Below are 72,089 nucleotides of genomic sequence, written 5' to 3' on the forward strand. Positions count from 1 at the left end.
AGGATTAACTTTTGTTTGCGAACAAGTTTAGAATTAACTAAACTATGTTCTAGTGATTACAAGTTTAAACCTTCGAATAAGATAGCTTTATATGTATGAATCGAATGATGTTATGAACATCATTAGTACCTCAAGTTTTCTGGATAAAACTACTGTAAATGAAAAAAATGAATCTAGCTTCAAAGGATCCTTGGATGGGTTGAAAGTTCTTGAAGCAGAATCATGACACGAAAACAGTTCAAGTAAGATTTTCACTCGAAATAAGATTGTTATAGTTGTAGAAATTGAATTAAAGTTTGAATATGAATATTACCTTGAATTAGAAAGATAACCTACTATAAATAATAAAGGTTCCTTGATCTTAGATGATTACTTGGAATGGATTAGAAAGCTTGGAAGTAGACTTGCAAACTTGGAAGTATTCTTGATTTTTATGAAACTATACTTATGAAATTTATGAAGAACACTTAGAACTTGAAGATGGAACTTGAGAGAGATCAATTAGATGAATAAAATTGAATAATGAAAGTGTTTGTAGGTGTTTTTGGTCGTTGGTATATGGATTAGATATAAAGGATATGTAATTTTGTTTTCATGTAAATAAGTCATGAATGATTACTAATATTTTTGTAATTTTATGAGATATTTCATGCTAGTTGCCAAATGATGGTTCCCACATGTGTTAGGTGACTCACATGGGCTACTAAGAGCTGATCATTGGAGTGTATATATCAATAGTACATACATCTAAAAGCTGTGTATTGAACGAGTACGAATACGGGTGCATATGAGTAGAATTGTTGATGAAACTGAAAGAGGATGTAATTGTAAGCATTTTTGTTAAGTAGAAGTAATTTGATATGTGTCTTGAAGTCTTTAAAAAGTGTAAGAATACATATCAAAACACAACATGTATATAAATTCTAATGGAGTCGTTAAGTCTTCGTTAGTCGTTAAATGTAAGTGTTGTTTTGAAACCTTTAAGTTAACGATCTCAATTAATGTTGTTAACCCAATGTTTATTATATCAAATGAGGTGTTAAATTATTATATTATCATGATATTATGATGTATGAATATCTCTTAATATGATATATACATTAAAATATCGTTACAATGATAATCGTTACATATAAGTCTCGTTTCGTAATTCTTGGGTTAGTAGTCTTGTTTTTACATATGTAGTTCTTTGTTAACACACTTAATGATATATTTAAATATCATTTTATCATGTTAAATATAATGTATCAATATCTTAATATGATACATATGTATTTAGTAGACGTTATCATAACGATAATCGTTATATATATCATTTCGAGTTTCTTAACTTAGTAATCTCAATTCTTATGTATATCACACATTGTTAATATACTTAGTGCGATACTTACTCATCATAATCTTATGTCAACCATGTATATATGTCTATATATACCACAACATGTAGTTTTTACAATTTTGTAACGTTCGTGAATCGCCGGTCAATATGGGTGATCAATTGTCTATATGAAACTTATTTCATTTAATCAAGTCTTAACAAGTTTGGTTGCTTAACACGTTGGAAACATTTAGTCATGTAAATATCAATCTCAATTAATATATATAAACATGGAAAATTTCGGGTAACTACAGTACCTACCCGTTAAATAAATTTCGTCCCGAAATTTTAAGCTGTTGAAGGTGTTGACGAATCTTCTGGAAATAGATGCGGGTATTTCTTCTTCATCTGATCTTCATGCTCCCAGGTGAACTCGGGTCCTCTACGAGCATTCCATCGAACCTTAACAATTGGCATCTTGTTTTGCTTAAGTCTCTTAACCTCACGATCCATTATTTCGACGGGTTCTTCAATGAATTGAAGTTTTTCATTGATTTGGATTTCGTCTAACAGAATAGTGAGATCTTCTTTAGAAAAACATTTCTTGAAATTTGAGACATGGAAAGTGTTATGTACAGCCACGAGTTGTTGAGGTAGCTCCAGTTAGTAAGCTACTGATCCGACAAGATCTATAATCTTGAATGATCCAACGTACCTTAGATTTAGTTTCCCCCGTTTACCAAATCGAACAACGCCTTTCCAAGGTGAAACCTTAAGCATGACCATTTCTCCAATTTCAAACTCTATATCTTTTCTTTTACTGTCCGTGTAGCTCTTTTGTCGACTCTGGACGGTTTTCAATCGTTGTTGAATTTGGATGATTTTCTCGGTAGTTTCTTGTATTATCTCAGGACCCGTAATCTGTCTATCCCCCACTTCATTCCAACAAATCGGAGACCTGCACTTTCTACCATAAAGTGCCTCAAACGGCGCCATCTCAATACTAGAATGATAACTGTTGTTGTAGAAAAATTCTGCTAACGGTAGGTGTCGATCCCAACTGTTTCCGAAATCAATAACACATGCTCGTAGCATGTCTTCAAGCGTTTGTGTCGTCCTTTCGCTCTGCCCATCAGTTTATGGATGATAGGCAGTACTCATATCCAGATGAGTCCCCAATGCTTGTTGCAACGTTGCCAGAACCTTGAAACAAATCTACCATCCCTATCAGAGATAATAGAGACGGGTATTCCATATATGGAGACAACCTCCTTCAAATACAATCACACCAACTTCTCCATTTTGTCATCTTCTCTCATTGGCAGGAAGTGTGCTGACTTGGTGAGACGATCAACTATTACCCAAATAGTATCATAACCACTTGCAGTCCTTGGAAATTTAGTAATGAAATCCATGGTAATGTTTTCCTATTTCCATTCTGGGATTTCAGGTTGTTGTAGTAGACCTGATGGTTTCTGATGTTTAGCTTTGACCTTAGAACACGTCAAACATTCTCCTACATATTTAGCAACATCGACTTTCATACCTGGCCACCAAAAATGTTTCTTGAGATCCTTGTACATCTTCCCCGTTCCAGGACGTATTGAGTATCTGGTTTTATGAGCTTCTCTAAGTACCATTTCTCTCATATCTCCAAATTTTGGTACCCAAATTCTTTCAGCCCTATACTGGATTCCGTCTTCCCGAATATTAAGATGTTTCTCTGATCCTTTGGGTATCTCATTCTTCAACTTTCCTTCTTTTACAACCTCCTGTTGCGCCTCCTTTATTTGAGTAGTAAGGTTAGTACGAATAATTATATTCATAGCTTTTACCCGTATAGGTTCTCTGTCCTTTCTACTCAAAGCGTCGACTACCACATTCGCCTTCCCCGGGTGGTATCGAATCTCAAAATCATAATCATTCAACAGTTCAATCCACCTGCATTGTCTCATATTCAGTTGCTTCTGATTAAATATATGTTGGAGACTTTTGTGGTCGGTATATATAATACTTTTGACCCCATATAAGTAGTGCCTCCAAGTCTTTAATGTAAAAACAACCGCGCCTAATTCCAAATCATGGGTCGTATAATTCTGCTCGTGAATCTTCAATTGTCTAGACGCATAAGCAATTACCTTCATTCGTTGCATTAATACACAACCGAGACCTTGTTTTGAAGCGTCACAATAAATCACAAAATCATCATTCCCTTCAGGTAATGACAATATAGGTGCCGTAGTTAGCTTTTTCTTCAATAACTGAAACGCCTTCTCTTGTTCATCCTTCCATTCAAATTTCTTCCCTTTATGCGTTAATGCAGTCAAGGGTTTTGCTATTTTGGAGAAATCTTGGATGAATCTTCTGTAGTAACCAGCCAATCCTAAAAATTGACGTATATGCTTCGGAGTTTTTGGGGTTTCCCACTTTTCAACGGTTTCGATCTTTGCCGGGTCCACCTGGATACCTTCTTTGTTCACTATGTGACCGAGGAATTGAACTTCTTCCAACCAAAATGCACACTTTGAAAACTTAGCGTACAGTTTTTCTTTCCTCAATACTACTAGCACTTTTCTCAAATGTTCTTCGTGTACTTGATCATTCTTTGAGTAAATAAGTATGTCATCGATGAAAACAATGACAAACTTGTCAAGATATGGCCCACACACTCGGTTCATAAGGTCCATGAACACAGCTGGTGCGTTAGTCAATCCAAACGGCATAACCATAAACTCGTAATGACCATAACGCGTCCTAAAAGCAGTTTTTGGAATATCATCCTCCTTTACTCGCATTTGATGATATCCAGAACGTAAATCGATTTTCGAATAAACCGATGAGCCTTGCAGTTGATCAAATAAGTCGCCAATTCTCGGCAGTGGATAACGGTTTTTGATGGTAAGTTTATTCAACTCTCTGTAGTCAATACATATCCAAAATGTACCATCCTTCTTCTTGACAAACAAAACAGGAGCTCCCCATGGTGATGTGCTTGGTCGAATGAAACCACGTTCTAATAGTTCTTGCAGTTGGCTTTGCAGTTCTTTCATCTCGCTGGGTGCGAGTCTGTAAGGAGCACGAGCTATTGGTGCAGCTCCTGGTACAAGATCTATTTGAAATTCAACAGATCGATGTGGAGGTAGTCCCGGTAATTCTTTCGGAAATACATCAGGAAATTCTTTTGTGACGGGAACATCATTGATGCTCTTTTCTTCAGTTTGTACTTTCTCGATGTGTGCTAGAACAGCATAGCAACCTTTTCTTATTAGTTTTTGTGCCTTCAAATTACTAATAAGATGTAGCTTCGTGTTGCCCCTTTCTCCGTACACCATTAAGGGTTCTCCTTCTTCTCGTACAATGCGAATTGCATTTTTGTAACATACGATCTCTGCTTTCATCTCCTTCAGCTAGTCCATGCCAACTATTACATCAAAACTCCCTAACTCTACTGGTATCAAATCAATCTTAAATATTTCGCTACCCAGTTTAATTTCTCGATTCCGGCATATATAATCTGCTGAAATTAATTTACCGTTTGCTAATTCGAGTAAAAATTTACAATCCAACGGCGTCAATGGACCACTTAATTTAGCACAAAAATCTCTACTCATATAGCTTCTATCCGCACCCGAATCAAATAAAACGTAAGCAGATTTATTATCAATAAGAAACGTACCCGTAACAAGCTCTGGGTCTTCCTGTGCCTCTGCTGCATTAATATTGAAAACTTTTCTGCGGCCTTGTCCATTCGTGTTCTCCTGGTTCGGGCAATTTCTAATAATATGGCCCGGTTTTCCACATTTATAACAAACTACATTGGCATAACTTGCTCCGACACTACTTGCTCCGCCATTACTCGTTTCGACACCATTTGTTCCTTTCGTTCTGTTAACCCCTGGTCAGTAGACCTCACACTTCGCCGCGCTATGACCATTTCTTTTACACTTGTTGCAAAATTTGGTGCAGAACCCTGAGTGATACTTTTCACACCTTTGGCATAGTTGCTTCTGATTGTTGTTGTTGTTGTTGTTGCGGTTGTTATTGTTGTTGGGATGATTGTTGTAGTTATTGTTGTTGTTGTTGTTGTTGTTGTTGTTGTTGTTGTTGTTGTTGTTGTTGTTGTTGTTGTTGTTGTTGTTGTTGTTGTTGTTGTGCCGTTTGTTGTAGTCGCGATTGATGTTGCGATTGTTGGGATAGTAGTTGTTGTTTTGGTGACTCTTATCACCGTTTTCCTCCCACTTTCTTTTGACTAACTTCGCGTTGGCCTCTTCGGCCGCCTGTTCTTTAATTCTTCCCTCAATCTGGTTCACTAGTTTGTGAGCCATTCTACATGCCTTTTGTATGGAGGAAGGCTCGTGTGAACTTATATCTTCTTGGATTCTCTCCGGTAACCCTTTCACAAACGCGTCGATCTTCTCTTCCTCATCTTCGAACGCTCTCAGACACAATAGGCACAATTCTGTGAATCGTCTTTCGTACGAAGTAATATCAAATCCCTGTGTTCATAACCCTCTAAGTTCTAACTTGAGCTTATTGACCTCGGTTCTGGGACGATACTTCTCGTTCATCAAGTGCTTGAATGTTGACCACGGTAGCGCGTAAGCAGCATCTTGTCGCACTTGCTCTAGATAGGTATTCTACCATGTTAACGGAATACCTGTGAAGGTATACGTAGCGTACTTCACTTTATCTCCTTCAGCACACTTACTTATGGCAAACACTGATTCAACTTTCTCGGTCCACCGTTTCAATCCGATTGGTCCTTCAGTCCCATCAAATTCTGAAGGTTTGCAGGCAGTGAATTCCTTGTAGGAGCATCCTACATGATTTCTTGCGCCGTTAGCTGTATTGCTAGATTCAGAGTTATTGTTGGTATGTAGCACGGCCTGTACTGCGGCTATGTTTGAAGAAAGAAAGGCACGAAATTCCTCTTCGCTCATATTCAAGGTGTGTCGAGTAGTCGGTGCCATTTCCTTCAAAATAGTCAAATGAAACAATTTAATCATACAGAATATTAAGAGTAGTCAATAGTATCTCGTAGCATAATAGAACTCATTTATAAAAGCTTTTTCTTCATATTAGCGTTTTATAAGTTTAAATTCGGGTACTACCTGCCCGTTAAGTTCATACTTAGTAGCTAATATACAATTTAACTACTACAATTCCATATGAAAAACTGATTATAATAATATATCACATACAAATATTCTTCAAACTTACAACTTTGCTATATTACATATATCATTAAATATAGTACACTATGATACAGGATAGTTTTGAAGATAAATCTAGTTAATACGCAAGTTGTTCAGCAAAGGAAATAAAGACACGTAATTCATAAGTCCAGAAACAAGTCATGTATTCTGGTTTTACTAAGACGACTTCTGATAAGGCTAAAAAGGAACATATATTTCATAACATTATCCCCCAAGAAAGACAAGATTTTAGTTGCAATTGTTCCATATTCAAGTAATATTCGTTTATATTAAATAAGTGCGAAGACAAAAGGCGAAAATGAAGATTTGAAGACGGAAAGGTCCAAAATGCTCAAATGTACAAGATACAATTAAAATGGTTCAAATTATTGATGAGGAACGTCTAAAAATAACAAGAGTACAAGTTACGAAACGCAAAGTACACGATATAAAATAGTACGCAAGGACGTCCGAAAATCCGGAACCGGGACCCGAGCCAAGAAGAAACGCCCGACGCAATGGACCAAAAATATCTAGTCTACTATGCACATAAATATAATATAATATATAAATAATTATTAAAATTATTTATATTTTATATATATTTAATAAATATGTCGACGAACAAGAAGACAAAAGATATGTGAGCTGTCCAGCGTGGCCATGCGAGTCGCATAGCAAATAGGCATAAACCCATGCGAGTCGTATGAGGATCAGAATCAGGCCTGGTCTATAAATTTGCCAGTTTTCGTTCGTTTTTACCACACACCACACACACAAATACATAATAATACTCCCTAGTATAATATAAATAAATATATATATGTATATATAGTATAGATTAGTGTTATATTAGATTAGTTTGGGTTATGTAAAAGTTATTTTTACGGGTTTTTGAAGTTGAAATTCTGTCCGTGTAACACTACGCGATAAATACTCAATGTAAGTTATGTTCTCCTTTTTAAATTAATGTCTCGTAGCTAAGTTATTATTATGCTTATTTAAAACGAAGTAATCATGATGTTGGGCTAATTACTAAAATTGGGTAATTGGGCTTTGTACCATAATTGGGGTTTGGACAAAAGAACGACACTTGTGGAAATTAGACTATGGGCTATTAATGGGCTTTATATTTGTTTAACTAAATGATAGTTTGTTAATGTTAATATAAAGATTTACAATTGGGCGTCCCTATAAATTACCATATACACTCGATCGGACACGATGGGCGGGGTATTTATATGTACGAATAATCGTTCATTTAACCGGACACGGGAATGGATTAATAGCCACTAGAATAATTAAAACAGGGGTGAAATTACATTCAAGGGTAATTGGTTTAATTGTTAACAAAGTAGTAAAACCTTGGTTTACACGCAGTCGATAACCTGGTGTATTCATTAAACAAAGTATTAAAACCTTGTTACAATTCGAATCCCCAATTAGTTGGAATATTTAACTTCGGGTATAAGGATAATTTGACGAGGGCACTCGCATTTTATATTTATGACCGATGGACTGTTATGGACAAAAACCAGACGGACATATTAAATAATCCAGGACAACGGACAATTAACCCATGGGCATAAAACTAAAATCAACACGTCAACCATCATGGTTACGGAAGTTTAAATAAGCATAATATATTTTATTTCATATTTCCTCGTACTTTTATTTATTGTCATTTTAATTATTGTTATTTATTTTATATTATTATTTAAATATCGTCATTTACTATACGCTTCGCTTAAAATATAAAATCGACAAACCGGTCATTAAACGGTAAACTCTCCTTTTATATATTATTATATATAATTATATATATTTTGTACAAATATAATTATATAAAAATAAGTGTTTCATAAGCCCGTCTCCCTGTGGAACGAACCGGACTTACTAAAAACTATACTACTCCGCGACTAGGTACACTGCCTATTGTGTTGTAGCAAGGTTTTGGTATATCCATTTTGTAAATATTTAATTAAAACTTGTTAAATTTTGTAGCATTCCGTATTAAAAATATAGTATATTCCGTAACCCCACGCTACGACATCAAGTTTTTGGCGCCGCTGCCGGGGAGTCGGCGAAACTATCTATTTTTCATTTTTGTATATATATATTTATTATTTTTAGAAAAACAATATAAAATCCTAAAAATTAAAAAAATTTAAAAATCTAAAAATTTAAAAAATTAAAACCGAAAAGAAAAAAAAAATATATATATATTTTTATATAATTTTAAGATTTTTATTTATAAAATTATCAAATATTTATATTTTTAGTTTTATAAAAATATTAAGTTTTTATTTAAATTATATATATATTTTATTTAATATTTAAAACAGAAAATATAAATAAATATAAATAATACGGTTGAGCCTGTCATTTGACCCCCCTCATTTGAACCGGCTCTGGAGGTCATGCGACTCGCATGACCCTTAGCCTGAACCCCATGCGAGTCGCATGAGGGGTCTGACAGGGCCACATACAACCCTACTTTCGCATTAAATACGGTATTTTATTTATTATTATTAATATAAACCCTAATTAGTTTATTAATTTAATATTAATTAGTTTTAATTCTTAATTAATTTGTATTTTACTTTTAATTAGTTTTATTAATATATAAATTAATATCTTTAATAAATAATAATATAAAAATAATATTTTTTTTTTTATAAAAATTATTCTTTTTCTCAACTTTTTATATATTTTTATATTTTGTATCTTTTAGTCGTTTAGCGTAATATTTGTATTTTGTCGTTCGTACTTAGTTTTAAATATAGATTTTGCCGTAGTTTATTTTTATATTTCTAGATTTTTAGGTTTGCCGTAAAATCCCTTAAGTACTTATTCCTTAGACTAAGATTTAGGTGCTTTAGAATTTTGCGACGCCATTTTTCGTACGACTTTCTTACTTTTATTTTTCGACGTCTATTTTTCTACCTTTTTATTTTTCGACACTTTTCGACGCGCAATCTATTTCTTTCTATTTTCTCGACACTCTAGTTTTTAGGACCTAGAATTTTCTCTATTTCTTATCTAATATCTCAAACAGAAAGAAAAATTATTTAAGCGGTTAAATTAATGGACGTTGACATTTTTCTGGTTCGTAGTAATAGTTGGATTTGTTAGTGGCTAGTTGTGGGCTTCCGATTTAAAGGGTCCTGGCTACCTGCTGCATCTTTTGGCTATTCGAAACGTGGGCAAAATCAGAAAAGTCTATTAATTGGACAACTTATATAAGTTTTTCTATTTTTATAACTAATAGGATAATTCGTGAATGCACCACATTGTAGCTAAAATTTGGCCATCGCAATAAAATGGAAAATTTTGAAAACAAGGCTATGGAAACTCTTTTTGATATCCAAAATCAATTAAATCAATACTCTCAAACGAGTGTTGATGACAATTCGGTCAGTCAATCTTGGATCGCGAACGACGAAACAATAACTGGTTGTGAAATCTGTGGAGATTATCACTCAACATGGGAATGTTACTATTACGTTCCTACTGAAAATTACGCACCCACAGAACCTGAATGGAACGATTATGAAGAACACAATTCTAATTGGGATTATTCCCAAGAAGATATTCAAACTCAACAACCAGAAAAACTTGAAGATTCTTTAGATTATATGAGAATCAAACTCGAAGAACTTGATGCTCAAAAGGAACAAATGAGAGAGTTTGTAAATAGGCAAGCTGAAACTCTATCAGATTACACACCTGTTGATCTGAGGAGTATTGTGCAAGAAAATCTCAAATCATCGAATTTTGATGAATTCGAGAGCTCCGAAATCACCAACTATCCCGATGATAATTCTTATTCAGCCTTACCAATTTCACAACATATCGACACATTAGCCTCTACCGACGAAGAAGATGTAAGGGTAACAAATTGGTACTCTTGGGAAAACGATAACGTTGAAAATTTTACCCCCGAGACCAAACCAAACTTCACCATTCCACAACCTCCTAACCCAATATTCTCAATAGACGAGTCATCTACTGAAGATGAACCACGAGCTGTAATAGATAATGACACCTCGGATTTCACCCAATTGGGTAATAGAGGTGAAACCTTTGATTCCGAGAATGAACGGAAGGAAATATTAGAAATTGTCCACCCTATAGATATAAGTATGTCGGTGTATATCGATCCATTTGACCAAGAACCAGAAAAGAGACATATCCATTTACTAAAAGCTACACTTAAAAAAGAATTAAGTAGTGACGATCGGGTGAGTCTAAACTTTAAACCCATTGATATATTATACACCACCCGAGATATAAATAACTGGCTCACTATTCTAATTCGTGGAACTTATTCTACCGACTTCACATGTCGTCAGCTAAGTGTGGGGAAGTCTAACCCCACTTAACGTTAAAATAGGGGTTCGGGTTAGTGCATAACTCGTTAATAACCATGCATGATAAGTTAGGGTAAAATATGTATTTTCAAAAAAATTAGCAAACAGTTCAGAAAAGCAACCATTTTTGAAGAAAAACATGTGTGATAAAACAAAAAGGAAGGAACGATGAGGCGCACCATCTATCATTCGACGAGCTTTGTAAGTACAAACTAGGTATTCTTAATCACTTTTCTACACTAATCACCCTCATGAATTTATAATTAGAGTCTGATTTCATGCAAATGAGGGCATTGCATGATCTCAAGTGTGGGGAAGGGTTATAAATTCTCTCGGGTTTACACTTGGTTTATTTGCCAAATTTTGTGAAAATTTGAAAAATTTTCAACTAAATAAATTTAAAATCATGTTTATACATATTTATGAACGATGAAAACTAGGTGTTAATACCGAAATTATCGTTACCTAGAAAAGGACATAAATTGAGAAACAACCCAAAACGCTTGAATTCATTTAAAATGGAAAAAAGGAAAATAACAAGGCAAAGAAAGAAACTAAGTGTGGGGAGAATATACCAAGTTATTAAAAACTATCTATCATATGTTTCTGTAAAGTTATTGCAGGTGTTTTTGTTTTGGACTAAATTAACTGTTTTACCCGATTTACTGTAATGAAAGATGGATTTACACGATGAATCAATTCCATCATTAAAAGGAAGTAAAGTCTTCCGAAAAAGACACGCGCTTCTTGATTTAGGTCATGAAGTTGTCGTCCAGACCAGCTGTAGGTTGACGAAAAATCTAGAAAAGTCATCACTAAAATCGGCTGGAAATCCACGGACCTCAGCATCAAACAGGGTCGCCAAGTGGTCAGATTTATCCTAACCATGAGAAGGATTTATCTCGTACAATGGGGGGGCACCGTGCAAATTAGCTTGATAAGACTAATGAATCAGATCCCCAGAAAGGATAATCTCCTTTAAAGATTAAAAATCAGCTTTTAAGCCTGATATTACTCAATCCTAGAGATTGACCCTAAAGATTGAGAATTACAAACTCATGGAATTCAATGATATCTAGACTCGAGCTTGAACGAGAAAATATTTTGATCAAAAATACAAACCGATTTGTTTTCTGAAAACCCATTTTCAATGCGTTCATTACCATTGAACGTAAAATCCTAGGAATTCACCTGGAATTTGTTCGGTCACCTGAACCAAATCGGGTGTCAACCGTAAGAACGGTGGTTGCATAGCATGGTCGGAGACAGGACCTTGTGCCAGACCGAAAAATCATAGGATGATCTTTACTATTGCTCCTACCAAGGATAGTACTAGCATCCGACACGTAATTAGACCATGAACAAATGCATGTCATTAGACATTGCCTTAACAGTTTCTTGTTCATCGCTTTCCTTTACAACCGGACGGTAGTTTATCGAAAGGTAATATACGGAACAAGTAAACTGGATGTGTGCTTTCCGATACCGGGATAGCAGTGGATTACACGAGCCTAAATGTTTTTAGCCAAAATATTGATCCACAAATATATTTTGCAACACCAATGGTGGGTTAAATCAGAAAACTTGTCTAGGGTAAAATCTAGCTTGAATTTTCAAAAGATCAAATGTTTTCATAAAGATCCAATTTCCTTAAGGATCTACATTTTTATAGTCATGTGGGACTGTAAACCGCCTTTCAAATGTGCACTTTGCTTTGGAAACCGAAAGTAAATCGGCTATTTGATTGCAAGTGTCGTTGACCTAAACCCGAGGCAACTGTGGATGACACACCCACCTTTAAACCACATCGTTACTATCATTGTTTATACCGCCATATCAAAATCACTAATGTATAAAGTGTGAAGAATAAAGAAGTGATTTGTGTGATGTATTATATTATTTCAAGACTGTATTGCTTGAGGACAAGCAACGCTCAAGTGTGGGGATATTGATAAGGCTAAAAAGGAACATATATTTCATAACATTATCCCCCAAGAAAGACAAGATTTTAGTTGCAATTGTTCCATATTCAAGTAATATTCGTTTATATTAAATAAGTGCGAAGACAAAAGGCGAAAATGAAGATTTGAAGACGGAAAGGTCCAAAATGCTCAAATGTACAAGATACAATTAAAATGGTTCAAATTATTGATGAGGAACGTCTAAAAATAACAAGAGTACAAGTTACGAAACGCAAAGTACACGATATAAAATAGTACGCAAGGACGTCCGAAAATCCGGAACCGGGACCCGAGCCAAGAAGAAACTCCCGATGCAATGGACCAAAAATATCTAGTCTACTATGCACATAAATATAATATAATATATAAATAATTATTAAAATTATTTATATTTTATATATATTTAATTAATATGTCGACGAACAAGAAGACAAAAGATATGTGAGCTGTCCAGCGTGGCCATGCGAGTCGCATGGCAAATAGGCATAAACCCATGCGAGTCGCATGAGGATCAGAATCAGGCCTGGTCTATAAATTTGCCAGTTTTCGTTCGTTTTTACCACACACCACACACACAAATACATAATAATACTCCCTAGTATAATATAAATAAATATATATATGTATATATAGTATAGATTAGTGTTATATTAGATTAGTTTGGGTTATGTAAAAGTTATTTTTACGGGTTTTTGAAGTTGAAATTCTGTCCGTGTAACACTACGCGATAAATACTCAATGTAAGTTATGTTCTCCTTTTTAAATTAATGTCTCGTAGCTAAGTTATTATTATGCTTATTTAAAACGAAGTAATCATGATGTTGGGCTAATTACTAAAATTGGGTAATTGGGCTTTGTACCATAATTGGGGTTTGGACAAAAGAACGACACTTGTGGAAATTAGACTATGGGCTATTAATGGGCTTTATATTTGTTTAACTAAATGATAGTTTGTTAATGTTAATATAAAGATTTACAATTGGGCGTCCCTATAAATTACCATATACACTCGATCGGACACGATGGGCGGGGTATTTATATGTACGAATAATCGTTCATTTAACCGGACACGGGAATGGATTAATAGCCACTAGAATAATTAAAACAGGGGTGAAATTACATTCAAGGGTAATTGGTGTAATTGTTAACAAAGTAGTAAAACCTTGGTTTACACGCAGTCGATAACCTGGTGTATTCATTAAACAAAGTATTAAAACCTTGTTACAATTCGAATCCCCAATTAGTTGGAATATTTAACTTCGGGTATAAGGATAATTTGACGAGGGCACTCGCATTTTATATTTATGACCGATGGACTGTTATGGACAAAAACCAGACGGACATATTAAATAATCCAGGACAACGGACAATTAACCCATGGGCATAAAACTAAAATCAACACGTCAACCATCATGGTTACGGAAGTTTAAATAAGCATAATATATTTTATTTCATATTTCCTCGTACTTTTATTTATTGTCATTTTAATTATTGTTATTTATTTTATATTATTATTTAAATATCGTCATTTACTATACGCTTCGCTTAAAATATAAAATCGAAAAACCGGTCATTAAACGGTAAACTCTCCTTTTATATATTATTATATATAATTATATATATTTTGTACAAATATAATTATATAAAAATAAGTGTTTCATAAGCCCGTCTCCCTGTGGAACGAACCGGACTTACTAAAAACTATACTACTCCGCGACTAGGTACACTGCCTATTGTGTTGTAGCAAGGTTTTGGTATATCCATTTTGTAAATATTTAATTAAAACTTGTTAAATTTTGTAGCATTCCGTATTAAAAATATAGTATATTCCGTAACCCCACGCTACGACATCAACTTCCCATCCTTGGTCTTGTGGAAAATAACCGTTATGACCATTAGCTAGGCATCATGTTGTAATGTCGTCAAAAGGACGAGGGTTTCGTAATGTCCAACAGCCCCGTAATAATCTAAAAACCTTGTTTCTCACCCCAACTACTGAATCCGTCACTTGTGGGAAAGTTTTATTTAAAAGCTGCAATCCGATGTTCTTTTTCTCACTTTGGTAAGAAGTGAACATCACTAACCCGTAAGCATAACATGCTTCTTTATGTTGCATGTTAGAAGCTCTTTCTAATTCACGAAATCCTATATTGGGATATGTTGAGTCAAAATAGGTTCTTAACCCGTAGCGTAAAATTGCATTTGGGTTCCCCGCATTTAACGCTTTAAAGAAAACACGGCGTAACTTACGGTCTCCCCAATGTGATATACCCCACCTATCAAAGGAAAACCTTTTATAAACTAAGGCATTTCTGGAAAGTCTTTCAAATGTTTGACAAGTTAATTTCGCCATAACTAAATGTACTGATGAATTCTGACCGACTCTAGACAAAATTTCCTCAATCATATCCTCTGGTAGGTCTTCTAAAATATTCGGTTGTCTACCCTTAACGTCCATTTTGTTTTTATACTGTAAAATAGACAAGGATTAGATTCGTAATAACAAACAATACAAGGAATTTTTACATAGAACATAAAAGTACAAGCACACTACAATACATTTATTACACAACATGCTCACACCCCTCTAATCTGAATCACTGGTTTCTTCTTCTTCGGACTTGTTTCGTTTTCCTAATTTTCTAGGAATATATGGTGTTCCTTTAATACGAGCCGTCGTTTTCCATAATGGTTTAGAAAAACCTGGTGGTTTAGAGGTTCCCGGGTCATTGTTACATTTTAGGAAATACGAATGTTACCGATACATATAAAGTTCATCAGGGTTGGAATCGGGTTTCTCTATTTTTATACTTTTTCCCTTATTATTTTCTTTCGCTTTATTAAATTGGTTCGAGGTAATTTCTATAACATCATCAGAATCCTCATCGGGATCCGATTCATCGGAAAATTGGTAATCTTCCCAATATTTTGCTTCCTCGACGGAAACACCATTGACCATTATTAACTTTGGTCCGTTGGTTGAGGATTTTCTTTTATTTAATCGATTTACTATAGGTATCAATATTTCTTCGTCCAGAACCTCTTCTTCTTCTGGTTCCTCCTCTTCCGATTCCTCCTCTTCTTGTTCCTCCTATTCCGGTTCCTCCACTTCCGGTTCCTCCTCTTCCGGTTCCTCCTCTTCCGGTTCCTCTTCAGGAATTTGTGAATCTTCCCAAAATATATTCGACTCTTCATTATTACTAGGTGAATCAATGGGATTTGTACTAGAGGTAGACATCTATCACACAATATCAAACACGTTAAGAGATTAATATATCACATAATATTTACATGTTAATAATATATAGTTTCCAACAAAAAAAATGTTAAGCAATCGTTTTTGAAGAAAAACACGGTCGAAGTCCAGACTCACTAATGTATCCTAACAAACTCGGTAAGACACACTAATGCAATTTTCTGGTTCTCTAATACCAACGCTCAGATACCAACTGAAATGTCCCGTTCATATTGATTATAAACGTTCCATATTAATTGATTTCATCGCGAGGTTTTGACCTCTATATGAGACGTTTTTCAAAGACTGCATTCATTTTTAAAACAACCATAACCTTTATTTTATCGATAAAGGTTTAAAAAGTATTACGTAGATTATCAAATAATGATAATCTAAAATATACCATTTACACACGACCATTACATAATGGTTTACAATAAGAATATATTACAATAAAAATAAGTTTCTTGAATGCAGTTTTTACATAATATCATACAAGCATGGACTCCAAATCTTGTCCTTATTTTAGTATGCAACAGCGGAAGCTCTTAATAATCACCTGAGAATAAACATGCTTAAAACGTCAACAAAAATGTAGGTGAGTTATAGGTTTAACCTATATATTATCAAATCATAATAATAGACCACAAGATTTCATATTTCAATATACATCCCATACATAGAGATAAAATTCATTCATATGGTGAATACCTGGTAACCGACATTAACAAGATGCATATTAGAATATCCCCTATCATTCCGGAAAATCCTTCGGACATGATATAAACGAATTCGAAGTACTAAAGCATCCGGTACTTTGGATGGGGTTCGTTAGGCCCAATAGATCTATCTTTAGGATTCGTGTCAATTAGTAGATCGATTTACTAATTCTTAGGTTTCCAAGCAAAAGGGGTATATTCGGCTTCGATCATTCACCCATATAATGTAGTTTCAATTACTTGTGTCTATTTCGTAAAACATTTATAAAACTGCATGTATTCTCATCCCAAAATATTAGATTTTAAAAGTGAGACTATAACTCACTTTTACAGATTTTTACTTCATCGGGAAGTAAAACTTGGCCACTGGTCGATTCACGAACCTATAACAAATATGTACATATATATCAAAGTATGTTCAAAATATATTTACACCATTTTTAATACGTTTTAATGTTTTAAGTTTATTAACTCAGCTGTCCTCGTTAGTAACCTACAACTGAAAGTCTATATTTAATGTTTTTACTCCAGTGTATACACGTCTCAGGCTAGATCAAAACTCAAAGTCTATATATTTTTGGAATCAACCTCAACCCTGTATAGCTAACTCCAACATTACTGCATATAGAGTGTCTATGGTTGTTCCAAATAATATATATACATGGGTTGATATGATATGTCAAAATATTTGCATACGTGTCTATGGTATCCTAAGATTACATTAGAATACATGTATAATACAATATAAGTTATCTAGGATATGATTTGTATAGAATTGTTACAATATTTCCCGTAGCTACAACAATCAAAAAATATCCAATCTTGTTTTACCCATAACTTCTTCGTTTTAAATCCGATTTGAGTGAATCAAATTGCTATGGTTTCATATTGAACTCTATTTTATGAATCTAAACATAAAAAGTATAGGTTTAGAGACATAAAAATAAGTTACAAGTCATTTTTGTAAAGGTAGTCATTTCAGTCGAAAGAACGACGTCTAGATGACCATTTTGGAAAACATACTTCCACTTTGAGTTTAACCATGATTTTTGGATATAGTTTCATGTTCATAAGAAAAATCATTTTCCCAGAAGAACAACTTTTAAATCAAAGTTTATCATAGTTTTTAATTAACTAACCCAAAACAGCCCGTGGTGTTACTACGACGGCGTATATCCGGTTTTATGGTATTTTTTGTGTTTTTCGGTTTTAAATCATTAAGTTAGCATATCATATAGATATAGAACATGTGTTTATTTGATTTTAAAAGTCAAGTTAGAAGGATTAACTTTTGTTTGCGAACAAGTTTAGAATTAACTAAACTATGTTCTAGTGATTACAAGTTTAAACCTTCGAATAAGATAGCTTTATATGTATGAATCGAATGATGTTATGAACATCATTACTACCTCAAGTTTTCTGGATAAAACTACTGGAAATGAGAAAAATGGATCTAGCTTCAAAGGATCCTTGGATGGGTTGAAAGTTCTTGAAGCAGAATCATGACACGAATACAGTTCAAGTAAGATTTTCACTCGAAATAAGATTGTTATAGTTGTAGAAATTGAATCAAAGTTTGAATATAAATATTACCTTGAATTAGAAAGATAACCTACTGTAAATAACAAAGGTTCCTTGATCTTAGATGATTACTTGGAATGGATTAGAAAGCTTGGATGTAGACTTGCAAACTTGGAAGTATTCTTGATTTTTATGAAACTATACTTATGGAATTTATGAAGAACACTTAGAACTTAAAGATGGAACTTGAGAGAGATCAATTAGATGAAGAAAATTCAAGAATGAAAGTGTTTGTAGGTGTTTTTGGTCGTTGGTATATGGATTAGATATAAAGGATATGTAATTTGTTTTCATGTAAATAAGTCATGAATGATTACTAATATTTTTGTAATTTTATGAGATATTTCATGCTAGTTGCCAAATAATGGTTCCCACATGTGTTAGGTGACTCAAATGGGCTGCTAAGAGCTGATCATTGGTGTAGTGACCCGAACTTTTCCATGTTTATATATATTAATTGAGATTGATATTTACATGATTAAATGTTTCCAACATGATAAGCAATCAAACTTGTTAAGACTTGATTAATTGAAATATGTTTCATATAGACAATTGACCACCCAAGTTGACCGGTGATTCACGAACGTTAAAACTTGTAAAAACTATATGATGACATATATATGGATATATATATAGTTAACATGATACTATGATAAGTAAACATATCATTAAGTATATTAACAATGAACTACATATGTAAAAACAAGACTACTAACTTAATGATTTTTAAACGAGACATATATGTAACGATTATCGTTGTAAAGACATTTAATGTATATATATATCATATTAAGAGATATTCATACATGATAATATCATGATAATATAATAATTTAAAATCTCATTTGATATTATAAACATTGGGTTAACAACATTTTACAAGATCGTTAACCTAAAGGTTTCAAAACAACACTTACATGTAACGACTAACGATGACTTAACGACTCAGTTAAAATGTATATACATGTAGTGTTTTAATATGTATTTATACACTTTTGAAAGACTTCAATACACTTATCAAAATACTTCTACTTAACAAAAATGCTTACAATTACATCCTCGTTCAGTTTCATCAACAATTCTACTCGTATGCACCCGTATTCGTACTCGTACAATACATAGCTTTTAGATGTATGTACTATTGGTATATACACTCCAATTATCAGCTCTTAGCAGCCCATGTGAGTCACCTAACACATGTGGAAACCATCATTTGGCAACTAGCATGAAATATCTCATAAAATTACAAAAATATGAGTAATCATTCATGACTTATTTACATGAAAACAAAATTACATATCCTTTATATCTAATCCATACACCAACGACCAAAAATACCTACAAAAACTTTCATTCTTCAATTTTCTTCATCTAATTGATCTCTCTCAAGTTCTATCTTCAAGTTCTAAGTGTTCTTCATAAATTCTATAAGTTCTAGTTACATAAAATCAAGAATACTTTCAAGTTTGCTAGCTCACTTCCAATCTTGTAAGGTGATCATCCAACCTTAAGAAATATTTGTTTATTACAGTAGGTTATCATTCTAATACAAGATAATAATCATATTCAAACTTTGGTTCAATTTCTATAACTATAACAATCTTATTTCAAGTGATGATCTTACTTGAACTTGTTTTCGTGTCATGATTCTGCTTCAAGAACTTCGAGCCATCCAAGGATCCGTTGAAGCTAGATCCATTTTTCTCTTTTCCAGTAGGTTTATCCAAGGAACTTAAGGTAGTAATGATGTTCATAACATCATTCGATTCATACATATAAAGCTATCTTATTCGAAGGTTTAAACTTGTAATCACTAGAACATAGTTTAGTTAATTCTAAACTTGTTCGCAAACAAAAGTTAATCCTTCTAACTTGACTTTTAAAATCAACTAAACACATTTTCTATATCTATATGATATGCTAACTTAATGATTTAAAACCTGGAAACACGAAAAACACCGTAAAACCGGATTTACGCCGTAGTAGTTACACCGCGGGCTGTTTTGGGGTAGTTAATTAAAAACTATGATAAACTTTGATTTAAAAGTTGTTATTCTGAGAAAATGATTTTTATTATGAACATGAAACTATATCCAAAAATTATGGTTAAACTCAAAGTGGAAGTATGTTTTCTAAAATGGTCATATAGACGTCGTTCTTTCGACTGAAATGACTACCTTTACAAAAACGACTTGTAACTTATTTTTCCGACTATAAACCTATACTTTTTCTGTTTAGATTCATAAAATAGAGTTCAATATGAAACCATAGCAATTTGATTCACTCAAAACGGATTTAAAATGAAGAAGTTATGGGTAAAACAAGATTGGATAATTTTTCTCATTTTAGCTACGTGAAAATTGGTAACAAATCTATTCCAACCATAACTTAATCAACTTGTATTGTATATTATGTAATCTTGAGATACCATAGACACGTATACAATGTTTCGACCTATCATGTCGACACATCTATATATATTTCGGAACAACCATAGACACTCTATATGTGAATGTTGGAGTTAGCTATACAGGGTTGAGGTTGATTCCAAAATATATATAGTTTGAGTTGTGATCAATACTGAGATACGTATACACTGGGTCGTGGATTGATTCAAGATAATATTTATCGATTTATTTTTGTACATCTAACTGTGGACAACTAGTTGTAGGTTACTAACGAGGACAGCTGACTTAATAAACTTAAAACATCAAAATATATTAAAAGTGTTGTAAATATATTTTGAACATACTTTGATATATATGTATATATTGTTATAGGTTCGTGAATCAACCAGTGGCCAAGTCTTACTTCCCGACGAAGTAAAAATCTGTGAAAGTGAGTTATAGTCCCACTTTTAAAATCTAATATTTTTGGGATGAGAATACATGCAGGTTTTATAAATGATTTACAAAATAGACACAAGTACGTGAAACTACATTCTATGGTTGAATTATCGAAATCGAATATGCCCCTTTTTATTAAGTCTGGTAATCTAAGAATTAGGGAACAGACACCCTAATTGACGCGAATCCTAAAGATAGATCTATTGGGCCTAACAAACCCCATCCAAAGTACCGGATGCTTTAGTACTTTGAAATTTATATCATATCCGAAGGGTGTCCCGGAATGATGGGGATATTCTTATATATGCATCTTGTTAATGTCGGTTACCAGGTGTTCACCATATGAATGATTTTTATCTCTATGTATGGGATGTATATTGAAATATGAAATCTTGTGGTCTATTGTTACGATTTGATATATATAGGTTAAACCTATAACTCACCAACATTTTTGTTGACGTTTAAAGCATGTTTATTCTCAGGTGAATACTAAGAGCTTCCGCTATTGCATACTAAAATAAGGACAAGATTTGGAGTCCATGTTTGTATGATACTGTGTAAAAACTACATTCAAGAAACTGATTTCGATGTAACATATTTGTATTGTAAACCATTATGTAATGGTCGTGTGTAAACAGGATATTTTAGATTATCATTATTTGATAATCTACGTAAAGCTTTTTAAACCTTTATTTATGAAATAAAGGTTATGGTTTGTTTTAAAAATGAATGCAGTCTTTGAAAAACGTCTCATATAGAGGTCAAAACCTCGCAACGAAATCAATTAATATGGAACGTTTTTAATCAATAAGAACGGGACATTTCAGTTGGTATCAGAGCATTGGTCTTAGAGAACCAGAATTTTGCATTAGTGTGTCTTATCGAGTTTGTTAGGATGCATTAGTGAGTCTGGACTTCGACCGTGTTTACTTGAAAAATGATTGCTTAACAAATTTTGTTGGAAACTATATATTTTTAACATGTGAGTCTAGAACAAGTCCCATTGACTCACCTAATAATAATGAAGAGTCAAATGTAAATTGGAATGATTCGTGGACTGATTCACAAGTTCCCGAAGAGGAACCGTAAGAAGAGTCGGAACCGGAAGAAGAATCGGAACCGGAAGAAGAATCGGAACCGGATGAAGAAATAGAACCGGTGGGGGAAATAATAAAACGGTTAAGTAAAAGAAAATCCTCAACCAACCGACCAAGGTTAATTATGGTCAATGGTGTTTCCGCCAAGGAAGCAAAATATTGGGAGGACTACCAATTCTCCGATGAATCGGATTCCGACGAGAATTCCGATGATGTTATAGAAATTACCCCAACTGAATTTAAAAAGGCAAAAGAAAATAATAAGGGAAAGGGCATAAAAATAGAGAAATCTAATTCCAACCCCGATGAACTTTATATGTATCGTCAACCCCCGGAGCCCTTAAGTTGTAACAATGACCCGGGAACCTCTAAACCACCAGGTTTTTCTAAACCAATGTGGAAAACGACGGCTCGTATTAGGGGAACTTCATATATCCCTAGAAACTTGGCAAAACGAACCAAAACCGAAGAAGAAGAAACAAGCGAGTCGGAATAAGATAGTTGTATTCGTGTGGTGTAATATATGTAATATAGTGTGCTTATGCTTTATGATATATGTAAAAATTGCTTGTATTAATAAGTATTTTTTTTATGAATCTAACTCTTGTCTATTTTACAGTATAAAAACACAAAATGGATAGACAACCCAATATTTTAAGAGACCTACCCGGAGACATGATTGATGAAATCTTGTCTAGAGTCGGTCAGAATTCTTCGGCACAACTATTTAAGGCGAGATCAGTTTGTAAGACATTCGAAGAACGTTCCAAGAATGCCTTGGTTTATAAAAGGCTTTCGTTCGAAAGATGGGGGATATCACATTGGGAAATCCATAAGTTACGATGTGTTTACTTTGACGCATATATTGCGGGGAACCCAAATGCTATTTTACGCAATGGGTTAAGAAATTATTTTGACTCAATATATCCGAATATTGGACTTCGTGATTTAGAAAAAGCGGCTAACATGCAACATAAAGAAGCATGTTATGCTTACGGATTAGTAATGTTCGCTTCTCACCAAAGTGAGAACAAGAACATCGGGCTACAACTATTAAACAAAACGTTCCCACAAGTGACGGAGTCGGTAATTGGGGTAAGAAATGAGGTTTTTAGATTGTTATGGGACTGTTGGACATTACGTAACCCTCGTCCCTTTGACGACGTTACAACACGCTGTCTTATCAACGGCCATAACAGTTATGTTCCACAAGACCAAGGATGGGAAGTAGTCCTAGTAAAACCAGAATGCATGACTTGTTTCTGGACGTATGAATTACGTGTCTTTATTGCCTTTGCTGAACGACTTGTGTACTAGCTAGAATTATCTTCACAAATATCTTGTATCAAAGTTATTGTGTGTCACGACCCTACTTTTTCCGTTATCTTTTTCCGTTAATTATTTAACGACCGTTAACTGTTAGTGTGCCACGTCATTTCCATGACCTATATTATTATTTTTGTAATAATATATATATAATAATTATTATGTGTTATGTGGATATATGTATTCATATTTTAAATTATACGTTTCTACGTTCCGCGGATTTCCATCCGGCGAATCTTTTCGGTTTTTAAACCAACGGTCGAGCTTTCGGGATTTTTAAATCCTAAATATCTTAAATATGATATTTTAAGGTCATATTATTAATAGGTGTATTTATATTTATTTTTCGTCGCGCGTTTGTTATCTTTCCGGATTTTTAATCGCGTAAGTGCGTTTTCGCGTTTCGGGCTTCGTTCGGGTTTTCGGGCCACAAGTAATTTAGCAATTGAGTGAGATGGACCCATGGGGCCCACCCCCATGCAATTTTCGGCCGAACCCCATGGGGAGGGGGGAGCCTTTCCTTGTTTTTCCATAATTAGATTTATTCTAATTTTATTATTTTGTAAAAACATTATCTAAACCTAAAACCTAAATTCTATTTTTTTTTCTCTCAAACCCTCTTCTCCCTCTCCTTTGTGCCGTCACCATCCACCACCAACATCACCATCATCATCTAAAATTGTAACTTGGATCAAGGAGTAATTAGTACCAACGCGTTCCTCTCTTCGTTCTCTACGCGATCATCTACTTTGTTTCTCGATTAGGGTATAAACCCTAACCCTAGCTTTTTGATTTTTTCAATTATTTTACTGAATTTATATGTTATATGATTAGTATGATGTGTATAAGTTATTGTATTGTTGTTTGAATGCGTAGAATTACTCGTTTGTACATGTTTTCGGTTTGTAAATTTTGGACAGCAGTTTGATTCGTGTTTTCTGACTTTGTAACTGTTATGAATGTTAAAATAAAGTACATAAATGAGTTCCTCTCATCAAGACATTAATTTTAGACTCCGGATTCATGTCGTTTCGATTCCCGGAGCCCTAGATATGCTTAATTTGGTTTTTGATTGAAATTGAAAGGTGTTCTTGGCATGAACAAGGTTGGGTCCGACTTTGTGACCATCCTTGGTGTCTTTAGGGTGTCTCATTTGGTTAGGACTGATGGTGGGACGAATATTCATGTTCAGGTCACCTAAATCCGAGCCACGGTTCACCCGTTTTGCCCGAATTAGTGTTTTGAGTAAAATGATTTCCCAATTGATGTCATGGCTGATATCCACGACTTAGGGACTGTTCTTGGAGTGTTCTTGAGTTCATAAATGTGTCGGGTGGTTTGAGTAGGTGAAGTTACATATGTGGCTTGCCCGAAACCGACACCCGGGGCTCAAGATACGACCCGGCGAACTTTTAAACTTAAAACTTATGGTTAATGATTAAACTTATGATAAAATTTATGGAATTCATTATTAATTAATTACTTAAGATAAAAGAAGTAATTATTATTATTTAAAACTTATGATATAAATATTTATTATATCATTTAATTATTAATTATAATTTAATTAACATTTTAATTAAACTTATGATTAGTAATACTTTTATTATTAAAGGAAAATATTTATGATAAGTATTAAATTTGTTTTTGAGAAATTATTAAAAGACTTATAATAAATATTAAATAATTATTTAATTATTATAAGACTTAATTATTATTTAATTATGACTTAATTATTAAATACTTATGATTTAATAATTTTAATTAGAAACTTATGATATGATTAATAATTCATTATTAATTAATAATACTTATGATATGATTTAAAATTTATTATAAATTAATAATATTTATATTATGATTGATATTTAATTAATTAATTAAATACTTATGTTATACTAATTATAACATTTCAACTTATATTAACTTTAATAATTCATTTTATTTAATTAAACTTATGTTAAGACATTATTATACACTTTTGACTTTAAATAACGTTATAACCTATATTATTATTATAACTTACACTTTTAAAATTAATGTTGACTATGTTTGACCAAGGTTGACTTTTGAGTTGACTTTCGGTTGACTTTGACTTTTAGTTGACTTCTGTTGACTTTCTAAATAAGGAAACTTTCCTAACTTCAAAACTTTCTAAAAATAGAACTTTCTAAATTTGGAAACTTTCCAAAAATAGAAACTTTCCAAAAATAGAAACTTTCCAAAAATAGAAACTTTCCTAAAATAGAAAACTTTCCAAAAATGGAAACCTGCTAAAAATAGAAACTTTCTAAAAATAGAAAGTGTGTGTCCTTATGCTGTTCCAATCAAACCGATGCTTGCTGAGTAATGTTCTATGCCTACTTGCAACATGTACAATAGCTATCATACTAAGACTTGGCCTAAGTTAGTTATTTATTTCGACCTGCTTTATTTATAGGTCGGCGTTGTGATCTTTCTTGATCACATTACTTTACTTGCTGTTCGCGTGTTTGTGAGATTTCTTCAGTTGCTATTTAAGGTGAGTTATAGTCCCGTTTTTACATACTTTTCAAAGTATATTTTTGGGATGTGATTACATGCAGATTTTTATTTACGTTTAGACACAAGTAACAGTTAAATTTAATTATTCATTGTGAGTTGGACAAAAATATTCCCTAGTCTGGTAACTGTAATCATTGGTTTCTACCGGTGAACGCGAATCCTACGGATAGATCTATCGGGTTTGACAACCCCATTTCGAGCTAGTCGCGCTAGCAATTTATAATCGGAATGTTTAGTACTTCGTAATTTGTTGTAGATACACTGTCCAAGTGTATATTTTTATTGTGTTTGGCAAGGGTAAATAAAGGGTTAAGTGGTTACCAGGTGGCTCATTGATAATGGAATAATGTTTAATGTTTTCTAACATTTTTAAATCTTGTGGTCTAAAGTTTACTTATTTATTTAAACCTATAATTCACTCAACCTTTGTGTTGACAGTTTACTTGCATGTTTTCACAGGTACTTGAGTTATTTGATGCTTCCGCTGTCGTTAGAAGAGTCTGCATGCATTTGGGCAGATTTTATGAAACAATTTATGAAACTTAAGTTTGCATTCTATTTTGGATAATTTAAATTGTGGGATCGTTGGCAATGTTTTGTGTCAACTTTTGGTTTAATATTATGGTTGGTTGGTTTTCAAACTACTTAATTTGGTTTGTTTCCTTTTTGGGTAACATTTTGAAATAAAAGAATGCAACTTTGTTTATTTAATTCATTTAAGTCCGATCAGGCTATGGGACCAACTGACGGATCCGTTAAATGTTTTGACGGGGTCGTCACATGTGGTATCAGAGCTCTGGTTGTAGGGAACTAGGCGGTCTTAATGTGGTCAACCCGTGGTTATTAGGGTGCATTAGAGTCTAGTCTACAGCCCGACCATTTTGCTATAGCATTATTATGCATTTCATTTCGTATAAGTTATATTATTAGCTTTCATATCTTTTGGTATATGGTTTGCGGTTTTGCTGTTTGCAGATGTCGACTTCGAGCGATAACTCTGTTGCTGCTCCTGCTCCACCGTCTCCTGCTAGACGTCGTGCTAATCAACCGGAGATCGATGATCCTGTTCATTACTATTTTTCTACCATTACTCATATGAACCGGGCTTATAATGAGGTGACACGTATTAACGCCCTTAGTGATTGTTTGCGCACCTTGCCACATAATGAAGTTATGGACGAGATCCGTGCCGACATAGGTAACTTTATCACTTTCAAGCATAGGGTTGAGGATGCGAACCGCAAGCGTGATCGAGAAGTTAATGCTAAGTTCGAGGCTCTCGAGAGCACTGTTCGTGTGTTGAAGGAAGAGTTGGATGTTGTGAAAGGGAAGTTGCGTAAGTATGAGGATCCTGCTGAGACTCATGCTGGACCAGCTTATCACACCCGCTCTAAGCGAATGTGATGTGATTATTCATATTGATTATCTATTTCATCAGACTTAATGTCCTTTTTATACATACATTTTGGGTTATGTACGGCGTTTTGCCGAGGATTTTATTAAGATTTTGTTATGGGATATTTTTCATTATGTATGGATGGTTATTTTTATGACATCTATTATCATTATCATGTTTTATTTCTGATGTTGTGGCTCTTGGCATGTTATATTATGCGTAATATATGTTCATGTATGTTAGGTGCTATGTATGTTGTATGATGTTATCATAAAATATGTATGCATGTGATGGTTATTTCTATAACAATCATAACTGTCATGTTATTACTCATAGTGTTAGTTGACTAATATCTTAATGGTTAGTCTTTTCGTGTTTTGATCTATTCCTTTATGACACTAGTATTATTCTTGGTACTAACGGATGTGTTATTCTATTTTGAAGATCATGCCTCCAAGAGAGTCCACTGAAGCGCGTATGCAACGCCTGATCAATGAAGGAATTGCTGCTGCTATGGCAGCAAATGCTAATGTTAACGCCAATGCGAACAACAACGTGGGATGCTCCCACAAAACTTTTATGGCTGGTCGACCTCAAGAATTCAGTGGTACGGAAGGACCAATAGGGCTTACTCGTTGGTTCGAGAAAATCGAATCTATTTTCAGGGTCAGTCGAGTTCGTGAAGAGGACAAAGTTAGTTTCGCTAGTTGCACTCTCAAGGATAGTGCCTTGACATGGTGGAACAATCTGGTTAGTAGTTTGGGAAGCGATGTAGCTTATGGTTTGGCCTGGAATGATTTTAAGGAAAGATTGATCACCCGCTATAGACCTCGGGGTGAGCTTAAGAAGCTAGAGGTTGAGCTCAAGAATTTGAAAATGCATGGCACCGAGTTAGATGCCTATGAACGAAGGTTTTTCGAGTTAACTTTGCTGTGTCCTAGGGTTTATGCGGATGAGGACCGCAAAATTGAGGCTTACATTGATGGTTTGTCCGAGAAGATTGAACACGGGTTGAGTCCAGTGAACCCCAGACTATTGAGGCCGCTATGTCTATGGCCCACAAACTTAATGACAAGGTGTTGAGAAGAAGCAAGACTACAGTTGTTGAAAGTAGTGAGGAGGTTGTCAAGAAGGCTGAAAATGGGAAACGAAAGTGGGATAACAACCGCAATCAAAACCAAAATCAGCAGAAGAAACAGGATACCTCAGGTGCTAACAACAGAAATCAGCGTGTGTGTCCTCGTTGCTATAAAGTTCATGATGGTTACTGCACAGTTACTTGTAAGAGGTGCTCTAAGCAAGGGCACATTGCTAAAGATTGTACAGTGCTTTTGCCGGGGTCTGCTACTCCCGCGACTGGTGGTAATAATAATAATGTTGGTAATAGAGGTGGTAACGGTAACGGTAATGGGAAATCGAATAATGGAGGTAATCCGAGGGTTTGTTATGAGTGTGGGAAGCCGGGGCATTTCCGAGATGCTTGTCCCAACAAGAAGACTGCAGAGACTGCACGCGGCCGAGCGTTCAACATTAATGCTAAGGATGCGGAGGAAGATCCTAAGCTTGTTACTGGTACGTTCTCAGTCAACGATTTATCAGTTTATGTTCTATTTGATTCAGGGGCTGATTTAAGTTTCGTGTCGAGTAAATTAAGTCCGAGAATCAAAACGCCGTTAACTCCCTTAGACAATACTTATGTTATTGAAGTAGCTAATGGTAAGGAACTTACTGCTAAGACTGTACATCGTAAGTGTAACATTAATCTGGGTGGTAGGGATTTCGAGATAGATTTGATACCGATTGAACTTGGTAGTTTTGATATTGTTATTGGTATGGATTGGTTGTCCGCGAACCGTGCCGAGATCGTCTGTTATGATAAGGCTATTCGTATTACTGATGTGATTGGAGAGCCACTGATGGTCTTTGGAGATAAGAAATGCACACAGTTAAACCTTATTAGCTGTATGAAAGTTCGAAAACATCTTCGCAAAGGCTGTCATGCTATTCTTGCTCATGTTGTTGATCCTAGTAAGGAAGTAAAGAACGTTGATGACGTTCATATTGTCAGGGATTTTCCCGAGGTGTTTCCCGATGACTTACCTGGCCTTCCGCCGCAACGCGCGGTAGAATTTCAAATTGATCTTGTTCCCGGTGCTGCTCCTGTAGCACGTGCTCCTTATCGTCTTGCGCCTTCTGAACTTCAAGAATTGTCAAGTCAACTCCGTGAGTTGATAGACAAAGGTTTTATTCGTCCTAGTTCGTCCCCTTGGGGAGCTCCTGTTCTGTTTGTTAAGAAGAAGGATGGTTCTTTTCGTTTATGCATTGATTATCGTGAACTGAATAAGCTCACTGTTAAAAATCGTTATCCTCTTCCGAGAATTGATGATCTGTTCGATCAGCTTCAGGGTTCTTCTGTTTATTCAAAAATTGATCTTCGTTCTGGCTATCATCAGTTGCGTGTTAAAGAATCTGATGTTTCAAAAACTGCTTTTCGCACCCGTTACGGTCACTTTGAATTTCTTGTTATGCCGTTCGGATTGACAAATGCACCTGCTGTGTTCATGGACCTCATGAACCGTGTGTGTAGACCCTATCTGGACAAGTTCGTTATTGTTTTCATCGACGACATTCTTATCTATTCTAGGAGTGATGAAGAGCACGAAGAACACTTGAGGTTAGTGCTTGATTTGTTAAAGAAAGAAGAGTTGTACGCTAAGTTCTCTAAGTGTGCTTTTTGGTTAAGAGAAGTTCAGTTCCTTGGTCACATTGTTAGCAAACAAGGAATACAAGTTGATCCTGCTAAAATTGAGGCGATTGAAAAGTGGGAAACCCCGAAAACTCCTACTCAAATTCGTCAGTTCTTAGGATTGGCAGGTTACTATCGAAGGTTCATCCAGGATTTCTCTCGTATAGCGAAACCTCTGACTGCTTTAACGCATAAAGGGAAAAAGTATGAGTGGAAGGATGAACAGGAGAATGCTTTTCAGATTTTGAAGAAGAAACTGACTACCGCTCCGATACTGTCTTTACCGGAGGGTAATGATGATTTTGTTGTTTATTGTGACGCATCACGACAAGGCTATGGTTGCGTTTTGATGCAACGAAAGAAGGTTATTGCGTACGCATCACGTCAGTTGAAGATTCACGAGCAGAACTATACAACTCATGATTTAGAGTTGGGGGCCGTTGTTTTTGCACTTAAGATTTGGAGACATTATTTGTATGGGGTCAAGAGTACTGTGTACACAGATCACAAAAGTCTTCAACATATCCTCGATCAGAAACAGTTGAACATGAGACAACGAAGATGGATTGAGACGTTGAATGATTACGATTGTGACCTTTTGTATCACCCAGGTAAGGCCAATGTTGTGGCTGATGCATTGAGTCGTAAAGAAAGGACTGAACCTCGCAGGGTTAGGGCCTTGAATATGACAGTTAGATCAAACCTCGCAAGGCAGATTCTTGAGGCACAACAAGAAGCCTTAAAGGAAGAGAATTTTGTGAAAGAAAACGTAAGAGGTATGGCTAAGAAATTCGAGATTCGAGCAGATGGTACTAGGTACTTTGTAGGACGTCTTTGGGTTCCGAAGTTTGGTGAACTGCGACAACTTGTTTTGGATGAGGCTCACAAGTCTAGGTACTCTATTCATCCTGGTTCAGGGAAGATGTACCATGATCTTAAGGAGCTGTATTGGTGGCCAAATTTGAAAGGTGATGTGGCTACGTATGTGGCTAAGTGTTTGACCTGTTCTAAGGTCAAAGCTGAACATCAAAAACCGTCCGGATTTTTGGTACAACCAGAAATTCCCGAGTGGAAGTGGGAAGGTATCACTATGGATTTTATCACTAAGTTACCAAGAGTTTCGGGTGGCTACGATGCGATTTGGGTGATTGTAGATCGACTCACTAAGTCGGCTCACTTTTTGCCGATTAGGGAAACCGATTCCATGGAGAAACTCACCCGTTTGTATTTGAAAGAGATTGTTTCGAGGCATGGTGTTCCCGTTTCTATAATTTCCGACAGAGATAGTCGATTTGTATCGAGATTTTGGCAATCGTTGCAAGAAGCCTTGGGCACTAGATTGGATATGAGCACCGCTTATCATCCTCAAATGGATGGTCAAAGTGAGAGGACCATTCAGACATTAGAAGATATGTTGCGAGCTTGTGTGATTGATTTTGGAAATGGGTGGGATAAGTATTTGCCGTTAGCTGAGTTTTCTTATAACAACAGCTACCACGCAAGTATTAAAGCCGCACCGTTTGAAGCTTTGTACGGTAGGAAATGTAGATCTCCTATTTGTTGGAATGAGGTTGGGGATGCTCAACTTACAGGTCCAGAGATTATTCACGAGACTACTGAGAAGATTGTTCAAATTAAAGAAAGGTTGAGAACTGCTAGAAGTCGGCAAAAGAGTTATGCCGACAAAGGAAGGAAAGATGTTGAATTTCAAGTTGGTGATCGTGTTATGTTAAAAGTTTCGCCTTGGAAGGGTGTTATTCGTTTTGGTAAAAGAGGGAAGTTAAGTCCTCGTTTCGTGGGACCGTTTGAGATCATTGAAAGAGTTGGACCGGTGGCTTATCGTTTGAAGTTGCCACAAGAACTCAGTGCTGTTCACGATGTTTTCCATATTTCGAACTTAAAGAAGTGTTTGGCTGAATTTGATCAGACTATTCCTTTGGAGGAACTTCAGGTTGACAAGCAATTGCATTTTATTGAGGAGCCAGTTGAGATCATGGACCGAGAGGTTAAGACTCTTAAACAGAGCAGAATTCCTATTGTTCGGGTCCGATGGAACGCTAGACGCGGTCCCGAGTTCACTTGGGAGCGTGAAGACCAAATGAAGCAGAAGTATCCGCATTTGTTCTCAGATGCCGAGTCAACCCCTGCGCCTGCTTAAATTTCGGGACGAAATTTCCGTAACGGGGAGGTACTGTCACGACCCTACTTTTTCCGTTATCTTTTTCCGTTAATTATTTAACGACCGTTAACTGTTAGTGTGCCACGTCATTTCCATGACCTATATTATTATTTTTGTAATAATATATATATAATAATTATTATGTGTTATGTGGATATATGTATTCATATTTTAAATTATACGTTTCTACGTTCCGCGGATTTCCATCCGGCGAATCTTTTCGGTTTTTAAACCAACGGTCGAGCTTTCGGAATTTTTAAATCCTAAATATCTTAAATATGATATTTTAAGGTCATATTATTAATAGGTGTATTTATATTTATTTTTCGTCGCGCGTTTGTTATCTTTCCGGATTTTTAATCGCGTAAGTGCGTTTTCGCGTTTCGGGCTTCGTTCGGGTTTTCGGGCCACAAGTAATTTAGCAATTGAGTGAGATGGACCCATGGGGCCCACCCCCATGCAATTTTCGGCCGAACCCCATGGGGAGGGGGGAGCCTTTCCTTGTTTTTCCATAATTAGATTTATTCTAATTTTATTATTTTGTAAAAACATTATCTAAACCTAAAACCTAAATTCTATTTTTTTTTCTCTCAAACCCTCTTCTCCCTCTCCTTTGTGCCGTCACCATCCACCACCAACATCACCATCATCATCTAAAATTGTAACTTGGATCAAGGAGTAATTAGTACCAACGCGTTCCTCTCTTCGTTCTCTACGCGATCATCTACTTTGTTTCTCGATTAGGGTATAAACCCTAACCCTAGCTTTTTGATTTTTTCAATTATTTTACTGAATTTATATGTTATATGATTAGTATGATGTGTATAAGTTATTGTATTGTTGTTTGAATGCGTAGAATTACTCGTTTGTACATGTTTTCGGTTTGTAAATTTTGGACAGCAGTTTGATTCGTGTTTTCTGACTTTGTAACTGTTATGAATGTTAAAATAAAGTACATAAATGAGTTCCTCTCATCAAGACATTAATTTTAGACTCCGGATTCATGTCGTTTCGATTCCCGGAGCCCTAGATATGCTTAATTTGGTTTTTGATTGAAATTGAAAGGTGTTCTTGGCATGAACAAGGTTGGGTCCGACTTTGTGACCATCCTTGGTGTCTTTAGGGTGTCTCATTTGGTTAGGACTGATGGTGGGACGAATATTCATGTTCGGGTCACCTAAATCCGAGCCACGGTTCACCCGTTTTGCCCGAATTAGTGTTTTGAGTAAAATGATTTCCCAATTGATGTCATGGCTGATATCCACGACTTAGGGACTGTTCTTGGAGTGTTCTTGAGTTCATAAATGTGTCGGGTGGTTTGAGTAGGTGAAGTTACATATGTGGCTTGCCCGAAACCGACACCCGGGGCTCAAGATACGACCCGGCGAACTTTTAAACTTAAAACTTATGGTTAATGATTAAACTTATGATAAAATTTATGGAATTCATTATTAATTAATTACTTAAGATAAAAGAAGTAATTATTATTATTTAAAACTTATGATATAAATATTTATTATATCATTTAATTATTAATTATAATTTAATTAACATTTTAATTAAACTTATGATTAGTAATACTTTTATTATTAAAGGAAAATATTTATGATAAGTATTAAATTTGTTTTTGAGAAATTATTAAAAGACTTATAATAAATATTAAATAATTATTTAATTATTATAAGACTTAATTATTATTTAATTATGACTTAATTATTAAATACTTATGATTTAATAATTTTAATTAGAAACTTATGATATGATTAATAATTCATTATTAATTAATAATACTTATGATATGATTTAAAATTTATTATAAATTAATAATATTTATATTATGATTGATATTTAATTAATTAATTAAATACTTATGTTATACTAATTATAACATTTCAACTTATATTAACTTTAATAATTCATTTTATTTAATTAAACTTATGTTAAGACATTATTATACACTTTTGACTTTAAATAACGTTATAACCTATATTATTATTATAACTTACACTTTTAAAATTAATGTTGACTATGTTTGACCAAGGTTGACTTTTGAGTTGACTTTCGGTTGACTTTGACTTTCAGTTGACTTCTGTTGACTTTCTAAATAAGGAAACTTTCCTAACTTCAAAACTTTCTAAAAATAGAACTTTCTAAATTTGGAAACTTTCCAAAAATAGAAACTTTCCAAAAATAGAAACTTTCCAAAAATAGAAACTTTCCTAAAATAGAAAACTTTCCAAAAATGGAAACCTGCTAAAAATAGAAACTTTCTAAAAATAGAAAGTGTGTGTCCTTATGCTGTTCCAATCAAACCGATGCTTGCTGAGTAATGTTCTATGCCTACTTGCAACATGTACAATAGCTATCATACTAAGACTTGGCCTAAGTTAGTTATTTATTTCGACCTGCTTTATTTATAGGTCGGCGTTGTGATCTTTCTTGATCACATTACTTTACTTGCTGTTCGCGTGTTTGTGAGATTTCTTCAGTTGCTATTTAAGGTGAGTTATAGTCCCGTTTTTACATACTTTTCAAAGTATATTTTTGGGATGTGATTACATGCAGATTTTTATTTACGTTTAGACACAAGTAACAGTTAAATTTAATTATTCATTGTGAGTTGGACAAAAATATTCCCTAGTCTGGTAACTGTAATCATTGGTTTCTACCGGTGAACGCGAATCCTACGGATAGATCTATCGGGTTTGACAACCCCATTTCGAGCTAGTCGCGCTAGCAATTTATAATCGGAATGTTTAGTACTTCGTAATTTGTTGTAGATACACTGTCCAAGTGTATATTTTTATTGTGTTTGGCAAGGGTAAATAAAGGGTTAAGTGGTTACCAGGTGGCTCATTGATAATGGAATAATGTTTAATGTTTTCTAACATTTTTAAATCTTGTGGTCTAAAGTTTACTTATTTATTTAAACCTATAATTCACTCAACCTTTGTGTTGACAGTTTACTTGCATGTTTTCACAGGTACTTGAGTTATTTGATGCTTCCGCTGTCGTTAGAAGAGTCTGCATGCATTTGGGCAGATTTTATGAAACAATTTATGAAACTTAAGTTTGCATTCTATTTTGGATAATTTAAATTGTGGGATCGTTGGCAATGTTTTGTGTCAACTTTTGGTTTAATATTATGGTTGGTTGGTTTTCAAACTACTTAATTTGGTTTGTTTCCTTTTTGGGTAACATTTTGAAATAAAAGAATGCAACTTTGTTTATTTAATTCATTTAAGTTCGATCAGGCTATGGGACCAACAGACGGATCCGTTAAGTGTTTTGACGGGGTCGTCACATTGTGTGCTATATTTCATGCTTTATGTAAAATAAGCGGTATTGTAAGTTTGTAAAATATTGTATAAAAGTTTGAACGCGAAATATTATTATAATCAGTTTTTCATATAGAATTGTAGTAGTTGAATTGTATATTAGCTACTAAGTATGAACTTAACGGGTAGGTACTACCCGAATTTAAACTTATAAAACGCTAATATGAAGAAAAAGCTTTTATAAATGAGTTCATATTATGCTACGAAATACTATTAACTACTCTTAATATTCTGTATGATTAACTTGTTCCATTTGACTATTTTGAAGGAAATGGCACCGACTACTTGACACACCGTGAATATGAATGAAGAGGAATTCCGTACTTTTCTAGCTTCAAACATAGCCGCAGTACAGGCTGCGCTACATACCAACAATAATCTTGGATCTAGCAGTACAGGAAATCGTGTAGGATGCACCTACAAAGAATTCACTGCCTGCAAACCTTTGGAATTTGATGGAACCGAAGGACCAATCGGATTGAAACGGTGGACCGAGAAGGTCGAATCGGTGTTTGCCATAAGTAAGTGTACTGAAGAGGACAAAGTGAAGTACGCTACGCATACCTTCACAGGTTCTGCGTTAACATGGTGGAATACCTATCTAGAGCAAGTGGGACAAGACGATGCGTACGCACTACCGTGGTCAGCATTCAAGCATTTGATGAACGAGAAGTACCGTCCCAGAACCGAGGTCAATAAGCTCAAGACAGAACTTAGAGGGTTACGAACCCAAGGATTTGATATTACCACGTACGAAATACGATTCACAGAATTGTGCCTATTGTGTCCAGGAGCATTCGAAGATGAGGAAGAGAAGATCGACGCATTTGTGAAAGGATTACCGGAAAGAATCCAAGAAGATATAAGTTCACACGAGCCCGCCTCCATACAACAGGCATGTAGAATGGCTCACAAACTAGTGAACCAGATTGAAGAAAGAATTAAAGAACAGACTGCTGAAGAGGCCAATGTAAAGCAAGTCAAAAGAAAGTGGGAGGAAAACGGTGATAAGAATCACCAATACAACAACAACAGCAACTACAACAATAATCGCAACAATTATCCCAACAATCGCAACATCAATCGCAACTACAACAAACGGCCCAACAACAACAACAACAACAACAATAACAACAGCAACTACAACAATCATCCCAATGATGTTATGCGAGGTGTATACGAAATAGTTTATATTTTACTAGGAAAAACTATTAAATACGATACAATTTTACACAAGATATTTATTTATTTATAGAATGGATATACTTAAACCTTGCTACAACACTTATAGGCAGTGTACCTAATCGTACAGTAGTGTAGTTTTTAGTAAGTCCGGTTCGTTCCACAGGGAAATCTTTAAACAAAGCGTAACGCTATATTAGTTTACTTTTATAAAAATACAAACATATATATAAGTAATATTATTATTATAAAGGGGGGTTTTTACCGTTTAATGACCGGTTTGTCGATTTTAAGACTTTAGTCGCAGTTAAAACCTAATGTAAAATATAAAATAAATACAAGACTTAAATTAAAGCGTAAAGTAAATAACGATAATGAAATTGCAATAAAAGTGCGATAAAATAAAATTGCGATAATTAAAAAGTACGATAATTAAAAGTGCGATTAAATAACAATAAATAAAAATGCGATAATTAGAAGTGCAATTAAATATAAAATAAAGGAAATTAAATATGAAATAAAAGAATTATGCTTATTTAAACTTCTGTAATCATGATGTTTGACGTGTTGATTTTAGTTTTATGCCCATGGGTTAATTGTCCTTTGTCCTGGATTATTTAATATGTCCGTCTGGTTTTTGTCCATAACAGTCCATCAGTCATAAATATAAAGTGCGAGTGTCCTCGTCAAATTATTATTATACCCGAAGTTAAATATTCCAACTAATTGGGGATTCGAGTTGTAACAAGGTTTTAATACTTTGTTTAATGAATACACCAGGTTATCAACTGCGTGTAAACCAAGGTTTTACTACTTTGTTAACAATTACACCAATTACCCTTGAATGTAATTTCACCCCTGTTTTAATAATTCTAGTGGCTATTAATCCATTCCCGTGTCCGGTTAAATGAACGATTATTCGTACATATAAATACCCCGCCCATCGTGTCCGATCGAGTGTGTATGGTAATTTATAGGGACGCCCAATTGTAAATCTTTATATTAACATTAACAAACTATCATTTAGTTAAACAAATATAAAGCCCATTAATAGCCCATAGTCTAATTTTCACAAGTGTCGTTCTTTTGTCCAAACCCCAATTATGGTACAAAGCCCAATTACCCAATTTTAGTAATTAGCCCAACATCATGATTACTTCGTTTTAAATAAGCATAATAATAACTTAGCTACGAGACATTAATGTAAAAAGGTTGAACATAACTTACAATGATTAAAAATAGCGTAGCGTTACACGGACAGAATTTCGACTTACACCCTTACAACATTCGCTAACATACCCTTATTATTAGAATTATAATTAAAATTAAAATATAAATTATAAATATAAATATAAATTTTACGTATGATAAGAGAAGAAAAAGATTATGAATTGCGATCAGAATTCGGTTGCTTTTATAGGAAAAGTCGAATTTTGGGGCTCCGCGACTCGCGGTGAAAACCTCTTCAAACTCCGCGAGTCGCGGAGGTTACTTTTACAGCTCAGAGGAGTTTGGCTCTTTGTTTACCGACGGTTTATAATATATATATAATATATATATAATTAATATAATTAATTATATATTATATTATATTTATATGCATAGTTAACTTGTAATTTTTAGTCCGTTGCGTCGAGCGTTAAGAGTTGACTCTGGTCCCGGTTCCGGATTTTCGAACGTCCTTGCGTACAATTTTATATTTTGTACTTTGCGTTTTGAATCTTGTACTCTTGTGATTTCGAGACGTTTCTTATCAATAATTGGAACCTCTTTGATTGTCTTTTGTTCTTTTGAGCTTTTTGGTCGTTTGCGTCTTCAATTCGTCGAATCTGTCTTTTGTCTTCACCTTTTATTATTTAAACGAATATCACTTGTGAATAGAACAATTGCAACTAAAAGCTTGTTTTTCTTGAGGAATAATGCTATGAAATATATGTTCGTTTTTAGCATTATCAAATATTCCCACACTTGAGCGTTGCTTGTCCTCAAGCAATATCGTCTTGAAATACAAGAATCACTTCTTTATTCATCACACTTTGTACATCAGTGATTTCTATACGGTGATATAAACAATGGTAGTAACGATATGGTTTACAGTCCCACATGACTATAAAAATTTAGATCCATTAAGGAAATTGGATCTTTATGAAAACATTTGATCTTTTGAAATCTAGTTTTTACCCTAGATAAGTTTTCCGGAATAACCCTTTACCGGTGTTTGCAAAATATTTTTGTGGGTTTGGTGGGTTTCAGATTTGAAAATTTTAGCTCAAAACTTGCGGTTTTGTGTCACCCACTTGCTAACCTTGTATTTGGAAAGCAACACATCCAGTTTACTTGTCCCGTATATTACCTTTCGGTAAACTACCGTCCGGTTGTAAAGGAAAGCGTTGAACAAGCAACTGTTAAGGCAATGTCCCCTGACATACTTTTAATTATGGTCTATAACGTGTCGGACGCAATTACTATCCTTGGTAGGAGCAATAGTAAAGCTCACCCTTATAATTTTTCGGTCTGGCACAAGGTCCTGTCTTTGACCATGCTATGCAACCACCGTTCTTACGGTTGACACCCGATTTGGTTCAGGTGACCTAATGAATTCCAGGTGAATTCCTAGGATTTTACGTTCAATGGTAATGAACGCATTGAAAATAGGTTTTCAGAAAACAAATCGGTTTGTAATTTTGATCAAAATATTTTCTCGTTCAAGCTCGAGTTTAGATATCATTGAATTCCATGAGTTTGTAATTCTCAATCTTTAAGGTCAATCTCTAGGATTGAGTAATATCAGTCTTAAAAGCTGATTTTTAATCTTTAAGGAGATTATCCTTTCTGGGGATCTGATTCATTAGTCTTATCCAGCTAATTTGCATGGTGCCCCCCCATTGTACGAGATAAATCCTTCTCATGGTTAGGATAAATCTGACCACTTGGCGACCCTGTTTAATGCTGAGATCCGTGGATTTCCTGCTGATTTTAGTGATGACTTTTCTAGATTTTTCGTCAACCTACAGCTGGTCTGAACGACAACTTCATGACCTAAATCAAGAAGCGCGTGTCTTTTTCGGAAGACTTTACTTCCTTTTAATGATGGAATTGATTCATCATGTAGATCCATCTCTTCTTTTCTTTCATCGGGTAAAAACAGTTTAGTTTAGTCCAAAGCAAAAGTATTTTCAGTTATTTGTTACAGATATATGTGACATATGTTTAAGATAACTTGGTAAATTTTCCCACACTTGGCTTTTATTTTCCTTTTTATCGTCCTCTATTCCATTTTAAATGAATTTTAACATTTTAGTTTGTTTCTTAATTTATGTCCTTTCCGAGGTAACAATAATTTCGGTGTTAAAACCTAGTTTTATCGTTCATAAATATGTATAAACATGATTTTGAATTCATTTAATTGAAAATTTTGAAAAATTTTACTAGAATTGGGTAGTCAGTATATAAGACTAGGGCTGTTCTTTTTTATCAGAGAGCACTAGATTCTAATACAACTACTGCTTTACTAGTATTTTTAATGGTAACCAAGTGTATAAAGTAAAAAATTTTAAAATCCGAAAGAATTTAACCCCTTCCCACACTTAAGATCTTGCAATGCCCTCATTTGCAAGAAATCAGTAACAATTTAAATTATTGAGGGTGATTTGTGTGAAAATGATTAAATTTTACCAAAGTTTCCAAATATATTGGCGTTTGTTTGCTGAATGATAAATGGTGCACATCATTTGTTCATTCCGTCTTGTTGTTATTTCACATATATTTTGCATCTTGTCGTCAAAATTAGTTGCTTTTGCTGAACTTAATGCTAGTCTTTGAAAATGCGTTGTTTTACCCTGTTGTGTACATAAGATAAACTGCAAACATATATACATATTTTTGAAGTTTGGTATATTACCCCACATTCAAAAATTATTAAAATCTAAGAATAAAAGTTAGACAATTATAAAAATGATTACAATATTAACAAAAGTATTAAACGTATCAATAATTACAAATTACAAAATAAAAAATAAAAAAAATAATAAGTATACTAAGGATGATATTGGTACCAATAGGGGTTCCAGGCATAACCATAGGTGCTATAGAATGCTTCGGCAGGGTCATACGTAGGATACGGTGGCTGCATCTCTATAGACCAGGGAGGGAAGATGGGTTTCGGTGTAGGAATATAGTTTCTACCTATATTTTGGCAATGAGCTATGATTTGGTTCTGATGAACTTGCCAATCTTCAAATGCTCTCTGTCTAGCATTTTCGTATTCCTGAGAAGCTATAAACCTATGCATTTCTTGCATCTCATTCCCCCCTCCTACATTACATTGCTGCTGGTTTCTCTCCACCTGTGGATGTCTACCATGGTATCGTACTGCGGCGTTATTTCGCCTCTTCAAAACTTTCGCACCATGGTATACATTTAAACCTATAGTATCGCGGGGTTCTGGTTCTTCTACTAATAATCCCCCCCGACTTATATCCACACCGAGATATTCACCAATCAAAGTAATAAAAATACCACCTCCTATTATGCTATGCGGTCGCATCCCCCGAACCATAGCTGATAAATAATAACCCACACAATATGGTATACTTACAGCGCTTTGTGGGTCTCGAATACACATATGGTAAAACAAATCCTGTTCATTTACTTTTTCCTTGTTCTTACCCCTTTGTGTAATCGAATTAGCTAAAAACCTATGTATCACTCTTAATTCGGCTCTATCTATATCCAAATAAGAGTAATTTCCCCCTTTGAAACGGTGATGGCTTGTCATTTGACTCCACACACCGTGTGTATCAAAATTTTCATCTATCTTTCTACCGTTTAGTATCAATCCTCTACAATCGGCAGACGCTAACTCCTCAGGCGTATATATACGTAAAGCCTGAGCCATGTCCAGTAAAGACATGTGGCGCATCGAACCGCCTAACAAAAATCTAATAAAAGAACGATCGGTTAAACTAGCTACCCGATCATTCAACTCTATACTACATAACAATTCTTCACACCATACTTTATATACAGGTCTACGTATGGTGAATAAATGTACCCAGTCATTAAAAGAAGAATTACCATACCTCTGTACAAGTAATTCCCTAATTGTCCCGGCCAATTCTACAGCTTCTAAGGGTCCCCATTCTATGACCCTTGGTACCTCAACAACCTTAGAATGAAGAGTATGTAAACCCCTTTGATATTTTGGATAATCTATCCAAAGTCTGTCAAATGTCAGGTTCGGGTGCAACTCTTCCAAGTGCATATCGGAAAAGGTCATGACTGGATGAGGTATATCCTGCTTGTAGTAGTTATCCACCTCCTGTTGTTCCAAATTCTCAGCAGGAGCATTGCGGGCTTGGGATGAAGATTCACCCCTTTCATTCTGCAAAACACATCAAACACAATTTTTGTGCATCCAAATATGCATTAGTGTCTGCAAAATCATTAATCAAAATAATTACAATGACATTATCAATTTATATCAAACTTAAGCTCATTTTCACATTTTTATCAAATCTACACTTTTTCAAATAAGCATATACGAAAATGTTCGCCAAGTTCATAAGCATTCAACTCAAATAACATGTCAAAATAATCATTACTAGCAATTAAACAAGTCTCAAATGGCATTATCTTTCAAAAATCAAGTTCATGAATTTTAGACTTGAAAAAGTCCACTTTAATTCTCAAAATCATGTTTAGGCTCAAAGTTTGGATCATTTAACTACCTAGACATGTTACACTACTCAATTTAGCAACAATTCATGACAAAAATCGGCCATAACCTGTTTATATCAAAAAGCCCCAAATTTGCTCAAGAACACAAACCCTAGATTACTCAAAATTTGAAGTTTAAGGCTTCTAATCATGTTAAACAGCATCAATCTAGGTTATACAAGCATAATACATAAACAATTTAAGTCTAATTACACTAAAAAGTATCAAAATCAAATTGGAAAAAAAATGACTCAAGAACACCAAATTTCGGATTAAATGGTGTTTAGGTGTAGAAATTTACCGTTTTTCTTGAGTAATTCTTAGATAGCATCCTTCTCAACATTATTTTAGAAAAAGATTTGGTGATTAACGGTTAAAAATTGTGATTTTGGGGGTTTTTTCTCGGGTATTTTCGGAGTATTTCGTAGCTATTTTCTCTTTTGGGTGTGTGAAACTGAGCTGTTGCAGCTCTTTATTTTTTTTCTGTAATCCGACTCCTCCGCGAGTCGCTGAGATTAACCCTCCAAACTCCGCGAGTCGCGGAGTTTGGTATTTTTTTTTTTTTTTTATAATCATTAACTTATTAAAACAATTAAGTAATTAATTTTAAAATTTTGTTTCCCTTGTTATTTAGGACGAGGTCGTTTCAGATCGATGTCCTAATCCGTCCTTCGACAAAATTTTAAAATTTGTCTTTTTGTAGCGATTGTTTTAAAAGCTAAGATTTTTGAGTTTTTTTTTTTTTTCAATGTTTTTGGCATACTTTAATTCAATAAGATTAAAAATAATGATAATAAAAGTTCTCGTCCCTCCCTCGGGTAAAGCAATTTCGGTTCAAAGACCTAGTCTTCAACTTACGACGAATTTTAAAAATCATATTCTTAACTTAATGAGATAAAGTAAATTTTTGTTTTTAAATTCACACAACTTAAATATAAAATTCAAAATTAATATTAAAAATTCACACCAAACTTAAAATTTGAAATGCATAAAATTAAAAATTCATATTTTAAAAATTAAAAGTTCACACCAAATTTAATTTAAAAATTCATATTATAAATTCACACCAAACTTATATTAATTTTTTTTAAATATTTACAATTTTAAATATATTGTTTTTACAAAGTTTACAATATTAATTTAAGATTTAAATATTAATTTTAAAAACATTGTAAAAATAAAATTAAAAATCTTTTTGTCTTTTTATCCCACTTTAATCAATCAAATATTATCAAAAATATGCGCCCCTCTTTTCGGTAAAGTAATTTCGGTTCCAAAACCTAATTTAACTCATGACGAATTTTTGAAATATTTTGGGTTGATTGTTTAAAGATATTTATACCTTAAGAATAAACGTTAAATTTCGCAGTGATGTAATAAATTTTTGAATGATATCAATAATTTCGATCGCCAAACCTAATTTTATTTAATACCAATTTAATACTTTTTAGCGAACAAATTAGCGTTTATTATCAAAAGGTTAAAAATAAAAATAAAAATAAAAACTGTATAGACATACCTGTGGAATAGATTTCTTAGTTATATGTAACAACCCAAACCGTAACCGACCAAACACGACGAAATTGCAAACAAAAAAAAAAAATTTGTTGTTCCAGGCCATCGGCGCTCCGCGCCAAAAGGGCCGCGCGCCGCGCCAAACCCCTGCTGTTACCGGAAAGTTTAAATGCGAAAAAGATGAACGTGTTCCCGGCATATTTAACCAAAACGCTTTTAACCATACATTCATATATGTAAAACTAGCACATAACTAAGGTATGAACAAGTTATACAAGGTGGGGCCCACACGTGCCCAAAACGCCACTAGGTTTAAAATACAATGTTTAATACAAATTAGAGTTTCGACCACAAAAAGTTTAATTGCCAAACGACACAACGAGCATGGTGTTTGGGGTTAAACTACCCAAGTCTCGGTCAAACTCCAAGCCATAACCCAAAAGTGCTTCCTAATCATCGAAGCGGAAAACTCAATCCAAGGTAATGCCCTTACCCTTATCCACACACGAACCTATAAAAAGGTAAACAACGAGAGGGTAAGCAAAGCTTAGTGAGCACAATAATTATACATACACATATATAATCTACTTACTCGCATCACTTACACAACATCATATTCGAGTTTAACAATTCATCAAGCATGCTACATTAATAAGCATATACCAATAATTCACAATCCCACAAGTAGCTAATAGTACAATAGCATACGATTCATAAATTAATACTTCCATTACATAATTCACATAACCTTGGTTAACCAATTCGAACACGGGAAGCGGTACTTACAAGACCGTTGGAGTTCATAACGTCCACTAGTGTTACTTACACACCGCGTAATCACTAGTCCCCGGGTGATGTCTTAAACACCGCGACTAACTCACCCTTACAACAATGTGGCGTCTTAAACACCGCGACGAATCCACACTTCATTCAATACAATGAGTGGTGTCTTAATCACCGCGACACTTCCACTCCCATGACATTGTGGTGTCTTAAACACCGCGACAATACCACAAGTCAATCATACCATGAGTAGTGTCTTAAACACCGCGACAATGCTACTCGTTACTTAGAATGTGGTGTCTTAAACACCGCGACAATACCACATTCGTGCAACACGAATAAATACATTATATACACATACGCATAATTATTCCACTCACCTTAAACCTTCGGTGATTATTAAACCAAGCTTGAATTCCAAGGTAACGTACCTATTTCACAAGCATATAATTAATCAATCAACTTGGCCTAATCTCATAACACACACCAACCTAGGTCATCTTGACCCATTTTGACACTTAACCCTAATTTGGGTCATTCTTACCAAAAACCCTAACTCTTGGCACTCAAGGCCTTCATACACTTTAAATCACTAGGTTTTAACACAAAACACTAACGTTAACCAATCTTGGTCCATTTTGACCCGTTTGACTCAATAAAAGTCAATACACCCATTTTGGGTCATTTATACCCAAATCACACCCATTTTCACTTCCTTAAGGTGTTCTAGCAAATTATTAGCCAATTAGGGTTTCATAACAACAATTAATACATTTAAAACCTTAGCTTACACACAATTGAGTCTACATGACCCAATTTACCCAAGAACCCCCAAATTTACCAACAAATGGGTTTTACGAGTAACACTAACTCAAACCCTAGCCCATACACGAAATCAAAACAAGAATTGAAAGTTAAGGCATACCACAACTATCAAGATGTAGCAATTGACGAGATGAACAACTTTAGAACTTGGACTTTAGCAAGAAACCTTCTTCTTCTTCTTCTCCAAAATGGGATCTCTCTCTCTAGAACTCACTTCTCTCTCTAGAATTGAATTAGGAAGATAAGGTTGGTGAAAAGGGGAGTAAATGAGCTCCCAAACAACTGAACCAAGCCTTAAAGTCGGCCTTGAAGTGAATTTCCCAAAATGCCCTTGATTTAAATTTAAATAAACAAGGGGGCTGTCTGCACGATTTTGCGCGGCGCGCCATTAGGCCGCGCGGCGCGCAAATGGACAGAAACTGGTTCCTAGCTCCTTTTGAAATATAAAACCAATCTCACAACAAAGTTAACTTCTATACATTATATACAATAATTACACGGGTCTTACAACTCTCCCCCACTTATTCGGATTGCGTCCTCGCGATCCAAGCCGCATGACAAGCGGGAAGATAAACCAACACAAACTCTTCGGGCTCCCATGTAAACTCGGAACCTTTATTCCGTCGCCATTGAACTTTGTAGGTCCTAATCTCCTTATGTCTCAATCGTTTGACCTTCTCATCAAGTATGGCAATCGGCTCTTCAATATACTCCAACTTATTGTTTAGCTCAATTTCATCTAAAGGCATCCATGAAGAATCATCCGCAAGGCATTTACGGAGGTGAGAAACATGAAACGTGTTATGGATCCCCGCAAGCTCTTCGGGCAATTCCAATCGATATGCAACTTCACCAACACGAGCTAAAACTTTAAACGGTCCAATAAACCGAGGACCTAACTTTCCCCGTTTTCGAAATCGAATAATACCCTTCCATGGCGAAACCTTAAGCATAACCATGTCGCCCTCTTGGAATTCGATCGTTCGTCTACGTTTATCGGCATACGACTTTTGCCTATCTTGAGCCTTCTTCAAATGCTCCCGAATAATATCAATCTTGTTATTCGTCTCTAAAACCAAATCAGTACTTCCGATTTCTCTTTGACCTACTTCTCCCCAACAAATGGGAGTTCGACACCTTCGGCCATAAAGCATCTCGTAAGGTGGCATCCCGATACTAGTATGAAAACTATTATTGTATGAGAATTCAACCAAAGGTAAATGCTCATCCCAACTACCACCAAAATCAATGATGCACGCCCGTAGCATATCTTCCAAAGTTTGATTCGTACGCTCGGTTTGACCGTCCGTTTGAGGATGATACGCCGTGCTCAACTTTAATTGTGTACCCATATCTTCATGAAACTTTTCCCAAAATCGAGATGTAAAACGGGTATCTCGATCCGAAATAATAGATATAGGAACGCCATGTCGCGAGACCACTTCCTTGATAAACAACTTAGCCAAGGCCTCCGACGATATTGCTTCTTTAATGGGAAGAAACAAGGCACTTTTCGTCAACCGGTCCACGATCACCCAAATCGAATCATATTGAGTTCTCGCCGTCTTAGGTAACTTAGTGATAAAATCCATGGTAATGTGCTCCCATTTCCACTTCGGGATTTCTAACGGTTGCAACTTACCATACGGCTTTTGATGCTCGGCTTTAACTTGCAAACAAGTAACACATCGTTCGACGTATTTTACAACATCGCGTTTCATGCCCGGCCACCAATAATCTTTCTTCAAGTCATGATACATTTTCGTCGCGCCCGGATGAATGGAATATTTCGACTTATGTGCTTCATCGAGTAGCACCCGTCGGTAATCACCCGTCTTAGGCACCCACACCCTTCCTTGAAAGGACAACAAACCCCGCGGACCCATAGTAATAAACTCCGATTGGCCCACAATTCGTTCCGCGTGCTTATCGTGAACATAAGCCTCTATTTGGTCTTCACCCATCTTTTCAAGAAAGTCGTTAGTGATAATCAAACGTAACGATGTTATACGTATCGCCGGATGTTGAGTCTTTCGACTTAACGCATCCGCGACCACATTCGCCTTACCCGGATGGTAAAGTATCTCACAATCATAATCTTTCACCACATCCATCCATCTACGTTGACGGTAATTCAAATCCCTTTGAGTAAAAAGGTGTTTCAAATTCTTATGATCCGAATATATCGTACACTTGACACCATATAAGTAGTGGCGCCAAATTTTCAACGCATGCACAACCGCCGCCATTTCAAGATCATGAGTCGGGTACCTCGTTTCGTGTTCCTTTAATTGTCGAGAGGCATAAGCAATGACTTTACCCCTTTGCATAAGAACGCACCCGAGCCCATTTAAAGAAGCATCACAATAAACCACCATGTCTTCGACGCCTTCCGGTAACACTAACACCGGAGCTTGACACAACTTCTCTTTCAATAATTGAAAAGCAATTTCTTGCTCGTTTTCCCAATTGAACTTAGCACTCTTCCTCGTCAACTTTGTTAATGGAGAAGCAATCTTAGAAAAGTCTTGGATAAACCGACGATAATAACCGGCCAATCCGAGAAAACTTCGGATCTCCGTGGGCGTAGTCGGTCGTCCCCAACTCTTCACCATCTCAATCTTCCCCGGATCCACTTGGATACCGCTTTCGTTCACAATGTGACCAAGGAATTGAACCTCCCTTAGCCAAAATTCACATTTAGAGAACTTTGCATACAACTTCTCTTTTCTTAGCGTCTTCAAAACTTCACGCAAGTGACGTTCATGTTCGTGCATACTTTTCGAGTAGACTAGTATGTCGTCAATGAACACAATAACCGACTTGTCCAACATAGGTTGGCACACCCGGTTCATAAGATCCATGAATGCCGCCGGTGCATTCGTAAGACCGAAGGGCATAACTACAAATTCATAATGCCCGTAACGCGTTCGGAAAGCCGTTTTCTCAATATCTTCCTCACGGACCCGCATTTGGTGATAGCCGGACCGTAGGTCGATCTTAGAGAAATACGTTGCGCCTTGAAGTTGATCAAACAAATCGTCGATCCTAGGTAGTGGATAACGATTCTTGATTGTCACTTTATTCAACTCACGGTAATCAATGCACATACGCATACTACCGTCTTTCTTCTTCACAAATAAGACCGGAGCGCCCCATGGCGAAGCACTCGGTCGGATAAAACCCTTCTCGAGCAATTCTTGAATTTGATTCAATAACTCTTGCATCTCCGTTGGTGCTAAACGATAAGGAGTTTTAGCAATGGGGGTAGCCCCCGGAACCAACTCGATGCGAAATTCTACTTGTCTTTCCGCCGGAACACCCGGTAACTCATCCGGAAAGACATCTTCAAACTCATTAACTACCGGAATTTCACGAATAGGTGGTGGCTCATTACGAGTGTCGACAACATGAGCAAGGAAAGCCATACCACCGGTAATAACGTGACGTCGTGCCCGAGCAAAAGTGCATATCGGCACCGATCTCCTTCGTTTATCACCATGAATAATCATCTCTCCCCCACTTGGGGTCTTTACACGAATAAACTTGTCGTGGCATGCAATATCGGCTCTATAACGATCGAGCCAATCCATACCAACGACTACATCAAAATCACCCAAAGTCATCGGAATAAGATCAATTTCGAAACTTTCGGCGCCAAACACAACATTGCAATTTTTACACACATCAACCACTAGCGCCGTCTTGCCATCCGCTATTTCAACTTCTACCGAACGACTCAACTTTACTAGCGGTTTATTTAACTTAGGCACAAATCTTGGGGATACAAAAGACAAATTAGCACCACTATCAAAAAGTATCCGAGCCGGATTAGAATTAACCATGAAAGTACCTGAAACGACTTCATTGGATTGTTTAGCTTCTTTATTAGACATCAAGTAGTTACGACCCCTAGCCGTACCCGCTGCCTTCTCTATCCGCTTAGCATTATCATTACGCAACTCGGGACACTCGGGTTTCTTGTGTCCCTCCTTCCCACAATTGTAGCAAGTGAATTTTGTAGTAGAAGATGGTTTGGTACAATCACGAGCCATATGCCCCCTTCGCCCACAATTATGACAAGTATAGGGGAAATCCCCCGTGGCACCTTTCTTCACACTCCCCACACTCTCGGTTGGGCCTTTCTTTGACTTCTTGCTTGAAAAATTTGAGTGACTCGAACCTTCATACTTTCTCTTCCTCAACACAATCGCTTCAAACCCTTTCGCCATATTAAACAACTCATCGAAGCTCTTCACCACGTTTACGCTAATCTTTTCTTGATAACTATCATTCAAGGTTCGATAGAAATCTTCTTTCAACATTTTATCATTCCCGACATACTCCGGGCAAAATTGCGTCTTGGACAAGAACACGGATTTGAGAGTGTTCAAGTCCATCGACCCTTGCCTCAAGGTACGTAGCTCGTCCTTAAGTCTTGTAAGATCGGCCGAAGTTCGGTACTCATCGAAGAACTCCGCTTTAAATTCCTCCCAAGTGAAGTCCATACATTGTTCTTCACCATAGAGTTGGATCTTAGCATCCCACCACAATTTCGCGTCACCCCTTAACATGCTACAACCATACCTAGTCTTCTTGTCGGGTGGACACTCACAGGTACGGAAGGCCCCCTCCATATCGGAGATGAATCGGGCACTCTTGAGTGGGTCCCGATCGCCCTCAAAAGTAGGAGGTTGAGCATCCCTAAAGTTCTTGAAGAAAAAGTCACGCCTTCCCCCATTTTCTTCTTGAAGAGCAATCTTAATTTGCTCCTTAACCAAAGTGACGACTTGTTCGTCAATCGTCTCGAGAAACATCTTCTTAACATCTTCGCGAAACTCCGCCTTTTGGCGTTGAAAGATGGCCTCAACCTTGGCCGTGAACTCGGGGTCCTCGCTCGTGCCCCCAATATCGGTGTCGTGTCCGTTTCTCATCTTCATTCTATAAAACGGAAAAGATTAAACAACGAAACTAAAGACATGACACATATATACATATACACCATTCCACTCCATCTCGCTCGACAATCGTCGTACATCGCTTGTTTGACACGATTTGCACCCGTAGTAAGGGTAGCTAATCATTACTACGCGAGCACGTCGCGTAACTTGCTAGTACAACGTCCGTTCCGCTTGATGATTGCTATATAATACAAACAATAACGCATGATTAGTTCATATAAACCTATGCGCTAACCAAGACCCGGTCCGACCCAAAGTCCTACAAGTCCCGCACAATACGCACACAAAAGTCTAAGTCTAGGCGCCTATCTCAAGTCACCTAAATCCCTTAGACCATGCTCTGATACCACTTGTAACAACCCAAACCGTAACCGACCAAACACGACGAAATTGCAAACAAAAAAAAAAAATTTGTTGTTCCAGGCCATCGGCGCGCCGCGCCAAAAGGGCCGCGCGCCGCGCCAAACCCCTGCTGTTACCGGAAAGTTTAAATGCGAAAAAGATGAACGTGTTCCCGGCATATTTAACCAAAACGCTTTTAACCATACATTCATATATGTAAAACTAGCACATAACTAAGGTATGAACAAGTTTTACAAGGTGGGGCCCACACGTGCCCAAAACGCCACTAGGTTTAAAATACAATGTTTAATACAAATTAGAGTTTCGACCACAAAAAGTTTAATTGCCAAACGACACAACGAGCATGGTGTTTGGGGTTAAACTACCCAAGTCTCGGTCAAACTCCAAGCCATAACCCAAAAGTGCTTCCTAATCATCGAAGCGGAAAACTCAATCCAAGGTAATGCCCTTACCCTTATCCACACACGAACCTATAAAAAGGTAAACAACGAGAGGGTAAGCAAAGCTTAGTGAGCACAATAATTATACATACACATATATAATCTACTTACTCGCATCACTTACACAACATCATATTCGAGTTTAACAATTCATCAAGCATGCTACATTAATAAGCATATACCAATAATTCACAATCCCACAAGTAGCTAATAGTACAATAGCATACGATTCATAAATTAATACTTCCATTACATAATTCACATAACCTTGGTTAACCAATTCGAACACGGGAAGCGGTACTTACAAGACCGTTGGAGTTCATAACGTCCACTAGTGTTACTTACACACCGCGTAATCACTAGTCCCCGGGTGATGTCTTAAACACCGCGACTAACTCACCCTTACAACAATGTGGCGTCTTAAACACCGCGACGAATCCACACTTCATTCAATACAATGAGTGGTGTCTTAATCACCGCGACACTTCCACTCCCATGACATTGTGGTGTCTTAAACACCGCGACAATACCACAAGTCAATCATACCATGAGTAGTGTCTTAAACACCGCGACAATGCTACTCGTTACTTAGAATGTGGTGTCTTAAACACCGCGACAATACCACATTCGTGCAACACGAATAAATACATTATATACACATACGCATAATTATTCCACTCACCTTAAACCTTCGGTGATTATTAAACCAAGCTTGAATTCCAAGGTAACGTACCTATTTCACAAGCATATAATTAATCAATCAACTTGGCCTAATCTCATAACACACACCAACCTAGGTCATCTTGACCCATTTTGACACTTAACCCTAATTTGGGTCATTCTTACCAAAAACCCTAACTCTTGGCACTCAAGGCCTTCATACACTTTAAATCACTAGGTTTTAACACAAAACACTAACGTTAACCAATCTTGGTCCATTTTGACCCGTTTGACTCAATAAAAGTCAATACACCCATTTTGGGTCATTTATACCCAAATCACACCCATTTTCACTTCCTTAAGGTGTTCTAGCAAATTATTAGCCAATTAGGGTTTCATAACAACAATTAATACATTTAAAACCTTAGCTTACACACAATTGAGTCTACATGACCCAATTTACCCAAGAACCCCCAAATTTACCAACAAATGGGTTTTACGAGTAACACTAACTCAAACCCTAGCCCATACACGAAATCAAAACAAGAATTGAAAGTTAAGGCATACCACAACTATCAAGATGTAGCAATTGACGAGATGAACAACTTTAGAACTTGGACTTTAGCAAGAAACCTTCTTCTTCTTCTCCAAAATGGGATCTCTCTCTCTAGAACTCACTTCTCTCTCTAGAATTGAATTAGGAAGATAAGGTTGGTGAAAAGGGGAGTAAATGAGCTCCCAAACAACTGAACCAAGCCTTAAAGTCGGCCTTGAAGTGAATTTCCCAAAATGCCCTTGATTTAAATTTAAATAAACAAGGGGGCTGTCTGCACGATTTTGCGCGGCGCGCCATTAGGCCGCGCGGCGCGCAAATGGACAGAAACTGGTTCCTAGCTCCTTTTGAAATATAAAACCAATCTCACAACAAAGTTAACTTCTATACATTATATACAATAATTACACGGGTCTTACATTATATGATCTATCCCATTCATAAGATAGTCGGTTTAATTGATTTTCCATGGCTACATAGGCGTAACCTGGAGCATTCAGTGTCTTTTCTTCTAAACATATGAACGGTCCGTCTCTGCATAAAGTAACAAATTCGGTATTTGAATAGGTTTGATTATTTGAACATTTACCTCCATGTGACCATTTTCCGCATTTGTGACATCTTTCTAGGTGTCGTGCTCTTCTTTTCGCTGCGGATTTTGATTTTCCTTTACCAAATTGTAACTTATTATCTTCGCATCTAGATTCTTTTCTAACTCCGTCCATTCTTTCTCTGATTACTGATACTATTTCACTCGGTAGTATGTCATTATTTCTTTTAGTGATCAAAGCGTGTAGCATTAGACCATGGTTTAGTTCACAGGCAGTCTTCATTTTGTAAAAACCTAAAAAAAATAAAAATTCAGAATGGGGGGAGAAGACTAGTTCTTTAGGGTCTGCTAGGGAAAGACCATTCGGGTTCCATTTTCGAGAACTACACGAAAACAGACAATCTAACTCTAACAGAAATACATATTATCCTTTAAAGACTTGATTCTCCCCACACTTAGTTAGCTGTGGTGTCGAAATTGTGATTAACTTCGTTGTCGACTTCCATCGGACCATGTATGTAATGTTTAACTCTGTGACCATTAACTTTAAATTCAATGCCATTTGAATTTATTAATTCTATCGTTCCGTATGGAAAAACTCTTTTGACTATGAATGGTCCAGACCATCTTGATTTCAATTTTCCAGGAAATAGCTTGAATCGTGAATTGAAAAGAAGAACTCTGTCTCCTTCCTTAAATTCTTTTGAACTTCTGATTCTTTTATCATGCCATTTCTTCGTTCTTTCTTTATAGATTAACGAATTTTCGTATGCTTCATGTCTTAATTCTTCTAATTCATTTAGTTGACTTAATCGTAGACGTCCGGCTTCATGTAAATCAAGATTACATGTCTTCAAAGCCCAAAATGCTTTGTGTTCAATTTCTACTGGAAGATGACATGCTTTTCCATAAACAAGTCTAAAAGGTGTGGTTCCAATTGGAGTTTTGTAGGCTGTTCTAAAAGCCCAGAGTGCATCCTCCAATTTAATGGACCATTCCTTCGGATTTGATCCTACGGTTTTCTCTAAAATACGTTTTAAAGCTCGGTTGGTATTTTCAACTTGTCCACTTGTTTGTGGATGATATGCGGTGGAGATTTTATGAGTTACTCCATATCTTTTAAGAACTTTCTCAAGTTGATTATTACAGAAATGAGTACCCCGATCACTTATTAAAGCTTTCGGTGTTCCAAACCTTGCAAAAAGACGTTTTAAAAAGTTGACTACAACTCGTGCATCGTTAGTTAGGAGAGCTTGTGCTTCCGCCCATTTAGATACATAATCAATGGCTACGAGTATATATAGATTATTATGAGATTTTGGAAATGGACCCATAAAGTCAATACCCCAAATGTCAAATACTTCACATACTTGGATGACATTTTGTGGCATTTCATCACGTTGACTTATTTTTCCGGCCCTTTGACATGCATCACAGGATTTGCAAAGAAGGTGTGCGTCTTTGTAAATTGTAGGCCAATAGAATCCAGCTTCATAAACTTTTCTTGCTGTTAGTTGAGGCCCATAATGCCCTCCTGTTGGTGCTGTGTGACAATGGTTTAAAATTTTACTAGCTTCATCTCCAAATACACATCGGCGTATTATTCCATCGGGACAACTTTTAAACAGGTGTGGATCTTCCCAGAAATAGTGTTTTATATCACTGAAGAATTTCTTTCGTCTTTGGTACGATAATCCTTTTTCAAGGAATCCACAAACTAAGTAGTTTGCATAGTCTGCAAACCATGGGATTTCTTTATAATCTATCTTCAATAGATATTCATCAGGAAAGTTGTCTTGTATGGCTGATTCATTTAGAACTTCTAATTCGGGATTTTCAAGACGAGAAAGATGATCAGCGGCGAGATTTTCTGCTCCTCTTTTATCTCGGATTTCAATATCAAACTCTTGTAAGAGTAAGATCCAACAGATTAATCTTGGTTTAGCATCTTGTTTTGAAAATAGGTATCTAAGAGCAGAATGGTCGGTATAGACCACCGTTTTTGCTAGAACGAGATATGATCGAAATTTGTCAAAAGCAAAGACAATAGCAAGGAGTTCTTTTTCAGTAGTTGTATAGTTCGTTTGTGCTCCTTGTAACGTCTTACTAGCATAATATATAGGTTGAAATCGTTTTTCAATCCTTTGTCCTAAAACGGCTCCCATTGCAAAATCACTTGCATCGCACATTAGTTCAAATGGTAGATTTTAATTTGGTGTTATCATAATCGGCGCATTAGTGAGTTTCTCTTTAGGAATATTAAAAGATTTGATACACTCATCTGAAAAGATGAATGGAGCATCTTTTTCTAGGAGTTTATTCATAGGAGTGGCAATTTTTGAAAAATCTTTTATGAAACGTCGGTAAAAACCGGCGTGCCCTAGAAAACTCCTAACTCCTCTAACATTGGTGGGATGTGGAAGTTTAGCAATTACATCTACTTTAGCTCTATCCACTTCAATTCCTTCTTTTGAAATTTTATGACCAAGAACGATGCCTTCTTTAACCATGAAATGGCATTTCTCCCAATTAAGTACTAGATTTGATTTTTCGCATCTAATTAACATTCGTTCCAGATTAACTAGACATGATTTAAATGTATCACCGAAGACTGAAAAGTCATCCATGAATACTTCCATGCATTCTTCTATCATGTCGTGAAAAATCACCATCATACACCTTTGAAAGGTTGCAGGGGCGTTGCAAAGTCCAAATGGCATGCGTTTGTAAGCAAAAGTACCATAAGGGCATGTGAATGTGGTTTTCTCTTGGTCCTCGGGTGCTATTGGAATTTGAAAATATCCGGAAAATCCATCTAGAAAACAATAGTAGCTATTTCCGGCTAATCTTTCCAACATTTGATCAATGAAAGGTAAGGGAAAGTGATCTTTTCTGGTGGCGTCATTTAATTTTCTATAATCAATACATACACGCCATCCTGTTACAGTCCTAGTAGGAATAAGCTCATTTTTCTCATTTGTAATGACAGTCATGCCACCCTTCTTAGGCACGCATTGAACTGGGCTTACCCATGGACTATCAGAGATTGGATAAATTAAACCTGCATCTAGCAGTTTAATAATCTCTTTCTTAACTACCTCTTGCATATTAGGATTTAATCTTCGTTGGCGTTGCACATACGTTTTATGATCTTCTTCCATAAGGATTTTATGTGTGCAATACGAAGGACTTATTCCTTTAATATCATGAATCTTCCATGCAATGGCTGGTTTATGAGCTTTCAACACAGAAATGAGTTGTGATTTCTCATTTTCAGTAAGAGAAGACGATATTATTACAGGTAATTCAGATTCACCATGTAAATAAGCGTATTCCAAATGGTTTGGAAGTGGCTTTAACTCTAATTTAGGAGGTTCTTCTATCGATGATTTGTATCGATATCTGTCTTCTTCTTTTAGCATTTGAATTTCTTCTGTTGTTGGTTCATATCCATTAGCTATAAGTGTAGCTAACATTTCAGCTTCATCAATTGGTTCATTACCTTCTCCTAAAGAACATTCTCCTGTTCCTTGTAATTCTGGAAATTCTTCTAATAATTCTGCATGTGCATCTATAGTTTGAATATAATAACATGTATCATCTGCAGATTGTGGTTGTTGCATTGCTCTATCAACTGAAAAGGTAACACTCTCATCCTCTATACTTAGGGTCAATTTCTTACCGAACACGTCTATCATTGCTTTAGCCGTGTTTAAGAATGGTCTTCCTAATATGAGAGGAACTTGAGAGTCTTCTTCCATGTCCAGAACAACAAAATCTACTGGAAATACTAAAGTACCAACTTTAACTAGCATGTTCTCCATTATCCCTCTAGGATATTTTATTGATCTATCGGCTAGTTGTATGCTTATTCTGGTTGGTTTCAATTCTCCAAGGTCTAGTTTAGCGTATAGTGAATACGGCATTAGATTTATACTAGCACCTAAGTCTGCCAATGCTTCTATTGAACTAAGACTACCCAGAAAACATGGAATTGTGAAACTTCCTGGATCAGATAATTTTTCTGGTATCTTATTCAACAGCACTGCTGAACAATTAGCATTCATAGTAACAGCCGAGAGTTCTTCCATTTTCTTTCTATTTGAGATTAGATCTTTCAAGAATTTAGCATATCTAGGCATTCCTGAAATCACATCAATGAAAGGAAGATTTACATTTATCTGTTTAAACATATCCAAGAATTTGGATTGCTCGGCTTCAAGTTTCTCTTTCTTCATTTTACTCGGATAAGGAAGTGTTGGTTGGTATGGTTTAACATAAGGTTTATCCTTAACTGTGTTATCTTCATTAACCTTTTCAACTACCGGTTCTTTTTCCTTATCTTGATCAGGTTGTGGTTCTTGTGGAGTAGGAATGGTTTCATCAGAAGTTACAGGTATTTCAGGTGGTTTAAGTGTTGTACCACTTCTTGTGGTAATAGCTTTAGCTGTTTCATTCCTGGGGTTAGCATTTGTATCACTAGGTAGACTTTCCGGTTTTCTTTCACCTATTAATCTTGCTAGGTTACTTACTTCTTGTTCCAGATTTTGAATAGAAGCTTGTTGATTTCTAAATGCTTGAGCATTTTGTTCATTGGTTTGTTTCTGAGATGTGAAAAACTGCGTTTGAGTTTCAACTAGCTTCGTCATCATATCTTCTAAATTCGGCTTTTTATCATCGGTTTGTTGTGGTGGTTTGTTTTGAAAATTAGGTCTTTGCTGATTGTAAGTATTATTGGATACTTGTTGATTGCTAGGACCTTGTTGGTTGTTGTATGGAATATTTCTGTTATAATTCTGGTTTTGATTGTAAATCGGTCTTGGCGGTTGATAATTATTCTGATAATTATTTCCAGGCCTTTGGTTTATGTATGAAATATTCTCTCTTTGTTCCATTGTTAATTCAATACTGAGACAATCTTTTGTCAAATGTGGTCCTCCACACTGCTCACAACTAATTCGTATTGAGTGAATATCTTTAGTCATCTTTTCCATTCGTCTCTCCACAGCATCTATCTTTGCGGAAATGGAATCTAAGTCATGGCTAGAATCGGCTCTAGCTGCTTTAGATGATCTAATGATGTCTTTTTCTTGGTGCCACTCATGTGAGTGGGAAGCAGTATTATCAATAATTTTGTAAGCATCAGTTTCGGTTTTCTTCATAATAGAACCACCAGCTGCTATATCTATGTCTTTCCTTGTAGTGATGTCGCATCCTTGGTAGAATATTTGTACTATTTGACAGGTGTCTAAACCATGTTGCGGACATCCTCTTAACAACTTTCCATATCTTGTCCATGCCTCATATAGAGTTTCATTTGGTTTCTGTGTGAACGTAACAATTTCTGCTTGAAGTCTTACGGCTTTAGATACAGGAAAGAATTGTTTAAGAAATTTGTCAACTAAAACGTCCCATGTATCAATCGCCCCTTCAGGTAACGATTCCAACCAATCTTTGGCTTCTCCCTTTAAAGTCCAGGGAAATAACATGAGATATATCTGTTCATCCTCCACTTCTCGTATTTTAAATAGTGTGCAGATCCTATTAAAGGTACGTAGATGTTCATTTGGATCTTCCTTCGGCGTACCACTAAATTGGCATTGATTAGTCACCACGTGTAGAATTTGTCCTTTGATTTCATAATCTGGCGCATTAATGTCTGGATGAGTAATTGTGTGACCTTGGCCAGTGCGTTTAGCTCTCATTCGGTCTTCCATACTTAGAGGTTCCAGATTCTCCATAATTGAATTTGTTGAGTCGGAATCACTAGATGATTCTGATTTAATGGTTCGTTCCTCAACAATCTCTGTTTGAATGATTGGTGGCTCCGGAGGAAAGTTTAATGGTTCAGGATCTACGAACCGTTCCTGAATATTCTCCGGATTCTCAATTGTGAGGTCGGGTTCAAAAAATGGATTATCGGAAATTTGAACTGAAGTACTTGGTCGACTGGATGACGATTCTAAAGAAAAATCAACGGCGGTTATATTTGCTAAATGTCTTGATCTAGTTACAGGTGGTGAACGTACAAAAGGTGATGAACGTCTTGCTCGGTGCATTCACTGAATATCCTATTAGTTTTTAAAAGGAAAGAAAAATTATAATAAGTTATCCAATCAATAGACTTTTCTGATTTTGCCCACGTTTCGAATAGCCAAAAGATGCAGGAGAGGGGCAGGATTCGTTTGGTCTCAATATAATTGAGGACTGTTTGGCTCCAATAACCCGGTCCACGTACAAATCTAACTATTACTACGAACCAGAAAATTTTGATGTCTATCAATTTAACCACTCAAAATAAATTTTCGTAATTTTAAGAAATTTAGATAAGAAGTAGAATAAAGATCTATGTCCTAAAACTAGAATAGCGAGAAATAAGAAAGAAAAAGAGTTCGTCGGAAAAAAATTGAAAAAGAAAAATGGTTGAAAAAAATAAAAGGTGACGGAAAAATAAAAGAAACTTATAAAAAATTAAAAATACTTGACTAACCTAACCTTATTACTACAACTAACTTAAAATTATAATCGCAAATTGAAATTACTAATTGGAATGATAATTGATACATAGTAAAAAAGTGTCTAAAAATATTAAAGCTTACAGGAAAAACTATATCCCAAATGGAAATAACTTAAAAAGAAACTAAAACTTAAAAAGGCGTCGCAAAATTCTAGAGTACCTAAATCTTAGTCTAAAGAAAAAGCACTTAAGGAATTCTACGGCAAAGCCTAAAAATCTAGGAGTAAAAATGACTATGGCAAAAACTAAGTTTAAAATTAAATATGAGCGAAAAAATACAAATATTACGCTACAACGATTAAAAAGGGACAAAATATAAAAATATACAAAAAGTTGTAAAAAGTACAATTTTTATAAAAATATTATTTTTATATTATTTATTTAATAAAACTACTAATTTTACAATTTAATAAAACTAATTAATACTAAATACATAAATTAAATAAAAAGTAAAAGTTAAAATAAAATTAATTATAATAATAATACATAATTAGGGTTTATATTAATAATAATTAATAAATACTCCGTAATTAATACAGATTTAGGGTTCTGTCGGTGGTGTCAGAGTCACTCCGCGACTTGCGGTATTTAATGCTTCAAACCCCGCGACTCGCGGGGTTCATAATTTCAGATATGGAGCAGTTTGAAATTTTACGCGTTTTTTTTTCTTTATTTATTTTTTTTTATTTTCTGTTTTTAATTTTTTCTATAAATAAAAGATAGTTAATAAAACTTATATTTTTATAAACTAAAATAAAAATAAAGAAACTTATAAAACTTAAATATTTAACAAAATCTTAAAAATGCTTATATTTTTGTTTTTCTTTTTATATTTTCGAATATTTAAAACGTATTTTTACAAAAACGAATTTTTAATAGAAGTAAGCTAAAAATCTTTTTTTTTTTTTTATATTAGCGTTACGCTTCCGGCTTTTAAGATAGTTCCCCGGCAGCGGCGCCAAAAATATTTGATGTTATGCGAGGTGTATACGAAATAGTTTATATTTTACTAGGAAAAACTATTAAATACGATACAATTTTACACAAGATATTTATTTATTTATAGAATGGATATACTTAAACCTTGCTACAACACTTATAGGCAGTGTACCTAATCGTATAGTAGTGTAGTTTTTAGTAAGTCCGGTTCGTTCCACAGGGAAATCTTTAAACAAAGCGTAACGCTATATTAGTTTACTTTTATAAAAATACAAACATATATATAAGTAATATTATTATTATAAAGGGGAGTTTTTACCGTTTAATGACCGGTTTGTCGATTTTAAGACTTTAGTCGCAGTTAAAACCTAATGTAAAATATAAAATAAATACAAGACTTAAATTAAAGCGTAAAGTAAATAACGATAATGAAATTGCAATAAAAGTGCGATAAAATAAAATTGCGATAATTAAAAAGTACGATAATTAAAAGTGCGATTAAATAACAATAAATAAAAATGCGATAATTAGAAGTGCAATTAAATATAAAATAAAGGAAATTAAATATGAAATAAAAGAATTATGCTTATTTAAACTTCTGTAATCATGATGTTTGACGTGTTGATTTTAGTTTTATGCCCATGGGTTAATTGTCCTTTGTTCTGGATTATTTAATATGTCCGTCTGGTTTTTGTCCATAACAGTCCATCAGTCATAAATATAAAGTGCGAGTGTCCTCGTCAAATTATTATTATACCCGAAGTTAAATATTCCAACTAATTGGGGATTCGAGTTGTAACAAGGTTTTAATACTTTGTTTAATGAATACACCAGGTTATCAACTGCGTGTAAACCAAGGTTTTACTACTTTATTAACAATTACACCAATTACCCTTGAATGTAATTTCACCCCTGTTTTAATAATTCTAGTGGCTATTAATCCATTCCCGTATCCGGTTAAATGAACGATTATTCGTACATATAAATACCCCGCCCATCGTGTCCGATCGAGTGTGTATGGTAATTTATAGGGACGCCCAATTGTAAATCTTTATATTAATATTAACAAACTATCATTTAGTTAAACAAATATAAAGCCCATTAATAGCCCATAGTCTAATTTCCACAAGTGTCGTTCTTTTGTCCAAACCCCAATTATGGTACAAAGCCCAATTACCCAATTTTAGTAATTAGCCCAACATCATGATTACTTCGTTTTAAATAAGCATAATAATAACTTAGCTATGAGACATTAATGTAAAAAGGTTGAACATAACTTACAATGATTAAAAATAGCGTAGCGTTACACGGACAGAATTTCGACTTACACCCTTACAACATTCGCTAACATACCCTTATTATTAGAATTATAATTAAAATTAAAATATAAATTATAAATATAAATATAAATTTTACGTATGATAAGAGAAGAAAAAGATTATGAATTGCGATCAGAATTCGGTTGCTTTTATAGGAAAAGTCGAATTTTGGGGCTCCGCGACTCGCGGTGAAAACCTCTTCAAACTCCGCGAGTCGCGGAGGTTACTTTTACAGCTCAGAGGAGTTTGGCTCTTTGTTTACCGACGGTTTATAATATATATATAATTAATATAATTAATTATATATTATATTATATTTATATGCATAGTTAACTTGTAATTTTTAGTCCGTTGCGTCGAGCGTTAAGAGTTGACTCTGGTCCCGGTTCCGGATTTTCGAACGTCCTTGCGTACAATTTTATATTTTGTACTTTGCGTTTTGAATCTTGTACTCTTGTGATTTCGAGACGTTTCTTATCAATAATTGGAACCTCTTTGATTGTCTTTTGTTCTTTTGAGCTTTTTGGTCGTTTGCGTCTTCAATTCGTCAAATCTGTCTTTTGTCTTCACCTTTTATTATTTAAACGAATATCACTTGTAAATAGAACAATTGCAACTAAAAGCTTGTCTTTCTTGAGGAATAATGCTATGAAATATATGTTCGTTTTTAGCATTATCACCCAACAACAATAATAACCGCAACAACAACAACAATCAGAAGCAGCTATGCCAAAGGTGTGAAAAGTATCACTCGGGGTTCTGCACCAAATTTTGCAACAAGTGTAAAAGAAATGGTCATAGCGCGTTGAAGTGTGAGGTCTACGGACCAGGGGTTAATAGAACAAAAGGAACAAATGGTGTCGGAACGAGTAATGGCGGAGCAAGTAGTGTCGGAGCAAGTTATGCCAATGTAGTTTGTTATAAATGTGGAAAACCGGGCCACATTATTAGAAATTGCCCGAACCAGGAGAACACGAATGGACAAGGCCGCGGAAGAGTTTTCAATATTAATGCGGCAGAGGCACAGGAAGACCCGGAGCTTGTTACGGGTACGTTTCTTATTGACAATAAATCTGCTTACGTTTTATTTGATTCGGGTGCAGATAGAAGCTATATGAGTAGAGATTTTTGTGCTAAATTAAGTTGTCCATTGACGCCTTTGGATAGTAAATTTTTACTCAAATTAGCAAATGGTAAATTAATTTCAGCAGATAATATATGTCGAAATCGAGAAATTAAACTGGTTAGCGAAACATTTAAGATTGATTTGATACCAGTAGAGTTAGGGAGTTTTGATGTGATAATCGGTATGGACTGGTTGAAAGAAGTGAAAGCAGAGATCGTTTGTTACAAAAATGCAATTCGCATTATACGAGAAATAGGAAAACCCTTAATGGTGTACGGAAAAAGGGCAACACGAAGCTACATCTTATTAGTAATTTGAAGGCACAAAAACTAATAAGAAAAGGTTGCTATGCCGTTCTAGCACACGTCGAGAAAGTACAAACTGAAGAAAAGAGCATCAATGATGTTCCCATTGCAAAAGAATTTCCCGATGTATTTCCGAAAGAATTACCGGGATTACCCCCACATCGATCCATTGAATTTCAAATAGATCTTGTACCAGGAGCTGCACCAATAGCTCGTGCTCCTTACAGACTCGCACCCAGCGAGATGAAAGAACTGCAAAGCTAATTACAAGAACTTTTAGAGCGTGGTTTCATTCGACCAAGCACATCACCGTGGGGAGCTCCTGTTTTGTTTGTCAAGAAGAAAGATGGTACATTCAGGTTGTGTATCGACTATCGAGAGTTGAACAAACTTACCATCAAGAACCGCTACCCACTACCGAGAATCGACGACTTATTTGATCAACTACAAGGCTCGTCTGTTTATTCCAAGATTGACTTACGTTCCGAGTATCATCAAATGCGGGTGAAAGAAGATGATATTCCAAAGACTGCTTTCAAAACACGTTACGGTCATTACGAGTTTATGGTCATGCCGTTTGGTTTAACTAATGCACCAGCTGTGTTCATGGACCTTATGAACCGAGTGTGTGGACCATACCTTGACAAGTTTGTCATTGTTTTCATTGATGACATACTTATTTACTCAAAGAATGACCAAGAACACGGTGAACATTTGAGAAAGGTGTTAGAAGTATTGAGGAAGGAATAATTGTACGCTAAGTTTTCAAAGTGTGCATTTTGGTTGGAAGAAGTTCAATTCCTCGGTCACATAGTGAACAAAGAAAGTATTAAGGTGGATCCGGCAAAGATAGAAACTGTTGAAAAGTGGGAAACCCCAAAAACTCCGAAACACATACGCCAGTTTTTAGGACTAGTTGGTTACTACAGAAGGTTCATCCAAGACTTTTCCAGAATAGCAAAACCCTTGACTGCATTAACGCATAAAGGGAAGAAATTTGAATGGAATGATGAACAAGAGAAAGCGTTTCAGTTATTGAAGAAAAAGCTAACTACGGCACCTATATTGTCATTGCCTGAAGGGAATGATGATTTTGTGATTTATTGTGACGCATCAAAGCAAGATCTCGGTTGTGTATTAATGCAACGAACGAAGGTGATTGCTTATGCGTCTAGACAATTGAAGATTCACGAATAAAATTATACGATGCATGATTTGGAATTAGGTGCGGTTGTTTTTGCATTAAAGACTTAGAGGCACTACTTATATGGGGTCAAAAGTATTATATATACCGACCACAAAAGTCTTCAACACATATTTAATCAGAAACAGCTGAATATGAGGCAGCGTAGGTGGATTGAATTGTTGAATGATTACGACTTTGAGATTCGTTACCACCCGGGGAAGGCAAATGTGGTAGCCGACGCCTTGAGCAGAAAGGACAGAGAACCCATTCGAGTAAAATCTATGAATATAATGATTCACACTAACCTTACTACTCAAGTAAAGGAGGCGCAACAAGGAGTTTTAAAAGAGGGAAATTTAAAGGATGAAATACCCAAAGGATCGGAGAAGCATCTTAATATTCGGGAAGACGGAACCCGGTATAGGGCTGAAAGGATTTGGGTACCAAAATTTGGAGATATGAGAGAAATGGTACTTAGAGAAGCTCATAAAACCAGATACTCAATACATCCTGGAACGGGGAAGATGTACAAGGATCTCAAGAAACATTTTTGGTGGCCGGGTATGAAAGCCGATGTTGCTAAATATGTAGGAGAATGTTTGACGTGTTCTAAGGTCAAAGCTGAGCATCAGAAACCATCAGGTCTACTTCAACAACCCGAAATCCCGGAATGGAAATGGGAAAACATTACCATGGATTTCATCACTAAATTGCCAAGGACTGCAAGTGGTTTTGATACTATTTGGGTAATAGTTGATCGTCTCACCAAATCAGCACACTTCCTGCCAATAAGAGAAGATGACAAGATGGAGAAGTTAGCAAGACTGTATTTGAAGGAAGTCGTCTCCAGACATGGAATACCAATCTCTATTATCTCTGATAAGGATGGTAGATTTATTTCAAGATTCTGGCAGACATTACAGCAAGCATTAGGAACTCGTCTAGACATGAGTACTGCCTATCATCCACAAACTGATGGGCAGAGCGAAAGGACTATACAAACGCTTGAAGACATGCTACGAGCATGTGTTATTGATTTCGGAAACAGTTGGGATCGACATCTACCGTTAGCAGAATTTTCCTACAACAACAGCTACCATTCAAGCATTGAGATGGCGCCGTTTGAAGCACTTTATGGTAGAAAGTGCAGGTCTCCGATTTGTTGGAGTGAAGTGGGGGATAGACAGATTACGGGTCCGGAGATTATACAAGAAACTACCGAGAAGATCATCCAAATTCAACAACGGTTGAAAACCTCCCAAAGTAGACAAAAGAGCTACGCTGACATTAAGAGAAAATATATAGAATTTGAAATTGGAGAGATGGTCATGCTTAAAGTTGCACCTTGGAAAGGCGTTGTTCGATTTGGTAAACGAGGGAAATTAAATCCAAGGTATATTGGACCATTCAAGATTATTGATCGTGTCGGACCAGTAGCTTACCGACTTGAGTTACCTCAACAACTCGCGGCTGTACATAACACTTTCCACGTCTCGAATTTGAAGAAATGTTTTGCTAAAGAAGATCTCACTATTCCGTTAGATGAAATCCAAATCAACGAAAAACTTCAATTCATCGAAGAACCCGTCGAAATAATGGATCGTGAGGTTAAAAGACTTAAGCAAAACAAGATACCAATTGTTAAGGTTCGATGGAATGCTCGCAGAGGACCCGAGTTCACCTGGGAGCGTGAAGATCAGATGAAGAAGAAATACCCGCATCTATTTCCAGAAGATTCGTCAACACCTTCAACAGCTTAAAATTTCGGGACGAAATTTATTTAACGGGTAGGTACTGTAGTGACCCGAACTTTTCCATGTTTATATATATTAATTGAGATTGATATTTACATGATTAAATGTTTCCAACATGATAAGCAATCAAACTTATTAAGACTTGATTAATTGAAATATGTTTCATATAGACAATTGACCACCCAAGTTGACCGGTGATTCACGAACGTTAAAACTTGTAAAAACTATATGATGACATATATATGGATATATATATAGTTAACATGATACTATGATAAGTAAACATATCATTAAGTATATTAACAATGAACTACATATGTAAAAACAAGACTACTAACTTAATGATTTTTAAACGAGACATATATGTAACGATTATCGTTGTAAAGACATTTAATGTATATATATCATATTAAGAGATATTCATACATGATAATATCATGATAATATAATAATTTAAAATCTCATTTGATATTATAAACATTGGGTTAACAACATTTAACAAGATCGTTAACCTAAAGGTTTCAAAACAACACTTACATGTAACAACTAACGATGACTTAACGACTCAGTTAAAATGTATATACATGTAGTGTTTTAATATGTATTTATACACTTTTGAAAGACTTCAATACACTTATCAAAATACTTCTACTTAACAAAAATGCTTACAATTACATCCCCGTTCAGTTTCATCAACAATTCTACTCGTATGCACCCGTATTCGTACTCGTACAATACATAGCTTTTAGATGTATGTACTATTGGTATATACACTCCAATGATCAGCTCTTAGCAGCCCATGTGAGTCACCTAACACATGTGGGAACCATAATTTGGCAACTAGCATGAAATATCTCATAAAATTACAAAAATATGAGTAATCATTCATGACTTATTTACATGAAAACAAAATTACATATCCTTTATATCTAATCCATACACCAACGACAAAAAACACTACAAACACTTTCATTCTTCAATTTTATTCATCTAATTGATCTCTCTCAAGTTCTATCTTCAAGTTCTAAGTGTTCTTCATAAATTCTACAAGTTCTAGTTACATAAAATCAAGAATACTTTCAAGTTTGCTAGCTCACTTCCAATCTTGTAAGGTGATCATCCAACCTCAAGAAATCTTTGTTTCTTACAGTAGGTTATCATTCTAATACCAGGTAATAATCATATTCAAACTTTGGTTCAATTTCTATAACTATAACAATCTTATTTCAAGTGATGATCTTACTTGAACTTGTTTTCGTGTCATGATTCTGCTTCAAGAACTTCGAGCCATCCAAGGATCCATTGAAGCTAGATCCATTTTTCTCTTTTCCAGTAGGTTTATCCAAGGAACTTAAGGTAGTAATGATGTTCATAACATCATTCGATTCATACATATAAAGCTATCTTATTCGAAGGTTTAAACTTGTAATCACTAGAACATAGTTTAGTTAATTCTAAACTTGTTCGCAAACAAAAGTTAATCCTTCTAACTTGACTTTTAAAATCAACTAAACACATTTTCTATATCTATATGATATGCTAACTTAATGATTTAAAACCTGGAAACACGAAAAACACCGTAAAACCGGATTTACGCCGTCGTAGTAACACCGCGGGCTGTTTTGGGGTAGTTAATTAAAAACTATGATAAACTTTGATTTAAAAGTTGTTATTCTGAGAAAATGATTTTTATTATGAACATGAAACTATATCCAAAAATTATGGTTAAACTCAAAGTGGAAGTATGTTTTCTAAAATGGTCATCTAGACGTCGTTCTTTCGACTGAAATGACTACCTTTACAAAAACGACTTGTAACTTATTTTTCCGACTATAAACCTATACTTTTTCTGTTTAGATTCATAAAATAGAGTTCAATATGAAACCATAGCAATTTGATTCACTCAAAACGGATTTAAAATGAAGAAGTTATGGGTAAAACAAGATTGGATAATTTTTCTCATTTTAGCTACGTGAAAATTGGTAACAAATCTATTCCAACCATAACTTAATCAACTTGTATTGTATATTATGTAATCTTGAGATACCATAGACACGTATACAATGTTTCGACCTATCATGTCGACACATCTATATATATTTCGGAACAACCATAGACACTCTATATGTGAATGTTGGAGTTAGCTATACAGGGTTGAGGTTGATTCTAAAATATATATAGTTTGAGTTGTGATCAATACTGAGATACGTATACACTGGGTCGTAGATTGATTCAAGATAATATTTATCGATTTATTTCTGTACATCTAACTGTGGACAACTAGTTGTAGGTTACTAACGAGGACAGCTGACTTAATAAACTTAAAACATCAAAATATATTAAAAGTGTTGTAAATATATTTTGAACATACTTTGATATATATGTATATATTGTTATAGGTTCGTGAATCAACCAGTGGCCAAGTCTTACTTCCCGACGAAGTAAAAATCTGTGAAAGTGAGTTATAGTCCCACTTTTAAAATCTAATATTTTTGGGATGAGAATACATGCAGGTTTTATAAATGATTTACAAAATAGACACAAGTACGTGAAACTACATTCTATGGTTGAATTATCAAAATCGAATATGCCCCTTTTTATTAAGTCTAGTAATCTAAGAATTAGGGAACAGACACCCTAATTGACGCGAATCCTAAAGATAGATCTATTGGGCCTAACAAACCCCATCCAAAGTACTGGATGCTTTAGTACTTCGAAATTTATATCATATCCGAAGGGTGTCCCGGAATGATGGGAATATTCTTATATATGCATCTTGTTAATGTCGGTTACCAGGTGTTCACCATATGAATGATTTTTATCTCTATGTATGGGATGTATATTGAAATATGAAATCGTGTGGTCTATTGTTACGATTTGATATATATAGGTTAAACCTATAACTCACCAACATTTTTGTTGACGTTTAAAGCATGTTTATTCTCAGGTGAATACTAAGAGCTTCCGCTATTGCATACTAAAATAAGGACAAGATTTGGAGTCCATGTTTGTATGATACTGTGTAAAAACTGCATTCAAGAAACTGATTTCGATGTAACATATTTGTATTGTAAACCATTATGTAATGGTCGTGTGTAAATAGGATATTTTAGATTATCATTATTTGATAATCTACGTAAAGCTTTTTAAACCTTTATTTATGAAATAAAGGTTATGGTTTGTTTTAAAAATGAATGCAGTCTTTGAAAAACGTCTCATATAGAGGTCAAAACCTCGCAACGAAATCAATTAATATGGAACGTTTTTAATCAATAAGAATGGGACATTTCAATTGGAGTGTATATACCAATAGTACATACATCTAAAAGCTGTGTATTGTACGAGTACGAATACGGGTGCATACGAGTAGAATTGTTGATGAAACTGAACGAGGATGTAATTGTAAGCATTTTTGTTAAGTAGAAGTACTTTGATATGTGTCTTGAAGTCTTTCAAAAGTTTAAGAATACATATCAAAACACAACATGTATATACATTCTAATGGAGTCGTTAAGTCTTCGTTAGTCGTTACATGTAAGTGTTGTTTTGAAACCTTTAAGTTAACGATCTCAATTAATGTTGTTAACCCAATGTTTATTATATCAAATGAGGTGATAAATTATTATATTATCATGATATTATGATGTATGAATATCTCTTAATATGATATATACATTAAAATATCGTTACAATGATAATCGTTACATATAAGTCTCGTTTCGTAATTCTCGGGTTAGTAGTCTTGTTTTTACATATGTAGTTCATTGTTAACACACTTAATGATATATTTAAATATCATTTTATCATGTTAAATATAGTGTATCAATATCTTAATATGATACATATGTATTTAGTAGACGTTATCATAACGATAATCGTTATATATATCATTTCGAGTTTCTTAACTTAGTAATCTCATTTCTTATGTATATCACACATTGTTAATATGCTTAGTGTGATACTTACTCATCATAATCTTATGTTAACCATATATATATATATATATATATATATATATATATATATATATATATATATATATATATATATATATATATATATATATATATATATATATATATATATATATATATATATATATATATATATATATATATATATGTCTATATATATGTCTATATATACCACAACATGTAGTTTTTACAATTTTGTAACGTTCGTGAATCGCCAGTCAACATGGGTGATCAATTGTCTATATAAAACTTATTTCATTTAATCAAGTCTTAACAAGTTTGATTGCTTAACACGTTGAAAACATTTAGTCATGTAAATATCAATCTCAATTAATATATATAAACATGGAAAAGTTCGGGTCACTACACCTACCGATGATTTATCTCCTCCTTCTCCTCCACCGTTGGCTGCAAACAAAGTTGGTTCCAGTGACAACCTTCTGACTGAAATCCTACATATATTACCGGTAAGATCCTTAATTAAGTGTAAGTCTGTATTCAAACAATGGTACTTGTTAATTACAAACCACCCTTGTTTCAAAAACCCTACTAAGCCACCAAATCCTCCTTCTGGTTTGTTTCTCCCAATCTTGTCCGGATATATTTTTGTCCCATTCGACATCCATAATCCAGTTAAATTCCGTCGCTTTCGCAAAACTCTCTGCAACAAGGATCCAAATATAAAATTTAAACATTCTTGTAATGGTTTGATGCTTTGCGGTAACAGTAAATCTACGGGTGATAAACTAGTTACTGACAAAAATTACGTATATAATCCTACCATCAACCAATGTATTAAGCTTCCTGTCCCTGGTAATGGAAAACATGTATTAGGTATGAGCATAGCTTTTGATCCTTTAAAAGCTCCTTATTACAAAGTCATTTATGTTTTTTTTAGATATCAATCACGTATCAAGGATATCTAGTTATTAGATTGATATGTATTCTTCCTAAACTCGCACTTGCAAGGTTTCATATAAACTTGTCATGAATAGATACTCTAAGATGAAGTTTACTACTGGTGTTTATTGGAACAATGTCATTCATTGGATTGACAGGGCTGGATTTATTGTATATTTTGACTTGGATCAAGAGATGACTTACGAAATTAAAACCCCTTTTGCTGCTCGTCTTGATTCAGATTACAAGGACTATTTATGTTGTATATTTGAATCGCGGGACCAATTGCTTCTTGTTGAAATTTATTGCCCTCTCATTAGCAAGTTCAATATATATGAATTGAAAAGAGATTATTCAGGTTGGTTGGATAAATACCATGTTGATCTTGAAGAATTTGCTGGATTAATTTTCCCTAAAAGTGTCAACCATTATCACTGATGATGTTGGAGCGAGGTACGAAATAGTTATAATTTTATTACGAAATACGTTACAAATTACACAAGTTTTATTTATTTATAGAGTGGATATACCTAAACCTTGCTACAACACTTATAGGCAGTGTACCTAATCGTACAGTAGTGTAGTTTTTAGTAAGTCCGGTTCGTTCCATAGGGAGCTGGTAAAGTTTTACACTATATTTTTAAATAATTATATTTGTACAAAAT

The sequence above is a fragment of the Rutidosis leptorrhynchoides genome, chromosome 3 (genome assembly GCF_046630445.1).
Source record: "Rutidosis leptorrhynchoides isolate AG116_Rl617_1_P2 chromosome 3, CSIRO_AGI_Rlap_v1, whole genome shotgun sequence".
In the NCBI taxonomy this organism is placed as follows: domain Eukaryota; kingdom Viridiplantae; phylum Streptophyta; class Magnoliopsida; order Asterales; family Asteraceae; genus Rutidosis; species Rutidosis leptorrhynchoides.